The following is a 72089-nucleotide window of genomic DNA, read 5'->3' as shown; positions in this document are numbered from 1 at the left end:
TAAATCAAGTCAGATTCATTTAATCAGTGGATTATAAGCCTCACTTTCTCTATCTTCACTGTCAAAAATGTTCTTGATCAGTAATCTGATCATCTCAAGACTTGAGAGAAATAAGAAAGCAGTTCTTCTCCATGAAACTATTGGTTGGAAATCCTTCAAATGCTAGATAAACCCACTAATTCAGAGGAAGGGTAACTTCATTGTATGATATAGAGGACTCATAGAGTAAATTTATGATGCTTATTTGCTGCCTCTGAGAAATGATGATGAGATTTTCAGACATATTCTTGCTGATACAACCCACATTGGAAGAACCATGTGCTGTTGTGCCTTTTCTCCCTAAATCACTATCAATATGGAGCACAAAAAGTTCAAAACGTGATTCAAAATTTCTTTGCCATAATGCCATATTAAGTGATACCTTTGCCTTATGTTTAATACAGTTTTTAAATTTTTCATTAGGCTAAGTAGTGAGAACTCATGGACACAAAGAAGGAAACAACAAAGAAGGGACCTACTTGAGGGTGGAGGGTTGAAGGAGAGCGAGGAGCAGAAAAATTATTGAGTACTAGGCTTACAACCTGGGTGATGAAATAATCTGTACAACAAACCTTTGTGACACAAATTTACCTGTGTAACAAACCTGCACATGTACCATTGAACCTAAAATAAACGTTTTTAAAAAAAATTTCATTAGGCTCTAAGTTCAAGGTAAAATTGTCTTTATACCCATTTCCTACAAGGGAAAGGAATGCTTTCTGTAACATCATCAAGAGTACACAGGAAATAGGGAATGCTGTTCATTGTATTGCTTGTTTGGACAAGGGCATTGTTAGCATGAAGAGCACAGGCACTGTATCAGCATCCCTGGTCCTTCCCTTTAGTGCCAGTCTCCTACTTTGAATTAAATAGAAGAAACATCTCAAGGCTTGGAGCCTGCAGTATCTGATAGACAATGCTGATAAACATACAGCAAAACCATAAACAGAATACTAATTTCAAAAGCGTTAAAATAGCTCAAAGACAATCAAAACGATTAAGACTTCTAGGGTCAGACTCATAAGAATTGCATGGTTAGATTGGATTAGCACCAGGGGAATTCATTGCTTCTTTTTTGCTTAGAGATATCTATGTCTAAAGAATCATTCAGGACATATTTATTGGGCACCTACTGTCTGAGATGTAGCAATACTGGAGACAGAGTGACAGAAATAAGATAAATCAGGCATGGATTCCTTGCTCTAGCAATTTACAATGTAAGAGAGCAAAGACTCTACATAACATAAAATAGAAAGTAGAAGACTGTGAGTGCTATTGGAAAGACTTACTTATAATAACCTCCGTGTATTGTTGTACTCTCTTGTTCCATATCATCAGCTCAATATGAGGTTTAGCCCTTTCTATGAACTCCACATCAAATATGCAATGAACAACAACAACAAAATAACAGAAATACTCACAGTTTGGGTATTTTGCACATGGTTTGAAGGTTTGTTGGAGATAAAGAATGGATCACATCTTATAAGCAAACAGAACCTTAAATTTTATATTAGAATTCCATTTTTTTTTTTTTTTTGAGACAAAGTCTCGCTCTGTTGCCCAGGCTGGAGTGCAGTGGCATGGTCTTGGCTCACTGCAAGCTCTGCCTCCCAGTTTCATGCCATCCTCCTGCCTCAGCCTCCAGAGTAGCTGGGACTACAGGCACCCGCCACCACGCCCAGCTAATTTTTTATATTTTTATTAGAGACAGAGTTTCACCATGTTAGCCCAGATGGTCTTGATCTCCTGACCTCGTGATCCACCCACCTCGGCCTCCTAAAGTGCGGGGATTACAGGCGTGAGCCACCGTGCCCGTCCTAGAATTCCAGTTATTAAAATTTATGTGGCCATCTTGCTATCTTGATACCCATCTAGTCTTTGTATACAAGTGCCATTTTCATCAAGAAGTGGTATGTTTTTAAGATTATGCTCTCTGTACTCTGTCAACAGCCTGAAGATGAGTGTAATCTCTGGATCTCTAATAAGAAAAAAAATGTTTTGGATAAATAGGGAGATTTTATTCTTTCATTATTTTGCATAGCATCCACCAATGCTCATAGTATACTATTTATGAAGTGTGAGACATACATAGGGTATTGCTTTTCCATGGGGATCCAATTACTTCTGTATAGTCCCTTTATGCCGAACAGGTAACCTCACAACATTTTTTCTTAGAAGGAAAATTGGTGATATGAAAAATGGCCCATGCAACAAGTCTTAGAATCTCAGGATATTAGACCTTGAAATGATCATAGAGATTCTGAGCTTACCCTCCTTATGTTACAGCTGAGAAACTGAGACATAGAAAGGTCTGCCCAAGGACACCTGCCTATCTTATGAGATCAAGCAATTTATAACCTTCTCTTATAGCTCCTAAGATTTACATGCCATAGAGTGGTGGTGTGAAAGCATAATATAGGGTTTGTAGGACAGGATTTCACCCTTGAGAATTGTTTTTAAGACTCTGAGAATTTATGTGATTATTGCATCTCCCCAGATTGATCGTTTCTGCCACTTTATAGTTGCAAGTTAATGCACAACCCAAATCCAAACAGTTTCCATAAGAGAGCAAATATCAATTTGCAAGACAGTATAGAATTCGGTTCTAATTTAAAAATTGAAATGAAAACCCTGCTCAGAATTAAGGTCTGTCCTCTTCTAAACTTTCTTAGCACTTACTTGTATCTTAATATTGCTGTTATATCTTTAGGACTTATGTTATTATTCGTGAATCATATTTTCTTAACTATGTCAGAACTCTGAAAGTGATCATATTGACACCTCCCTCCTGGTTTAGCCCAGTGCTTTCACATAGATGTTTGCTCAGTAAGTGTCTACTGCCTAAATGGCTAAATGAAAGGGACTTTTACTTGCTGAATTTTAATTTACTGCTTGTTCTTCTCCTTAGCCTCTCTGGCTGATTGAAATTAGCTTTTGGCACAATGATATATCTAACAATAAGTGAGGCTGATTTTTCTATTTATAGTTATGAAACATTTTATTCTTTCCCCTGGTCAAAATGTTTTACTTTTATGGTATTTCTTTATTTCAAAGCATTAAATGTACAATGACTTACTGTGTGGTTTCCTGGCCTTTCTCTTATATGATACTGTTTCTTTTTTAGACCTGACTTGCATTGTGGATTTATTTCGGCAGTCACATCGTGTATTAGTGATGAAGACGATTGTAGGACTTAGTATTTTTTTCATACTCCATCGTTATTGCTAATTACTGACTACAAATTATTTGAAAGGATTTTTCATACACTATCTCCAGATTCATCCTTTGGACCACTTTCTACTATATATGAGGCTGGTAACATCAACCTCATTTTATTAAGATCATCAGAGTTCACTCAAGTGTGAATATATTTTAAAAGTGTTATTCCATATTGAGCTTTTGCTTACTTTCATTTTTAATGGAAAAAGCTTAAGGCCCTTTGGGTCAAACCCATTTACAATCAATAGTACAAAAAAATCATTAAAAAATAAAACAATCCATTATTGATGAAGCTGGATGATGGCATCATCCCATGTTAACATTTATAAGTTCCAACAGTTGATAATAAATCTATACTGTGGGGAACATAAAATATTTAAAAAATGAATAATTGATTTGCTAGAGGATCATTCATTAAGGTTACAAGTAATTCACCAATATGGAAATGAGCAGGTAGAAGCAATATTGTAATTTATTCTTAATAAATTACCATTTGGCTGAGGAATAGGAACGATCTAGAGAGAATGATAGAAAAGTTATTAGTCTCAACTAATTTATTCAGAAGAAATATGTAGATTACAAACACATGTTTTCTTTGTAGGCTGAAGCTTCATTTCTGTTTTTAGCCACACTTCCAGAGTCTTTTGGGGGTGACATATTGCTGTGTGGATTAAAATTAGCATAATAGAAATCTACAGTACAAGTAGTAGGTGGGAATGTCTTTATAATCCCCCAAATCACAGTGCAATGATATTTCTTCTTGTAAACTTTTGGGAGTAGCATAAGCTGCCCAAAATTGACTTTCTATTTTTGGGAAACTACGAACTTTATTTCTAGGAGGGAAGACTATATTTCCCACTACAAAGAAGCCAAAAATGTGTGCAAGTGGGTGGAATAGATATATCCTTTTCTTGGCTCTTTCCAACTTGTATTAGTTGGATATTTTGGCATAGACACAGCTCCTGCTCAGGATTCTGAAGTTAGAAGAAATGATACAAGGTGCAGTGTTAGAGAGTTTTTCTGGTGCTGTGTTGAAGTTGGGAACCAGGTGGCAGAGCCTTTAGAAGCTAGACTCAACCTCTTTTCTGCAGCAGCCTCTGGGCTGAGTTGGACTCTCCTCTATTCTTTCTCAACCCTGATTTTTTAACCCTTGCCAAAAATAATTACCACAATTTCGGACTCAGTGACCCACAGTTGCAGTTGACGTCTCAGTACTATGTTTTCTTCATCTATAAAATGGAGAATAAGAATTGTACCTATTTTATAAGATTGTTTTGAGGATTAAATGAGATAATGGGAAAAGGGCTTAGTATATGCCTTGCTTCATAGTAGACACTTAAGGAATGTTGGCCATTATTTGTATCAGTACATACAGTTGATATCAATTAGATTTCTGCTGAGGTCACCGGACTAGACCAAATGACCCTTTGTGACTTCCTTCATTGATTTTGTAAAAGGCTATTTATTTCTCTATGGCAGCAATAGATTTGGATTCCTGTACAGGATGAGGATGTGGTTCTCAAATTAGCACTACACTCTCAATACATAATAAGATGTCATTAGAAATGTAGTAAATACAGATCACAGGATAATTTTAGAAATACCCAATCAACATTCTAGGGCAGAGTTTAGGAAATTTTATGGTTGAGTTTATAATTATATTTCAGCGGGTTTGAAACAAACAACTGTTTGTGGCTGGTTTGGGTGGCTTGGCCAAAGTTTCACTTTTTCTGAGGTAGAAGATTGAGTCTGGGAAATGATTGAAGATTCTCTCTGCCTTCCTGAAGTCACGGAGCCACAGGTTCACGGAAGACCAGCATTCCCACATTGTTGGGAGGGAAGTTAGATTGTTTCTTTACAGCAGTCACTGTTGAACTCTTTCCTGAGTCGACTCAATGTTATTAATAATATCTGCATTATGCTCTTAGTAAAAGATGAACACGCCAATTAGGCTTATATAGAAATCAGTATTTTTCGCCTAAAGTACTTTGCATGTTTCAATTAACTCTGTATATCCATGACTACTAGGAGGGAGTATTACTGGTTCTAAGTGGAAGAAATGAGGCATACAAATATTAAGTGACTTCTCCATGTGAGATAATTTTAGAGTAAAGCTGGGAATGAAATATTGGTTTCCTGAAACCAAGCTTAAAGTGTGAGTATATACTTGTTCTTTGATGAAAAGTGGTAATTTTTCTGTTTAACTTTTGATGGAAACATCTTTTTTTAAAGCTTTGATTTCTGAAGAGCTAATTTTAACTGATGGAATGGTATCATTCTTTTAACTTGAAAACAAGGTCTTTTAACCAAAACCACTCACTTTCATCATCCATATTCTTCCTTTCCCACCAGGCTTTCTTCCTTCATTCTTGTTTTTATTCACTTACATGGCCCACAGTTTTTGCATGTCCATATGTCTGCCATGTGTCATGTACTCTGTTAGTTTCTGGGAATGTCAAGGTAAGGAAGGCATCATTATCACCTAAAAATGTCTCAGTTCAATGCCGAGGATGGACAAGTGAAAAGATGATCATAATTTAACAATCAATTATTTTATGCCCATCCCATTAACTACAAAGTTATAATCATCTGCAGGTTCCAAGAGAGCAGAGATCATCTGGTTTCTAGCTCAATGCCTGGCATACAATAAATACTTAATAAATATTTGTAGAATTGATGAAGTAGAGAAACAAGAGGAGCGACAGCACATCAGAATGGATGGCTAATTTTGTAGCACCAACTTCCACAAAATTTACCAGAAGATCCCACTGCATGTTGTGTTCTGTAATTCTCACAACACATTTCATCCTAATAGGTGGAAATATTTAGTGCTTTGTTTCCTCGTTGGAAATATGATTTTTATATGTTACCAAATCATAGCGTAAGGTAAGAAAATCAAAGGGTAAGAAAAAAAGAGTAGACCCAAGCTCAAGAATAGGTGTTTTGTTTTTCAGGTTTATGGTCATGTTGCTATTTATGTCAATCCTAGTTCCTGGTATCACATAGGTGATGTTATTGGAAGTATTTTATTGGAAGTATTTGTCCTTGCCATTACTGATTTCAGCTAGTACCATGCATATCACTGTTATCCATTATGTTGGCTAGTCTACATCCCTGCAGGTGAAGGATGCTTGTCAGTGATGGATGCTTGAATTCTCTGTCCAGTCTAATATTACAACTCAGCAGATTATACCCTTTTGTAATCTGACATCTCCCAATGCCAGCACATTCTTCCTGATATTTAGATGATTGATTTTTCTCCTCCTACTTTATTTTGATGCTTTGTGACAATTTACATAATTCTCCTAAAATATGTTTATTTTACTCTTATAAAATATGTACTAAACATTAAAAATAATTTGATATATTGAGAATATAAATATCCTCATATTCATTAACCTTCCTTTCTCTGACTATTTTTCCTTGTAGTATTGATGCAAGTTAAATACAATTTTTTACATAACATCACAATTAGATGGATCATTTAAGTTGTTAGGGGATTGGCATAAATAGCAAAAATCACCTTATATCCGAACTCAAGAAAACAACCTTAGTTGTTTTCTTTGTCTGTTACATACTTTTCTTGCCAAACTTAAACCAGAAAACAGATATTCTAGAGTTTTTGCTCTCTGGATATATGAAATATACAATCTTCTGAATTGGTTTTAACTGATATGATTATTTCAGTCAGTTTCATCTATTCTTTATTCTTCTATATATGCCTTTACTTATTCATTCATCCAACAAATATTTACTGATCACTGATAAGACACAAAGCAAACAGGATGTGCTGAGAATAGAACAGAGAAAGACTAATTGCAGGGGGAAAAATCATGAAGATGCAGCTACCGAAGGAAGTATTCATTTTACTTATCAAAGTTACTTTTTACACAATTTGTACATATTTTCGTTCACTTACATGTGGATTATCTCACGTTTTTTGTTTACAAATATTTAGCATGAGTAATCAATAATTGAGTTTTCTTTGTTATTCCTTCTTTAAAAGTTGCATTTTCGTGTTTGCTGATGTACCAAATGTGAATCAAAGTTTTGAGCTGCTTTTTATCCTCGAAGAGGAATATTATTCTCACTTTAACATAACAGCAACTCCATTCTCCCCATTCACAACATTTGCACATTTCTTTTCACTCCCTTATGTTCTTCATGCCTCAAATTTCAACTTCTCCTTAAGATCTAATGCCTTACTCCAGGCGCTGGAGTTTGGCTTAAGCTAGGCTAGGATGCGCTTCAGTTAAAAATTAAATCTAGGCCGGGTGTGGTGGCTCACACCTGTGATCTCAGCACTTTGGGAGGCCAAGGTGGGTGGATCACGAGGTCAGGAGTTAGAGACCAGCCTGGCCAACATGGTGAAACCCCATCTCTACTAAAAATACAAAAATTAGCCAGGTGTGGTGGCAGGGGCCTGTAATCCCAGCTACTAGGGAGGCTGAGGCAGGAGAATCGCTTGAACTCAGGAGGTTGCAGTGATCCAAGATTGCATGCACCACCGCACTCCAGCCTAGGTAACAGAATGAGACTCTGTTTCAAAAAAAAAAAAAAAAATCTGAAACATCGGTGGCTTAACACAACAAGGATTTATTCTTGCTCACACCACATGTCCAATATGAGTCAACTTGAGGGATGAAGGAAAGCTCTGTTTTATGGTCATTCAGAGATCCAGACTAACATTGCTGCCACTGAGTCCGGGGAAGAGAAATTGGAAAATCACATAATCTTTTTACTGTCCCAACTCAGAAATGATCACATATCCCAGGACTATGAGTCTGTTTCTTTCCTGATACATTTTGTATGCTCAGTTCCTGGTCTATCCAGTTTTTGCCTTTTCATGATCTGTAGTCATCCATGGATATTTTTACTTGTATATCCTTCAGTTTCCTTGAACTCCATATTTGGCTTCACTATATTTCTTTCTCAAGCATCTCTTTTCCTGAATTTCTAATTTGTTAGCCAATGCTCCTAGTCAGCCAAATAAAAAACTTGGAATTGCTTTAAATCCATCTCTCTCTGCCATTCCTCACTGCCTCCAGTTCTAGTGGTGGCTGCCTTGGCATGATCTCTTTTTTGTCTTCACTCTCCATTCCCATTGCTGTGGTCTGGTCTGGTCTTCTCCACTGTTTCCTGATGCTTAAGCTACTGAAATAGCCTCCTTAAGGCGTCCAGTGAAATCGATGTATAACTACCAAAGTAATCCCTTTTAGCATTTTGCTTATTCACAAAACTCTCCATCTCTTTATTGATACTGAAACTTAATTTTCTCTGCCCTTCTTTCATGGCTTTTCCTAAATTGTTTAATACCCTAATTGGGACCTATTTCTAAACATATATCCTCTATTTTCATCAAGCTGGTCAGTTTTCTATTTTACAAAGACACTTGTCTCTTCTTACTTTGGACTTCCTCCTCTCACTTCCAGCTGCTCAAAGCCGAAGTCATCCCTTTAGGCCTAGCCTAAGAGTATCTTTCCTCAGAGTCTTCCCTGCCTGCTATTCAGTTCATAGATACTTTCCTGCTGTCAGCTACTCAAGTGCTAGTTTAGCACAAGGGTAGCATCAAATCACCGGTTATCTTGAATTCATTCATTCATTCCTTTGGTATTAATGGACTATGTGTGAGAAAACATGTACATTGCTGTATATGTAGTGGTCAATGAAACAAAGATGTTTCAGCTCTCACAGAGATTACTGTGTAATTGGGCAGGCAGGCATTAAAGCAATGATCATACAACATAAATATATAATTGTAAATGATGATTATGGCCATCAGGGAGAGTTGCTGGATGCTCTCAAGAGAGAATAACTGGAAGAACTAATTTGGAAAAGCAGAAGAGCATAGTGCTAAGTGCAAAGACCCTGAGAAAAGGTGTGTGAGTTCAAATCGTAGTCTCCCCACTGGTTAGTTGTGAGATCTTGAGTAAGTTTAACCTTTCCAGGCCACAGTTTCCTTAGCTACATCATGGAAGTGATAATTGTACCCACCTGTGAGACTGTGTGGGTTAGCTTGCAAAATTCCATTTATTTCTGACTCCATCTCTCTTACTTGTTTTCCCCATGGCTAGAACTAACGCACAAAACTCAATATTGAGCCTTCCTTGCAGCTGGGGCTTTGAGGTCATGTAACACAGTCTGGTCCTGGATGAAAATACCAGGGGATGTCTAAGAAAGCCTTTGCTTTCCTGATATGAAATAGTGATAAAGATGTACTGGTTGTCTATGAAGTTCAATGTGTGATGGCCTGTGGCTTGTCACTCTCCATTGGAGTCTTACAAGAAAAATCCATGACCTGAGGTCCCTTAAGTACACTTTTCATTACTGCAGTGTGGAAATGCCTAACCATGAGAGATAGGGGGCTGAATCTGAGCTCTGTGTGCCTACAGAGATCTCTTTCTGCCTCCCCATCAATGGCTCCCCACATGTACTGTGCCAAGAGATGATATAGCGCTTTATCCTCAGGCTGAGCTGCTGAGCCCGTGAGCCCATGCGGAGCTCTGATAGAAGTGCCAATGCTTGAGCATCCGCTTTCTGACATTTTCTTGATAGACCCATACAGAAAATTGGAAAAAAAATCCTAAAATAATTTAAATACACAATAATTACTAATGTCTTCAGGAGGAAACAACATCCATGTAGCATTTTGTAGCATTCCCGCTGTTGGCATGATCCTAACTGTGTACTTTCAACTCAAATGTGCCTTTGGGCCATGGTATAAATTGCAGAAATTAAAGATGCTCCTGCCCTAGGCAAAATGGTTTCAGGCCTTTGCATGCCCTTTCCAGCGCCTCTTATCTCCTGTCTTCCACCCTTCAGCTCACAGTGACTTCTGGCTGTCCACATAGCCCCATTGTCACCAGCCTAGGCCTGGCCTCTTCAGCAATGCCCAGTGCCCTCAAATTGACTTTGTTCACAAGGTTCACCCAAACAGGCCTTCGGTTCCTCTCAAGACTTTATCCTTGGCTATAGTTAAACAAATTGTTCTCAGGTATTAATGAGATTATAGTTAAAAGCATTGCAGATCCAAATAATGTATTTGTGGGTCAATAAGAACTCCCATAAAACATCTGAAGGAATCAGATTGGATACAAATAACATTTGTTGAATACCTATTATGAGCTAACACCTCTTATCATGCTTGTGTATTATTATGTGCAAGGAGGCTTTTTATACGTCCATGTAATCTTCTCAAGAAAATGATATGGGTATTATTATCACTGAAGTACAAATGAAGAAGTAGTAACGTTATACAGCTTTCAAATAGCCAAGTGGTTTCGACTCCCAGTCCAGTGATATTTCTGTGTTGAAGGTAAAGCACGGTCTAATGGTTGAGTGAGGAATCTGGAGCCATCAACCTAGTTTTGATACTGGCTTTGCTGCTAATTAACTGTGTGGCCTGGGACAAGTTATTTAATATCTTTGTGTCCTGTTTTCCTCAAATGTGAAATGAAGGTAATAATCAGTTGTAACCCATAGGATAATTATGTGAGGATTTAATAAGGTGTTGTCTGTAAAGGGATTAGAGTAGTATCTGGCACCTAGTAAATGATCGTCAATGTGTTAATTATTACTCTGGGCAACGGGCTCTTAGTGACCGGGCATTTTTGGATCTCTAAAACAATACAACATATAAAACTGTCTACCAGGTAACATATGTATGATCTTTAAGAGGTATGAGATCTTTAAGAGGTATGAGAACATGTCGCTAAAGGACTTTGTAGAATATTCTTCCAGGTGCACTCATAATTCTCAGTATATGTGGGATGTTTTAGTTAAGCTACTCAGTGTAGGCTGGGAGAGAGGAGTATCACTTTTAAATAACCTTTTAGCCATGAGTCTATGACTTCAGCTAGTCAATTAGCTTGTTTTCTACAAGTGTTCCAGACCTTCCAAAAAAATTTATGTATCCTTTCCTGAGGTAACCGTCTTGGCCTATTACACATTTGCATCCATGAAAAGTTTTTCAACCCATCCTATATTGCTAAATTACAGTTGCATTGATCTTACATACATCACTTTTATGGCACAGACATCTAACTTAGCATATAAATATCTCGTCCTGCTAATGTGCTTTGTGTGCATTGTTAGAGAAGAACTTAACTGGGGGCTGGGAAGGCCGGTGGCATATTTTCTAGCATTCAATGGTGTCCACAGTATTTGTTGCTGGTGTGCTCTCGGATGATACGAAAGCTAACATTATGAGAGTAAATCAACCTCCCTTACTTTAGCCTAAAAGCTATCCTCTCATCACTTAAATCTGTATCTGCAGACACATGAGGCTGTGAAGACATTGCTGCAGCCAAGCAGCATCACAGAGAAGACCCCCATGATCTGTGCCCCAGAAATCCTACATCTATCAGCAAATTTGAGTTCAATTCAATCCAACAAACGTCTATCAAAGAGCTTTGCCTTGGAGGTTCTAGTTCTAAAAACAAAGTGGTATAAATAATGATACCATAGCCTATTCATTGTTCTAGTTAGAAGTAATACAAAAAGCAATGATACAGGTTTGAAAGGGAACATGGGGAGTTGACTTACCCAACTGCAAAGTGCTAACTAGCTCCAAAGCTAAACAGTCCAATCGGGCAATATAGCAATCTCCTATTTAAGTAAAAATGAGAATGAGAGTACCTTACATACATTGTCTCATTTAAGATCTGGACAATACAGGAAGGTGGTATTATTTTCATGCCTTTTTAGAAGAGTAAATGGATACTCAGAAGGTTCAGTCACTGGCAAAAGGTCAGAGCTAATAAACCAGTGAGCCAAGATTGAAGTTCTCACAGACTGACTATGCAACACAAATTCTTAAAGCTTTTATGCTGTTGATCTTTTATATGACTTCAGCTTTTGCTTTGTACTGTGGAAGACACTACTTTTTTCATCGTCACTTTTTGCCACTTATTTTCATCCCATAACAATCATGAGAAGTATAATAGTTGTTACTACTCTTATTTTAAATTGAGTAGACTGAAGCTTAGAGACATTCAGTAATTTGCCTAAATCGGAAAGTTAAGACAAGAGCTGACGTTTTAATCAATCTAATCCTAACTCTCAAGATATATATAAAATATAGATTTTTATATATTAAAATATTAGTTTTAATATATTTTTCTATTATCTATATTTTATATAAAACATGCTTATAATACATCTTATATATATTTATATAAAAATTTATATTTTATAAGAATATATACTTTATATATGCATATTTTAATATAAAATATATTTTTTAGTGAAAGGAACGTCATTATTACATTTATAAAATAATCCAAGTTTGTGTTTGTTATCTCTATTTACTTTTTGTGGGCCCTACTCCACATTTTGTCAGGTGGTCCTTCATCTCCAGGTAATCAGGACTCTCACTGAAAAATCTAATCCAATCATTGATTTATTCCACGGTGTCATAATTAATGAGTATCAGGAGTCAGGCTTTACGAAAAGAATGTATACCTGGTGGTAATATTCCAGGCACTGAAAGTTATTTTGGACTGGAGATTCTTCTGGATCCACCTCAAAAATGTGTAGAAATACCCTGCCCAATTCTCAATCTTTACCACCGTAATCCTCCCATGACTTGACACCCCATTTGCAGACACAGTCCACCCCAATCTCTAACACCCCAAGTCTGCCTGCTTCTATGGCTCTGATCTGGAGTTCTTACCACTGGGTGTCTACCTGCCCCTCAGAAACAGGCAGCCCCCAAAACCACACAACACGCATTTGCCTAAATGGTCTTGCTGTCCTGCAAACTATGTAATTCCTCTCATCTGGACCTTGAACCTTCCTACCTTGGAAAGTTCTACCCTATTAACAATGAAGAAAGTGCTGACAAGAACCTGAACCTTGCTATCTGTTGCATTCATTCCCTATGCTGTGTGACAAATTATTACAATCTTATCAGTTTGAAACTATACACATTTTTTAGGGCACAGTGCCTGTAGGTTGGAAGTCTAGGCACAACTTCATTAGGTTCTCGGCTTCAGAGTCTTCCTAGGCTTTAATCTAGGTATCGACCTGCACTGCGTTCTCCTCAGAGACTCAACAGGGAAAGACCTGCTTCCAGGCTCTCTCAAATTGTTGGCAGAATTCATTTCCTTGTACTGTAGGAATGAGGTCACAGTTTTCTTACTGGCTATTGGCTGGGGCAACTCTCAATTCTAGAGGGATCTCTAGCTTTTTGTCATGTGATCTTCTGCATAGGCCCCCTCTCAACATGGCAGCTCACATCTTCAAAGCCAGCAAGGAAGAATGTTTTGCTCCAATCTATTTAGACAGAGTCCTGTGTACTGTTACATAATCATGGGAATGCCATCCCATCACCTTTGCCATATTCTATCAGTTAGAAGCAAGGCACAGGTTCTGTCTGGATTCAAGGGGAGAGGGCTATACAAGGCCATGACTCATTGGCGGTCATCTCAGGATGTGACTGACACATCTGGTAATGGCTTTCTTTGATACCTAAGACTATTCATGTGGACTTCTTGGAACTGTTACTTTGAGATCTCGATTTTCCCTCTTTGTAATCTGCCCATTTGATGGCTGAGTTGGAATAAGCACAGGCCAGATAGGCAACAGGATGAAGCAGTGATCTCTACTGGGAGCTCAGCGTCACCGAATTAATTATAAATATGAAGCGGGTAAACTTTAATTTTTACATGTGATTTCTGTTTTTCTTTTTTTTTTCTTTTTTTTTTTTTTTTTTTTGAGTCGGAGTCTCGCTCTGTCACCCAGGCTGGAGTGCAGTGGTGCGATCTCGGCTCACTGCAAACTCTGCCTCCTAGGTTCACGCCATTCTGCTGCCTCAGCCTCCCAAGTAGCTGGGACTACAGGCACCCGCCACCACACCTGGCTAATTTTTTGTATTTTTTAGTAGAGACGGGGTTTCACCGTGTTAGCCAGGATGGTCTCAATCTCCTGACCTCGTGATCCGCCCACCTCAGCCTCCCAAAGTGCTGGGATTACAGGCATGAGCCGCCACGCCTGGACGTGATTTCTTATATAAAAATTGAAACGTAATGAGAACACCCATCTAAATAGATTACAAACCCTAATGAAAATTTTCGAAAGCTTTTCGTCTATTCAGACCTATGCCAAATAAAATTTCAATGCACAAGTAAGAGTGACAAGTGGTAATTCCCCTGCCCTGAGTAACAGCCTCTTAACTGGCATCTGGTATCAAGTGAAATTCTGAAACCAACAATGCTTGACTTACTACAGTTTGTCATTAATAACTAATTTCTTTGAGTATGTTTTAAGCCATTTAATTGACCCTTCAAATATTTGTCTATTGTACGAAATTGTTGTTCTAGGCTTATTCTTAATAAAATGTTATTTTACGTTAGGTGTGTATAGCGATTTTCTTATTTTCAAGATTAAATATTTTTGTTAACAGACGGTAAGTTTTCCCCAGTCCCCTAAATAAATATTTAAATATTTACAAAGATTTAAATATGTTTCTTTCAGGGGCATCAAACTCTCACTCTGACTAGGATGTTTATAAGTTTCCATAGTGCCATGCCTGTTACTTTTCTTACTCATTTTTTTTCTTTGAATTTCTACAAACTTTAATCTGATGCTGTGCCATAAACTGAATTAATTTTTATTATTTTTATTATTTTGTTTTACTTTATTTTAGATTCAGAGGGTACACATCAGGTTTGTTACATGGGTATATTGCATCATAGTGAAGATTGGGTTTCTAGTGTGCCCATCACCCAAATAGTTATTCAGTTTTTATTTTATATTTTTTTGAGATAGAGTCTCACTCTGTCACCAGGCCAGAGTGCAATGGCACGATCTTGGCTCACTGCAACTTCCACCTCCCAGTTTCAAGCAATTCTCCTGCCTCAGTCTCCCGAGTAGCTGGGATTACAGGTGTGCACCACCACACCTGGCTAATTTCTTTGTATTTTTAGTAGAGACATGTTTCACTGTGTTGGCCAGGCTGGGTCTTGAACTCTTGACCTCAAGTGATCCATCCATGTTGGTCTCCCAATGTGCTGGGATTATAGGCGTGATCCATTGCGCCTGGCCGAGTTATTCAGTTTCTTGTTACCAGTTGCTTGCTTAAGTTGCCACATGTTGGTTATTGTACCCCTTTGGTCCCTATAGTATCTACTTATCTGTTTGTCTTCTTAACTTGCCTCACCTACTTGCAGGTTTAGCTCATGAGACCAGTCCCCTCTTTGCCCATGCTCTTGTTCTGAATTGTGATTGGAGGTGTGATGGTGATTGGCAGCATATCTTGACTGACATTTTATAGTGCATTACCATTTATAAGCACTTTAGCATGCTTCATCTCTTTTGCTCTCCGCAATAACTCTGGGAGACAGTGTATTTTCAAACCTTGCCTATGGTGAACTTCATTTAGATGGGAAGAGGGAAATAATCTGCTTTGTAAGTAACTCTTGTGTCTTTTTATGGAGCAGCAGAGAGCCCTAGAACTGGCCACTCTGTGATTTAACTTTTCTGATATTAAACTGACCTAAATCCTTGGTAATATCAGTAAGTCCAAACTTGTCACAGGTTGAGCGATATAGACTCAAATAAACCATATCTTGACCCCATCTAATCACACTGAAATTCATCTCTACTCATCTTAGCAAGATTGGTGAGTAATGGTTTTTAAAATTTTTATTTTCACATGACATTAATAACTTAAAAAATTATTTTGGGTGAATAAAAGTGTGCATAGATAACAAGTTTAGAATCTTTTACATTCTGCCAAAGTAGTAAATTGGAGACTAGAAATGCAGCTAAAACTGATAAAGGATGGAGTTAGACTTAGAATGGCAAAAATATAGATCAGCCGAAGCAAGTTATTAGAAAAGAGGAGGGTAAGCAAATTCAACTTGCCCAGACCTGTCAGGCTGTCAGAAGTACTTTTTCCTGCTAGATATGATATAATGTGATTCATACAGAATGAATGAATTAGTGTTTTCAAACCTGGAAATCTCTCCTTTCATTCTCTCTCTCTCTCTCTCTTACACACACACACACAGGCACACACACACACAGAGTCATTTACATATTAAGATTTTGTGTCATTCAAAAACACATCAGAATGAAAATACAGATTCACCAAAACCTGAGATTCTATTAAGTCAACAATTTTCATTGTCAAATATATGATTATTTTCTATGTTTATGTTCTGTGGTAGAGGTTGTTGGGTATAGAAAGGTGAATAAGAAACTATCCTAGCTCTCAGCTCTACAAATATATTTTCTTTCTTTATATACTTATTCTATAAGTTTTTTCTGTTAATTTTTTTATTTTTATTTTTTAAACTTTTTGATTAAAAATGAAGACACACACACATGAGCCTAGCCCTACACAGGGTCAGGATCATCAATATCACTGTCTTTCACCTTCATATCTTGTCCCGTTGGGAGGTCTTCAGGGGCAATAACATGCATGGAGCTGTCATCTCCTATGATAACAATGCCTTCTTCTGGAATCCCTACCTTCTGGAGGACCTGCCTGAGGCTATTTTACAGTTAACTTAAAAAAATACATATATATTTTATAAATATTTATTTATATATAAATATAATTTTTTTTTTTGAGACAGAGTCTTGCTCTGTCGCCCAGGCTGGAGTGCAGTGGTGCGATCTTGTCTCATTGCAACCTCTGCCTCCTGGGTTCAAGCAATTTTCATGCCTTAGCCTCTCGAGTAGCTGGAATTACAGGCACCCACCGACACGCCCAGCTAATTTTTTTATTTTTAGTAGAGATGGGGTTTCACCATTTTGGCCAGGCTGGTCTCGAACTCCTGACCTTGTGATCCACCTGCCTCAGCCTCCCAAAGTGCTGGGATTACAGGCGTGAACCACCGCACCCAGCCTATATATTTATATTTATAAAAATATATATTTTTAATATCTATATAGAAAGAATACTTTCTAAAATAATAAATAGAATAGTAAATTCATAAACCAGCAACATGGCCAATTATTATCATTATCAAGTATTATTTATGGTACATAATTGTATGTGCTAGACTTTTGTAAGACTGGTAGCATAGTAGGTTTGTTTAGCCAGCCTCACTAAAAACACGTGAGTAATGCATTATACTACTGCATTACAAGGACTATGACATCACTAGGCAATAGGAATTTTCCAGCTTCGTTAAAATCTTATGGGAGCACCATTGTATATGCTGTTCATTGTTAACCAAAACATCATTATATGGTGTGTGACTGTGTCTCTGTGGATTTACAGTTAACCATTCATTCTCCTTTCAATTCCATGCATTCCCATGGCAATTTTTTCAGTGCTCCCTGCATCCACTGCTACCTGAATGCCGATGACCACAAATCAATATCTCCATTTCAGGCTTGTTTCCTAAATATTTTTGGCTCCTTCCTATTAATTGCTAGCAGAATATCCGACAGAAAAACCCATGCATTTAAGCCACAATTATGATCTTTCTCTTTAGTCTTACTCTTCTTTTTTACATCCATACCAAAAACTTGTGTATAACTAGAAACTTCTACATTTTGCCAGTGCCTATTCTCTTATATCCATCTAGCTATTATAGATGTTCCTCATTTATAATCTCTGAATCTATCACCCCTTCTCCAATACCAGCACTGCTGCCCTATTTCAGGTCTTTGTCATCTCTCTTTTGTGGACTATTTTAAGTGTTTTCTCATTGATCTTTTCTCCATTCAAGACTATTTTCAATATTGTTTCTGTATGTTTTTATTTTTTAAAGAAAATCATACAATTTTACCCCCGTGCTTCAGATTTACTGATTATACAATAAATCAGCATCATCTATGCATGCCATCTTAGGTCTTCTATGAATTGACCTTTCTCTATTCACCCGACTTACTGTCCATTTTCAGCTGCCTTCCAGCTACACTTCCACCATAGGTCCCTGGGTACACTTGCTCCTTCAGGCTGTCATGCTGTTGTATTTATTTCCTTGGCCTCCAAGGCTTTCTCCTAATGCCCTCTTCTGTTTCTGTCTGGTGACTCTCTACTGACTCTTTAGGAATCTACATGAAGCCTCATCCCTTCTGTGAAAAACTCACAGCTATTTTCTCCCAATTCTTCTTCCCAAGGGATGTGATAATTTATTTTGTCTGTTACTATCATATTTGTTTCACCTTGTTAGCCTTTAACACAACTGTTTATTTACATAAATAGACATCTGTTTTGTTTGTTTGTTTGTTTGTTTGTTGTGAGATGGAGTTTCACTCTTGTTGTCCAGGCTGGAGTGCAATGGTGCCATCTCGGCTCACTGCAACCTCTGCCTCCTGGATTCAAGCGATTCTCCTGCCTCAGCCTCCCAAGTAAGTGGGATTACAGGCATGCGCCACCACACCCAGCTAATTTTGTATTTTTAGTAGAGACAGGGTTTCACTATGTTGGTCAGGCTGGTCTCAAACTCCTGACCTCAAGTGATCCACCCTCCTCGGCCTCCCAAAATGCTGGGATTACAGGCTGTTTTTTGATTTAATAAACCAAATATCAGTAATTTCTACCTTCAGGGCCTATCACAAATCTGTGTGATTCAGAATAGTTTAATAAATTAAAGCAGGGGAGAGCAGTGAAAACATTTTATCAGAATACTATAGTATATTTTATAGAAAATTAAATGAAAATTATATTTTATAGAAATTAAATTAAATGAAACAATATTTTGAAATAGGATAGATTCCAATAGAATTTTTCAGTAGAAAGTAATACCAGTAAGACTTTTGCTGAGACACCAGTGTTCACTGTGGAAATTGCATAAACATTACATATACCAATCTTTCTTTTTCTCTTTTTTCCTATCTCCTTCCTTTGCTTCTTCCCTGATTTCCTCCTTCTCTCCCTTCCTCTAACTTTTCCCTTCTTTTTTTCTTTTCTTCATTTATTTTCCATGCTTTCATTGAATTAGTATGTCAGTACTTTCCCAAATATTAAGCACTGTGCTTTCTTCATCATTACATATTTATTGGATAATTCCAAAAACTCATTAAAGAAAGTCCATTTTGACATTTTTTTTGCTTACTGAATTATACATAGCCATATGCAGACTTATTCTAAAGAAAAAGCAGTGAGTCCGGTGAGTCAATAAGATAGGGTGTCAACATTGCAGCCAAAGTGAATTGAAGTCAAGGAGGAGCCATCCTTATGCCTCAGCTCACTTTTGGTTCTCTGTGGACCCTAAAATTTAATTTAGTCTTGTCCTAAAATTTTATCGTGATGTTTCTGAGTCCATCATGAAAAGGCCTTTCCTTTCCTGTTTGACTGTTTTGTCTTGAGAATTATAGCTTGTAATCCAGTGTCATAAACTCAGATATCTGAGAATTTTAAGGGATGGCTGGGGAGTGATGACTGAATAACTCCACTGCATTGAATACAGTCAGTGTATGAGATGCACACAGCCCTGTGTATACGGCATTCATCTGGGGCTCTGATGTTATGGAACCATATTACTCTGTGTAGTGATGACAGGCGGGTGCTAAGGTTTCCTTCCTGAAGTAATTTCTGATTCCATTATAAATTTAACCAGAAAACTCAAATCTTACATGCATTCTTTCAGGATAAGTAAAAGATGACTTTTTCAGTTTGCAACCAGAATAAAATATATGCCCTGGCAGACAAGGTGGCAGTAAGTGAGTCCTGTGCTACACAGAAGGCATCATAACACCAGCAAGTAGGTGGTGAGGAGGGGATGCATGCAATTCTAAATTTTCTAAGAAAATGTCAAATACTTGCAGAGAGCCTCAGTGAAGCATTTGACTTTGCATCAGCTGACTCCGAATCAGGCATGTAATGTACACCTTCCCTTTCATCCTCCTCTGTAATTGAAAATGCTAGAGACAAGAGGCTTATCCTATGGGAGGACCTGTATTTGTTTGATAAATCTCTGACATTGATTTTCTCTGCTTCTTACTGTTAAAAACATGAAACATGGTTGTTTCTGTGTTTCAAAACATTCATGTATTGAATACTGAACTTAAAAACATTAAAACATGTATTTCAGATTAGTTCCTTCATTTAAACATTGATTACCTAAAACTTCACTATGAAGAACTTTCTTGGTCTCATGAGTCTTGTACATGCTCTGTTATCCATAATACTCTCACGTATTGCCAGTAATCATTGGCCTCCCATTTATTGCTTTCTATCTAGTTCTTTATTCATTTGATATGTGTCAGAGCTATTATATGTCAGCAACTATTACTGCATCCAAAGAAAGATGAAACAGAACAGAACCAGAAAGGGTCTCTACCCTCATGGTGCAGACAGTCTAGTGAGAGCAGTCAGCAGTCAAATATTCCACGAACAAATATAAAACTGTGATTGCTATGGGAAGAAGTACATGATGCAGAGAGAAGTATATAAGGAGGGTATACTCTCAGGAAGATCAAGATGGTATCTCCAAATAAGTGAATCTGGAACTGAAGATATTCAAGGAAGGTAAGCATTAACTAGATGAGGAGGGAAACGTATTTTAGACAGAAGGAACAGCATTTATTTGATTTTAAATACAGATGCTTTTTTTTTTTTTTTGAGACCGAGTCTGGCTTTGCTGCCTAGGCAGGTTCAAGTGATTCTCCTGTCTCAGCTTCCTGAGTAGCTGAGAATACAGGTGTCCACCACTGAGCCCGACTGATTTTCGGATTTTTAGTAGAGACGGGGTTTCACCATGTTGGTCAGGCTGGTCTTGAACTTCTGAGCTCAAGTGATCCCCCGCCTTAGCCTCCTAAAGTGCTGGGATTACAGGCGTGAGCCACTGCACCTGGCTTCTTCTTTGTATTTTTTAGAGACAAGGTTTTGCTAGGTTACCCAGGCTGTCGTAAACTTCTGTCCTTATGTGATCCTCCTGCCTCAGCCTCCCAAATTGCTGGAATTACAGGCATAAGCCATTTCACCTGGCTTGTGGCCTCTTTTAAGAACAATAAAGTGAGCTGAAAGCACTAGTTGTGTTTTATTTATTTTCTTTTCCACTTTCTTCAGATCAGTTCCCTTAGCTATAAAGAAAAATGGGACTGAGAAATCAGGAAGTATGCCATCCTACTGTAGGCTATAGAGGAAATGTTTCGGGGAAAAAAAAAACTTTTTGATTTTTCAATATCTGCTTTGTTCTATTAATTTGCTGTCCACTTTTTCTTTTCTGTGTTACTGATGGGGTTCAGGACACACTACTCCAGAATACAGTAACATGGAACTTGAGAAAACAGCAGAAGCAGAAAGGTCTCCATTGTCTTCCCCTTGGCCTTCTCACTAAAGCGGGTCACAAGGCCCTCATTCCAGAGGTATCCTCCCTATACCTGGAGGAAAGGAACATCTGTATCTCTGAAGATTCAGGGACACAGAGAAGAATCTGTGTCTTCTCTAAAGACATTCATAGATTCTGTCTTCTGTGATTGAAGGCAGAATCTGTGTCTTCTTCAAACAGGCCTTGCTAAATACCCCTAGTTATTACCAATAGAACCCCTTTTGTCCAGTCATGATTTTCCATACCTGTCCACTTTATCAAACGTAGCATAAAAATACATAGATTTTCCTGCCTTTGTTATTGTTGTTGTTTTTGGCTGGCAGGGTGAGGGCTACTTTCCTTTTGAAGGCCCCTGTGTCACATAAAACTTACATTAAATAAATTTGTATGTTCTTCTCTTGCTAATCTGTCTTTTGTTATAGCTGTCTCAGCCATGAACCTACAAATAGGTGAGGAAAGAAATCTTTTTCCTCCCATAAGTGCTTTAGAATATTGAACCCAATTTCCTCTCAAAAATCTAATATACCTTGGTTATTTTTGATTATCATTGTTATTATCATTTAAGAGTATAAGGTTGGGGTAGATTAATTGTATTAATGACTCCAATTCTTCACCCCTCCCTGTGGCTATGCTTTAGGCCATGTGACTTTGCAGTTCTTACTACAAGGTTGAAGGCTATTTCCCTATTCTTGAATCTGAGCTGGGGTTGCAAGTTGCTTTGGCTGATGAGACTTGTTAGCAGACACAGTACAAGCAGAGGTGGAAAACACCCTGTGTATTTCTGCTGGCCTCTTGCTCCTCTGAAATTGTCAGGAGAACATGGCCAGGCTAGCCTGCTGGAAGGCAAACCACATGGAGAAAAGTCAAATCATCTCAGTTGTCCTGACTGATACCATCCTCATTACCAACAGAGGGGTGAACTCTAGACATGTGAGTGAGCCCAGTTAAGACCAGAACTGTCTAACCAACCCTGGCTGAGCCCACCAAAATCACTGACCTGGAGGCTTGTCACCAAAGTGCTTATTGCTTTAAACCATTGAGTTTGGGGATGATTGGTTATGCAGCATTGTTGTGGCAACAGAAAACTGATACAAGGCTAAGTTCTTATTTTTTTGTTTGTTTTTTGTTTTTTGGGTTTTTTTCTTTGGGACAGGATCTTGTTCTGTTGCCTGGGCTGGAGTGTGGTTGTGTGATCTCAACTCACTGCAACCTCCACTTCCCAGGCTTAAGCAATTCTCCCACCTCCCAGTTAGGTGGGCGTGGTGGCATGTGCCTATAGTCCCAGCTACTAGTAGCACACGCCACCACGCCTGGCTAATTTTTGTATTTTTTGTAGAGATGGGATCTTGCCATGTTGCCCAGGTGGGTCTCAAACTCCTGGGCTCAAGTGATCTTCCCACCTTGGCCTCCCAAAGTGCTGGGATTACAGGCATGAGCCACCATGCCTGGCCTAAATTCTTCTTTGTAGCTTTGTGATTTCTTCATAATTTTCTTCAGTTATACATATTTGTATGTCTAATGGAAGCCAATGGGAAAATTGTAAAACACCCGGACGCAGTGGCTCACGCCTATAATCCCAGCACTTTGGGAGGCTGAGGTGGGCGGATCACAAGGTCAGGAGTTCGAGGCCAGTGTGGCCAATATGGTAAAACCCTGTCTCTACTAAAAATACAACAATTAGCCGGGCCTGGTGGTGGGCATCTGTAGTCCCAGCTACTTGGGAGGCTGAGGCAAGAGAATTGCTTGAACCTGGGAGGTGGAGGTTGCGGTGAGCCAAGATCACACTACTGCACTCCAACCTAAGTAAAACAGTGAGACTCCATCTCAAAAAAAAAAAAAAAAAAAAAAAAAATTGTAAAACAGATGTTTGGCTATTAGTAAGTTTTCAGGAGACTTTGTATTCCATGAAATGTGATATGTGATATACCTACTGTTGAACACTGAACATTTCAGGGGAAAAAACGTCTGCTTTTCCCCATAAATATGAGAAAGTGCATAGTTTGTTCCAATGATTTCTTTTCTTTACCTGTGAAGAAATTGAGATGACCACATGACTGTGTTCTAGAAATGAAAATGCCATATGAGGAGAGCACAACCATTTGCTTTTTAATGACAAGTGCATAAAACTATGCTGGTTTGAAACATTATTGCATATAAACTCATGTTACATTTATTAGTTATAAAGAAAGTTTCTCATATTCCTACTGTTTAGAAAGGTACCTGCCTTCTTAAGCATGGAAACATGACTGCAATGCCAAGTTTGACAGCTGATTCTGTATAACCACTTAATTCCACATCCTTGGAAGGAAGCGACTCTAAAAGCAAACAAATGGACACGGTCTGAGTTATATAAGTAAGCGTGGTGTACACAACCAGCAAAATCACCATTGCATGAGTATTACTTACATCTCTAACTAGTTTATATTAAAGACAGTTGTGAGTTTAGTAAGAGAATGTTGGGTTTAATTTGGATTTTTTGTTTTTTTTCCCTAGCAATTCACATGGCCTTCTCTCTGCCATAAGTCCTAGAAGATGGGAAAACTGCCTAAGCAGTAAAGCCCTCCAGCTCTCGGGGAAAAGGTAGCAGAAGGAGAATATGGGAGAAGGAGGCCATGGGGTATGTGAGAGTTCCTGGCTGACTTTGAGGGTTGCTTTATTTTAACACAGCCCATGCTATGTAGGTCACAGCAATTGAATATATAAAGGTGGCCTGTTTCTCCGAGGAGTGATTCCCTTTATCCCGCACACCATCTCTGTGGGATATACATCTATTTACAGTGTCTTTAGTAGTTAGTCAAAGATTCATCTTCATCTTTAGATAATGTTGAAGTGATTGTTTCATAGACTATGCATATGAGAGAACGGCATACAACATTTGAGATGATTCCTTCAAAGAAATTTTACTGGCTTGAGAAAAGTTTTATTATATACATGGACAAGGCCAATTAATGGTATCATCATGATTATATTGCATTTGCATTTATTTATTTGTCCTATGGGAAAGATCAGAGACAAGTATACCAGAATGGTTATCTCTGTATGGCAGGTTTATCATTGTTTTGTTAATCTTTTGTGTAATGTTTTGGATTTTCCAATTTGAGAAAGTAATTATATAAGAATATGTTATTAGAAAAATCAAAATGTTAATTAAAGTATTCTGGTTTAAGGTACACTTTGAGGACAAGGAATGTGTCTTATTTATTTCTAAATTCCTAACACTTCAGCAGTTGGTGCTTAGGAAGTGGTAGGGGAAAAAATGTCAAAAAAGCACATTTAATGAATGAAAGGAGAGATTGAAGTAGGATTCAGCAGGATGAATAGGGCCTCCGTTAATAAGACAGAACACCAGCATTATCTTAAGGTGCAATGATTAAAAAGCAGGAAATGGTATGTTCTTCCATTTGTTTGTGTCCTCTTTTATCTCATTGAGCAGTGGTTTGTAGTTCTCCTTGAAGAGGTCCTTTACATCCCTTGTAAGTTGGATTCCTAGGTATTTTATTCTCTTTGAAGCAATTGTGAATGGAAGTTCATTCATGATTTGGCTCTCTATTACTGGTGTATAAGAATGCTTGTGATTTTTGCACATTAATTTTGTATCCTGAGACTTTGCTGAAGTTGCTTATCAGCTTAAGGAGATTTTGAGCTGGGATGATGGGGTTTTCTACATATACTATCATGTCATCTGCAAACAGGGACAATTTGATTTATTCTTTTCCTAACTGAATACCCTTGATTTCTTTCTCTTGCCTGATTGCCCTAGCCAGAACTTCCAACACTATGTTGAATAGGAGTGGTGAGAGAAGGCATCCGTGTCTTGTGCCAGTTTTCAAAGGGAATGCTTCGAGTTTTTGCCCATTGAGTATGATATTGGCTATGGATTTGTCATAAATAGCTCTTATTATTTTGAGATACGTTCCATCAATACCAAATTTATTGAGAGTTTTTAGCATGAAGGGCTGTTGAATTTTGTCAAAGGCCTTTTCTGCATCTATTGAGATACTCATGTGGTTTTTGTCTTTGGTTCTGTTTATATGCTGGATTACATTTATTGATTTGCGTATGTTGAACCAGCCTTGCATCCCAGGGATGAAGCCCACTTGATCATGGTGGATAAGCTTTTTGATGTGCTGCTGGATTCAGTTTGCCAGTATTTTATTGAGGATTTTTGCATCGATGTTCATCAGGGATATTGGTCTAAAATTCTCTTTTTTTGTTGTGTCTCTGCCAGGCTTTGGTATCAAGATGATGTTGGCCTCATAAAATGAGTTAGGGAGGATTCCCTCTTTTTCTATTGATTGTAATAGTTTCAGAAGGAATGGTACCGGCTTCTCCTTGTACCTCTGGTAGAATTCAGCTGTGAATCCATCTGGTCCTGGACTTTTTTTAGTTGGTAGGCTATTAATTATTGCCTCAATTTCAGAGCCTGCTATTGGTCTATTCAGGGTTTCAACTTCTTCCTGGTTTAGTCTTGGGAGAGTGTACGTGTCCAGGAAATTATCCATTTCTTCTAGATTTTCTAGTTGATTTGCGTAGAGGTGTTTATAGTATTCTCTGAGGGTAGTTTGTATTTCTGTGGGGTTGGTGGTGATATCCCCTTCATTATTTTTTATTGTGTCTATTTGATTCCTCTCTCTTTTCTTCTTGCTAGCGGTCTGTCAATTTTGTTGATCTTTTCAAAAAACCAACTCCTGGATTCATTGATTTTTTGGAGGGTTTTTTGTGTCTCTGTCTCCTTCAGTTCTGCTCTGATCTTAGTTATTTCTTGCCTTCTGCTAGCTTTTGAATGTGTTTGCTCTTGCTTCTCTAATTCTTTTAATTGTGATGTTAGAGTGTCAATTTTAGATCTTTCCAGCTTTCTCTTGTGGGCATTTAGTGCTATAAATTTCCCTCTACACACTGCTTTAAATGTTTCCCAGAGATTCCGGTATGTTGTATCTTTGTTCTCTTTGGTTTCAAAGAACATCTTTATTTCTGCCTTAATTTTGTTATGAAGAATCAATATCGTGAAAATGGCCATACTGCCCAAGGTAATTTATAGATTCAATGCCATCCCCATCAAACTACCAATGAGTTTCTTCACAGAATTGGAAAAAACTGCTTTAAAGTTCATATGGAACCAAAAAAGAGCCCGCATTGCCAAGACAATCCTAAGTCAAGAGAACAAAGTTGGAGGCATCACGCTACCTGACTTCAAACGATACTACAAGGCTACAGTAACCAAAACAGCATGGTACTGGTACCAAAACAGAGATATAGACCAATGGAACAGAACAGAGCCCTCAGAAGTAATACCACACATCTACCACCATCTGATCTTTGACAAACCTGAGAAAAACAAGAAATGGGGAAAGGATTCCCTATTTAATAAATGGTGCTGGGAAAATTGGCTAGCCATAAGTAGAAAGCTGAAACTGGATCCTTTCCTTACTCCTTGTACAAAAATTAATTCAAGATGGATTAGAGACTTAAATGTTAGACCTAATACCATAAAAACCCTAGGAGAAAAGCTAGGTAGTACTATTCAGGACATAGGCATGGACAAGGACTTCATGTCTAAAACACCAAAAGCAACAGCAACAAAAGCCAAACTTGACAAATGGGATCTAATTAAACTAAAGAGCTTCTGCACAGCAAAAGAAACTACCATCAGAGTGAACAGGCAACCTACAGAATGGGAGAAAATTTTTGCAATCTACTCATCAGACAAAGGGCTAATATCCAGAACCTACAAAGAACTCAAAACAAATTTACAAGAAAAAAACAAACAACCCCATCAAAAAGTGGGCAAAGGATATGAACAGACATTTCTCAAAAGAAGACATGCATACAGACAACAGGCACATGAAAAAATGCTTGTCATCACTGGCCGTCAGAGAAATGCAAATCAAAACCACAATGAGATATCATCTCACACCAGTTAGAATTGCAATCATTAAAAAGTCAGGAAACAACAGGTGTTGGAGAGGATGTGGAGAAATAGGAACACTTTTACACTGTTGGTGGGATTGTAAACTAGTTCAACCATTATGGAAAACAGTATGGCGATTCCTCAAGGATCTAGAACTAGAAGTACCATATGACCCAGCCATCCCATTACTGGGTATATACCCAAAGGATTATAAATGATGCTGCTATAAAGACACATGCACACGTATGTTCATTGTGGCACTATTGACAATAGCAAAGACTTGGAATCAACCCAAATGTCCATCTGTGACAGACTGGGTTAAGAAAATGTGGCACATATACACCATGGAATACTATGCAGCCATAAAAAAGGATGAGTTCGTGTCCTTTGTAGGGACATGGATGCAGCTGGAAACCATCATTCTCAGCAAACTATCGCAAGAACAGAAAACCAAACACCGCATGTTCTCACTCATAGGTGGGAACTGAACAGTGAGATCACTTGGACTCGGGAAGGGGAACATCACACACTGGGGCCTATTATGGGGAGAGGTGAGTAGGGAGGGATTGCATTGGGAGTTATACCTGATGTAAATGACGAGTTGATGGGTGCTGACGAGTTGATGGGTGCAGCACACCAACATGGCACAAGTATACATATGTAACAAACCTGCACGTTATGCGCATGTACCCTAGAACTTAAAGTATAAAAGAAAAAAAAAGCAGGAAATGTTTTTTAATATTGTCATTCTTGTCCTAAAGTAAATACCAGGTACCTGAAACCTAGGAACCATTTTCATCAGACAGTTGATAACCATTGGATTGTCTCCTGCTCTTTTTTTAAAATTTGTATGACAAGCATAATTATTTCTGAATCCAGGATTTTCCTATCATACTCGAATAAGTATACAATATAAGAGGGACTATGAATAACCCAAAGAGAACCAGGAAGCATTTATTCCTATTTTGATGAAAATCTCATTCCTTTCCTACAAGAAATGTTCCTTGATTAGTGCAAAGACTTTTCTACTTAACTGTCCTCACTACCTATTGTAATTCAATCAAACAATATGCCAAAATCATACTTTGTTTTCCATATATTCACTTTGGTATGGTTCCCCCAGGCAGGAATCAAGGCATAGATTTTTATTTTTCTATCATAAAGTGGAAGCTCGTCGGTGGAGTAACACGCTTTTCCAAGGAAACGCCTGCTATTAATTCCCCAAATGACAGATAAGACAACTCAGGCCGAGAGAAGGAGAATGATTAGGCCCAGAGCGCATAATTCAGTGGCTTTGCTGTGCGTGGAGCACTCATGTGAGCCTTTTGCATGTATTGGCTCATGTCATTCTCTTGACAGCCACAGGAGCCATGTGATTCTTCTTCCTGTTTTCCAGATGAGAAAGCTGGAGAGACAGTTTAAGGATCTTGTCAAGGTCACATAGCTCATAAAGAGTAGAGCTAGATGGGCGAGGTGGCACAGACTTGGGAGGCTGAGGTGGGAGGATTGCTTGAGCCCAAGAGGTTGAGGCTGCAGTGAGCTGTTATCATGCCACTGCACTCCAACCTGGCTGACAGAGCGAGATCCTGTCTCAAATATATATGTTTTATATTGTTATATATATATGTGTGTGTGTATATGTGTATATATATATATGTGTGTATATATATATGCACACACACATATATAACATGTATAACCTTGCCTGATGTTATATAACATATATGTAATATATATATATATAAAGAGAGAGAGAGAGAGAAAGAGAGAGAGTAGAGCTTTGCTTCAATGTCCCTGCTCTTAATCACAAATTTATATAGCCTCTTTAATATCAGAAAGTGCTTAGCAATGTGTGCCAGTTGCTTAGAAGGCCCAGGTAATTTTGTGATTCCAAAATAATCTTAAACTATAAATGGGGAAAAGTCATAGTATTTCTGATATGTTTGATAGGAAACTTTGAAAGATTAGTTTCAGTTCAAATGAGAAATCACAAGCAAATGACATGTTAGTTATTTGAATTACTCAGGAGAATATGAGAAGCTCTACCTTTGGGATGAGTGTGTTTATGAGTATACATTATACCACCTGCTTGTGCTAGTGGGAAGAGTAAACATTTCTGCCCGCTTTCCTTAATTCTACATTTGATTTTGATTTTTATTTTTCAATTCTAACAGATTTTAATGCATTAAATAAAAAAGCAACAGTAAAGACAACCCTTATCTGTTTACATCAGAAGATAAGTTAGTGGGATATGAAGGCTTTAAAACAATACATTGAGTACAGAGAGTCTTGCCCAGCCTCTGCAGTTCTGAGAACAGAGCAGTCAGCCTTTTAGGAAGTAGGCCGCCGTGGAGTTGAAAAATATTCTTGAGGACCAGAAGGTGACCTGGGAGGGTGGGCTTCAGTTCTTTCTTTCAGCTTTGTCCAACTCACATGTGCGCTCTGGGCCTAATCATTCTCCTTCTCTCGGCCTGAGTTGTCTTATCTGTCATTTGGGGAATTAATAGCAGGCTTTTCCTTGGAAAACGTTTTGAGCCCTTTCCCTGAAAGGTTTTGGTTGTCCCTGTTATTAATATGACCATATCACCGTTACAGGCCAGCCCTGACTTGGAATGGAAAAAGTGAGCCGACCTTGCCTGATGTGATTGTTTCGCTATGAGCCAGTCAGCTTGCTTTTTTATATGTGACCCTAATGGCCTCCTGCTACTCGACTACTCGACGGAGCTCAGCCTTTTGACAGCTGGCCCAGCTGGTCTAGTTCAGAGCAAAAGTGGGCCCTGCGGACACAACACGTTGAGGGCTTTTTGAGTGATCCAGCTGGGGTGGGTCTAGGTTCTTTTGGTGCCAAACGGAAAATGAAGTCTGCGTTCATCCTAGGGAAGCACAGCATGGGGGAGCAGTGCACTCTGTTCTTCCCTTTTCCCTGAAATTCATATTTAGTCTGAGCTGCTGCGTTTATATCCTTTCTTACCTACCACTAACCACGAACGTTTCCAAAGCCCGTGTACTTTGCCTCTTGGCTTTGAACCATTCAGCTATGATGGAAACTTTATATTTTTATGTCTGCTTGGCTGAAACCGACTCCTGAGAGAGTAGACAGTAATTGCCTTTTGGGTGATTTCACCTCCACTAATTCTTTCACATTCTTGGAGGGTTTTTGATAGAACCTGAAGAAACAAAGCCTGCATCCTGGGCTGCTTCAACATAAGAAGAACAGACTTCAATGGCAACAGCCTGTTTATAATCTCTTGGGCCCATTTCTGTTTTCATTTTCCTGTAGATTGAAGTGGATGTAGTGCAGAAAACAATAGCAGGATAATACTCTAATCCTCTTGGTTCTCACACGTGTTACTCACTAGCCTGCATTCCGGGGTGCATGCAAGAATCTTCCATCCTTATACCCACGGGTAAACAAAGGATCCCACAGGCTGTTGCCTATCCCTAGGGAATTAAAAACAAATGTATATACTATAATATTCCTGAAGATTAAGTTATTTGAAAGGCATTTTATTTTATAATCATGCAAATACATCTGGTCTTGTTTTTCAGGCTGGTAACCAGATCTCAAAGGGCCAGTAAAATAATCCCTCTTTTCCTTTCTTCCTGGCTACTCTACCGGCTCTCCCATACCCTTTGCTCTTTGATGCATAAGATGAGATGGGCGGGTAATCAGGCACTGAAAATCCACAGTTGGCAAGGGTCATTTTTCATTTATTATTTCTTCTGGTGCCTTGACTTTGCCTGACTTTCCATGGTTAAGGAAAGGGGAGGGGAAGAGGTTGGTGAGAAGGTCAGTCTACTGTGTTGCCTCTCGGTCCTGTGTGTCTGCCCTTCCTAAGTCTGTTTACACTCTGAATCACTTGACAAGCTGCACATTCTTCTATAAAATCTGGCTTTGAGCAGCAGTCTTCAGGCGCTGGGGAGGCCCACTGAGTAAGATTTGAATAGCTAAAAGAACTGGGGGACACTTTTTTAAATGACCCGAAGCCTAGGAGAAGATAGCCTCCTCAATTAGTGGTAATCACCTGGAATGAACGATTCTGTAGTTTTTCTTTGACATAGACTAAGATATATAGTATGCATAATATTTGGAAGTGTTGTTTTTTTATAGTACTAAAGTTCACATGGGGTAGGTCCATTTCTGGTTTACTGAAAGGAAATGGCCATTATAAATGCTAAGCACTGCTTTTAGTTGAATAAATATTATAAATGGTAGAATTAAATATTATAATAGACCTCTAGAGATTATCTGATTTACTGTTGGAATGCCAGTAAAGTTACATTGAAAGGATTTGAAAAGAAAGGGCCTTTATTTAAGAACCACCTTAACGTATTTTTCTTGTATATATCTTACAGCTAAAGACTGACTATTAGTAATTCATAAAACATAGCCACCTTTTTGCAGATTTGAAAATTAGGATTAGTATTTGGTTCATGTTTTAGAACATAATCAAGTGCTATTTTAAGTTGATTTTAGGTATCAGGATTTGATGGATGTTAAGCAAACTTGTAATTAAAATGCATTGTTGAGCAGTGACCTGAGATCGTGCCACCGCACTCCAGCCTGGGTGACAGAACGTGATTCTGTCTCAAAAAAAAGGCGTTGTTGATTTTTAAAATTATTCATAATGATGGGTAGACAGAAATTTCTAGGCAAAATGTCTTTTACAAGGAAGAAAGTCATTGTGTTTCCAAAACAAATTTCTTTTAATCATTTAGGAAATCATATGTATCTCTATTACCTCACTATAAAATAATCCATAATTTGACTATTTTAAAAATTATTAGCCCAGTCTAATCTCTCCAGAGCCATTACAGCCTGAGTACAAGAGAGTCACTTTTTACAAAACCTGAATCTGTTAGCTCTTTTTTTTTTCTTTCTTTTTTTTGAGACGGAGTTTTGCTCTTGTTTCCCAGGCTGGAGTGCAATGGCGCCATCTCAGCTCACCACAACCTCTGTCTCCCGGGATCAAGTGATTCTCCTGCCTCAGCCTCCTGAGTAACTGGGATTACAGGCATGAGACACCATGCCCGGCTAATTTTGTATTTTTAGAAGAGATGGGGTTTCTCCCTGTTGGTCAGGCTGGTCTCGAGCTTCCAACCTTGGGTGATCCACCCTCCTTAGCCTCCTAAAGTGCTGGGATTACAGGTGTGAGCCACTGTGCCTCGCCTCTTTTGGCTTTTTCTGGGTGATTCCACCAAAGGTTTGTCCTCCAAATCTGTTTCTCTCCTGAGCTACATAAAGCCAAATGATGTTTGTGCAGTAGACCATAGGTTTTGTTTCTGATGACCATTTAAACAATCATGGACACAGGTCTTTACTAAAATCATTTCTTTTTTTTTGTTTTGACAGGGTCTCAGTGTGTCACCCAGGCTGGAATGCAGTAATCTCCACCTCCCAGGCTCAGATGATCCTCCCACCTCAGCCTCCTGAATAGCTAGGATCATCTGAGTCTGGGAGGTGGAGGTTGCAGTGAGCTGAGACCACAGGGACCATAGGTACCACAGGCATGCAGCACCACACCTGTCTCACTTTTCTGTATTTTTTTTTTTTTTATAGAGACAAGGTTTCACCACATCGCTCAGGCTGGTCTCAAACTCCTGGACTCATGTGATCCACCCACTTCAGCCTTCCAAAGTGTTGGGATTACAGGCGTGAGCCACCGCATCTGGCCTAAATTTTCGTTTGTTTGTTTGTTTATACAGCTTTGTCTTTATTCTTACATCTTTTAAAAATGTTACCACTGATAAACCTAAGTGCTTAATATAAACTTCCGCTGACAAATTATGAGTACAGGCCAACTTATTACCACACTTTTGAAGATGAGTCTAACAGTAGCACGAACTAATTGACGGAATCTTTCCTCAAACCTGTTTTACCTATCTCTATCTGTGATTTTGGTCATATAGTATTTTCTCATCAGTCTTCTGGTAAAATACTATCTAAATTTCTTCTGAAAAACCATCTCTGGAAGACACTTCAAGACTTGCCTTTAAGGGATGTGAATACCTTTTTTTTTCTTAAATATTAGCTTTAGGGTATATTAGGTCATTCTTGTGTTGCTATAAAGAAATACTTCACGCCTGTAGATCCGAGGTGAGTAGATCATAAGGTCAGGAGTTTGAGACCAGCCTGGCCAACATGGTGAAACCCCGTCTCTACTAAAAATACAAAAACTAGCCGGGCATGGTGGCAAGTGCCTGTAGTCCCACCTACTTGGGAGGCTGAGGCAGGAGAATTGCTTGAATCCTGGAGGCGGAGGTTGCAGTGAGCTGAGATCGTTCCATTGCACTTAGCCTGGGTGACAGAGTGAGACTCCATCTCAAAAAAAAAAAAAAAAAAAAAAAAAAAGAAATGCTTGAGGCTGGATACTTTATAAGGAAAAGAAGTTGAATTGGCTCACAGTTCTGCAGGCTGGCATCCACTGGGCATCTAGGGAGGCCTCAGGAAGCTGCCAATCATGGCCGAAGGTGAAAAGAGAAGTTGGTGTCTCACATGGCAAGACAGGGAACAAATGTGGGGGAGGTGTCACACACTTTTAAACAACTAGATCCCCTGAGAACTCACACGTTATCAAGAGGACAGCACCAAGCCATGAAGGATCTGCCCCCATAACCCAAACACTTCCCACCAGGCCCTACCTCCAGCACTGGGGATTACATTTCAATATGATATTTGGATGGGGACAGATATCTAAACTATACAAGGGGGTACCTGTACAGGTTTGTTAACGTTGGTATATTGCCTGTTGTTTGGGTTTAGTATATGAATAATCCCGTTAGTATCTGATAGTTAGCTTTTCGACCCTCGCCTCACTTCCACTCTCCCCCATTCTACTAGTCCCCAGTGTCTATTGTTTTCATCTTTGTGTCCAGGTGTACTCACTGTTTAGCTCCTACTTATAAGTGAGAACATGCAGCATTTGCTTTTCTGTTCCTGCATTAATTTGCTTAAGATAGTGGCCTTCAGCTGCATCCATGTTGCTGCAAAGGACATGACTTAGTTCATTTTGATGGTTGCATAGTGTACATGGCATGGTGTATATGCTGTGGTGCCACATTTTCTTTATCCAGTCATCTGTATTATGTTTAGTTCTTAGCCATGGCATTCATTTAGAGTCATCTAGGTTGATTCTTTGTCTTTGCTATTGTGAATAGCGCTGTGATGAACATACGAGTGCATGTGTCTTTTCGGTAGAAAGATTTAACGGGATTGCTGGCTTGAATGACAGCTCTGTTTTAAATTCTTTGAGAAATCTCCACACTGCTTTCCACAAAGGCTGAACTAATTTACACTCCCACAAACAGTTTATAAGCATTCCGTTTTCTCTGCAACCTCGTCAACATCTGTTATTTTTTGACTTTTTAATAATAGCCATTCTCACTGGTGTGAAATGATATTTCATTGTGGTTTTGATTTGCATTTCTGTAATGACTAAAATCTGGTATTTACTTGATCACTTCTTTTTACTGCAATTTTATTGGATTCAAATTTATTATTTCATAGCTTACATTTTATTTGTTCTCTGTGTTTCTAAAAATTAATGCTTTCCATTACCTTTAATTAATAATTACACTTGGTTCTTTTAATAATGGTTTATATTCCATTTTACCACACTACTTTGAGAAATTTTTAAAGAAACATTCTCTTGCTTTACAATTCTGCCTAATATGTCCCAAGGCTTATTTGACGGCGCTTATTAATGTGGCTGGGAAGATAGATAGAGGATCATTGAAACCAAAAGCTGAGTGGAATCATTCTTTTTCAGTTCAAATTGTACTTGAATCATTAAATACTTTATATTTGTTTTCTTAATATAGAAAAATAGATTAGAATGAATGAGTGATAGATTGTAATTGCTTTTCCCTGCAATAAACAGTATTTTATGTTTAGTCCTTAGCAATGGCATTCATTTAGAGCGTCGTTTCCCGACTTTGGGAATGGGGAGTGAGGTAGAAGAAATGATATATCAGAATCTCCAGGAAAGAAGATTGAGTTGGGGTTGAGTTTAAAAAAATATGTTTGCCTTTTTGAGAATCAATTCCATAGGGAGACTCTATCACTTATAGGACTGTACTGGGTGAAAGTGGCAGACCTGCAGCCATTGATTTAAAGCATTTGCAGGAGGGTCAATTTAAGTGGATGCAGAGACCTCCTCCCCTCCCAGGACATCTATTTTCATCAGTTGATGTGCAAGGAGGAATGTGTGTGTCTGTATATGTGTGTGTGTGTGTGTGTGTGTGTGTGTGTGTGAAGCAAGTTTGAGAAGGGGGTGATGCTGTTATCCAACTGCACAGGGAATAATATGAATGGCAGAAAACTGGAGAGCAAGGTGGTTGATTTCCTGTCCTGTGCTCAGAGGCCAGCTTGACTCTGATGCTTACCTGTAGGGTGCATCTAAAGATTCTCAGGATACTTGGAAACTCCTCCAGTGGTAGTCTGAGATCCTGCAATATTTAGATCTCAGAGGTAAACCTGTGAAATGCAGATATTAATGTCAACATTTCATTTTAATCACATGATTCTGAGACAAAAGAGGACTTGGACAACATTTTTTTTTTTTTTTTTGAGATGGAATCTTACCCTGTCGCCCAGGCTGGAGTGCAGTGGCATGATATCGGCTCACTGCAATCTCCACCTTCCAGGTTCAAGCGATTCTTCTGCCTCAACCTCCCGAGTAGTTGGGATTACAGGCACGCACCACCACATCTGGCTAATTTTTTGTGTCTTTAGTAGAGATGGGGTTTCACCATGTGGGCCAGGCTGGTCTCAAAGTCCTGACCTCGTGATCCGCCCGCCTTGGCCTCTCAAAGTGCTGGGATTACATTTTTTAAAACTTCATAATGAAAACTAAGGTAATTGATACATTAACAATTCCAAACTCTGTATCAGTGTCATATTCTAAAGGATGAACTCCTAGGCATGGGGAATTATTGCTATCAAGAAGATATAATCATCCTGACTTTTTAAATGAAAAGTGGTGCCTATAGGGAGCCAAACAGCAAAACAGAATTTTCTGAGAAACTTTACAGGTGTGGATTAATAGCCAGTGAGTATTATAAACCCTTAGTACATATCAATGACTGATTTTGTTGACTGGGATTGTTTCTGACTCCAACAAGTCACTGACTATGTGACTTTTGACAAGTCTTTTAACCCTCTGTCCACAGTTACCCCATCAGTGGAACTAATTTGATACTCACTGCTCTATAAACTTCAAGAAGAGTGCCTTCGTAATATTTTATTTTCATTTACTGTGTTAGTGCCGCTACAAGCAAGTTAAAACTTATTTGGAGTTATTTATCAGGAAACTGAGAAACCAATTTTTAGGAAATCAGTTGCATTTCCAATGGTATGGCAGATTTCTCACAGAAATCCCTATGCCCTTGCTCTCCTGACAAAACACCTGTGATGTCGTTGAATTCATGCATCTATTATGATGAAAAGGATAACTTCTTTTTGTCAACAGATATAAATATTTATATGTCTAAAATTTCTGAATGCAAATAAGGTCAGCACTTTTTGCCTGGAGGAAACTCCCCGCAGTGCAGGGAAGGGGAACCTAAACATAATATGGCAATCTTGCAGAGCTGAGGAGACAGAGGTTGGAGCTCAGAAAGTCAGGGAGTCTAGAGTTTCTGTGGTATAGTACAAGAGGAGGGAATTATACAGAGAAGGAGCTCCAGAAACATGCAGAGGGGTCCTCTTGAGCCACTGGTTGAAGAACAGTTTGCAACATGCATAAGGTGAAACTATACAAGACCAGGTCAGAACAACTTCCAAGGAAGTGACTATTACTTGGGACAAAATTCCCAGAGCTCACACAGGACTAAGAATATTTTGTGTTCCCTCTAAATGAAGTCCTTATTGAACCACTGGGCATTCACTAGGTACCCTAAAAATGGCACAACTTAGAAGTGGGGCTAAATTAGGCTAGTATAAAACTACTCTAAGCATGCCCCCAAAGAATTTAAAACCATATGACAAATAGATCAAACTAGCTCACAATTAATTACATTCAAGAAAAAGTACAAAAGTCTTTGAAGAAATATAATGAGATTCATCCAAAAACCAGAAAAATCTAAATGAATAGCCTTCAATAAAGAAATAATGGCTGGGTGCAGTGGCTCACACCTGTAATCCCAGCAATTTGGGAGGCCAAGGTGGGTGGATCACCTGAGGTCAGGAGTTTAAAACCAGCCTGGCCAATATGGAGAAACCCCGTCTCTGTTAAAAATACAAAAATTAGCCAGGTGTGGTGGCGTGTTCCTGTAGTCCCAGCTACTCAGGAGGCTGAGGTGGGAGGATTGCTTGAGTCTAGGAGGTGGAGGTTGCAGTGAGCCAAGATCGAGCACTGCATTCCAGCCTGGGTGACAGAGCAAGACTTCGTCTCAAACAACAACAACAACAAAAAACAAAGAAGTCACTAGATATTTGAAGAAGTAGAAAATATAATCCATAACCACGAGGGAATCTATCAATGAAAACAGATCAAGAAATGACATAAATGAAGAAATTAAGAGACACGGACATTAAAACATCTACTATAAATATAATTCATAAGCACTTGAAGTTAGAAAAATACAAACATGATGAGCAGAGAGATGAGATATAAAAATAATGAAAATGTAACTTCTAATGATGAAAAATGCAACATCTGAAATAAAAAATATGGTAGATAAAAATAACAGTAGATTGTATGTGTAAGAAAAATAAAAAGCAATGAAATTGAAGGCATAAATAGGAAAACAGAAAAAAATCAAAACATGAAAAAAACTGAAGAATAAAGCATCAATGACCTATTGGACAATATCCAGTGACATAACATATATTTAACTGGAGTCTCAGACTGTAGGTTAAACAATATTTGAAGAAATAATAAAATTTTTCAAATTGATAAAAATAATAAAATCCCATATTCCAGAAACTCAATAAATCCAAAGCAGAGTAAATATTTTCAAAAACATAGACAAATGCACATCATAATTAACTTGCAGAGAACAAGTAATAGATGTAAAGTCTTAAAACTAGGTGAAATAAATCACTTTATGTATGGAGAGAAAAAGATAAAAATTACGGCAGACCTCTGAGGGAAACTATGCAAGCTCAAAGAAAATGAAATGACATCTTTTGAGATATCGAAATAAAAAAATACAAAAATGTCAAATTAATATTCAGTGTCCAGTGAAAATACCTTTGTAAAATGACTTTTTCTACACAAAGAAATAAAGTTTATCAGGAATGATAAATATGTTGATGAGTATAAAAGATATTTTCTCATTTATAAAGTTCTTCAAAAAATAATTGTCTGGAGCAAAACCAATAACAGAATCTAGTGAGATCTATAACATAAAGCAGGGCAGGAAATAGAGCATGTTATAAGAATAGAGCATAAATAGAGCAAAAATAGAGCATGTTATAAGCATCTTATACTATATGTTAGCAAAAATAGAGCATGTTATAAGAATCTTATACTATATGTTAGTAGTGTCATATTTGAAGAAATATTATGACAAGATAAAGATGCATATTATATATAAAGCACCCTCAATAGATTTGATAAGCAAAAGAGGAGGTAATATGGGATAAAATAATGATAGTAATAGTAATGATAATAAAATAGGCCCCATTAATCCAAAACGAGACAGAAAATGAAAGAATAGAGGAAAAAACATTGAAAACAAATAGCAAAATGGTAGATTTACTGAACTATACTGAAAATTATATTACATATAAATGGTTGAAAATGGCAATTAAAGACAGAGATTTTCTGGGGAAATGAAAGCAAAGAAGTTCCTACTATATGCAGTCTATAATAAACCAACTTTAAGCATAAATATAAAAGGGTTAAAAGTAAGGATGGGCAGAAATAGACTATCCAAACACTAATTAAAGGTAATCTGGAGTGTACATATTAACACTAGATGAAATAGATTTTAGAATAAACAATTACCAGTGATAAAGAGGGTCATTTTCTAATAATAAAGAACTCATCAAGAAGACACAGTAATACTAAAAGTGTATGTAGAGTTTCAAAGTACATGACATAGTTGAAAGAAATGCAAGAAGAAATAGATAAATTTTAGAAAAGATGATGCCAACACTTTTTTTAGTAATTGCTAGAGCGACTAGATAAAAAATTAGTAAGAATACAGAATAGTTGGGCAACATTATCAACGATTTGATCTAATTGATATTTATAGATTACTCCACTGCAAAAGAGCATAATACAAACATTTTTAAAGCACACGTGGAATTTTCATCAAATAGACCATTTTCTGAGGATTAAACAAAATTCATCAGTAAGAATTAAATAACATAAATATATTACTAACCACAAGAGAATTAAATTTGAAACAAATAGCAAGAGGATAGCTGCAAAAATTCCCAAATATCTGGAAAATAACGTATTTCTACGTATCTCATGGGTCAGTGAAAACATGGCAAAATAATTTGCATTAAAACAAAAATACAGCGTGTCATAATTCATCAATTGAAGCTAAAGCGGTGCTTAGGGGAGAAAATAATAAGTATTAAATGTGCATATAAAAAAAGAAAATGGTCTAAAATCAATGATTTATGTTTTTGCCTTGATCAAATTTGGCTTGATGTAAGCAATAGGAAGAAAATAATATAAAAGAATATAGAAATCAATGAAACAAATGGAAAAATAAAGTCAAAGAAAGTAAAATAAGATTATTTACAGAGATTAATAAAATTACTATACCTTGAGCCAGATTAATATAGGAAAAAAATCCTAAATACCTAATATCAGAAATGAAGGAGAGAACATAAATAGAGATCCTAAAAATCATAAATGGATAAGGAAGTGTTATAAATAAGTTTTTACCAATTTTCACAAATGTGAGGAAATAGACAAATTTCTTGAAAGAACAAAAATAGACATAAAACTCACTTAGAAATAGATGACATGAATGGCTTTTTATAATTGGATTTATACTTAAAATTCTTCTCACAAAATCCAGGCACAGTTGGCTTTACTGTAAATCAAATAAATATTTAAGAAAGATATAATATCAATACTATATAAACTTCTCAAAAAAATGGACACAAAATACTTTCATTTTATTAAACCAGTATCTCCCTGATACAAATACATTACTTATATATTTACGTATTCCTCAAAAAAAGGAAAATTGCAAACTTATAAATCTCATTTTCATAACTACAAAACCCTTCACAAAACAGCAAATCAAACCCAGCAATATGTTGAAAGGATAATACCTCATGACCACTTGGAGCTATTCCCAGTAAAGCCAAGTTGGTTTAGCATTTTTAAAAAAGTAGTCAATATAATTTATCAACTAAAACTGCAATGAGATGCCTCTACTCACATTCTGGAACAGTTACAATTAAAAAGACTGACATTACCAAGAGCTCGTTTGGCTATAGGGCCGCTGGAACTATCATACACTGCTGTTGGCAATGTCAAGTGCTACAGCCCCATTTAGGAAAATAGTTTGGAAGTTTCCTATCAAGTTAAGTATATAGCTATTACATGACTCAACCATTCAATGCCTCTGTATTTTCCCAAGAGAAATGAAAATATACACCTATACGAAGCTTATGTGAGAATGTTCATAGCAGCTTTATTCATAATAGCAAAAACCCAAAACAATTCAAATGGGTTGGCAGATGATCGTATAAACAAAATTAACAGGTAAATAGATAACAGACTATGGTACATTTTAACAAAGGAATATTACTCAGAAATTAAAAGGAACAAATTGCTGACAGACCCAATAACTTGGGTGAATCTCAAAAGCATTATGCTAAGTGAAAGAAGTTAGACATAAAGGACTAATTATTTTCTGTATGATTTCATTTATATGACATTCTAGAAAAGGCAAAATTATAGTGACAAAAAGTACATGAGTGGTTTCCTGGGTCTGAGGGTGGATGTAGTGGGTTGACGACAAAGGTGTGGGTAATAAAATGTTTCCACATCATGAGTATGGTGGTAGTTATAGGACTGTATATACTTGCCCAAACTAATCAAATGATATATTTAAATTGGATGAGTTTTGTTGTAAGCAAATTATTCCTTGATTTATCTAATTTAAAAAAGAGTTTCAACCACAGTGTAGCTTACTATACATTTATTTATTCACTTAACTAGTTATATGACTGAGACTCTGATGATTGGGGCCACTGGTAAAAGGAACATGGTCAACACGACTTGGCGATGAAGAAGCTTACAGTTTAGTTGAGGAGAAAGAAAATAGAACCAATGCAGCAGAAGTGTCCAATATGGGGCCATGGGGGAGGACTGTTGTTACCAGATTTGTGGGATAACAGGCTTATTGGTGGTAGTGACAGCCAAATGGAAACCTGAAGGCCTTCTAAATATTGTACCGTATGATGACTACCTTTCTGGATTTCAGGCCATGTAGCTTTTTCAACTTTTGCTAGGCTGTGCTTCAAAGCCAAAAAATCCGGACTGCACCACAAAATCATTTCCTCTCTGGTGAGATGAAGGTAGTGAAATAGACAGTGGTGTGAACGGTGAGCCTCATCACAAGACAAGACATATTTGTGTCTTGCTTGCCATATCTTATTTGTATGTGTACAAATATGAGCCATAGAATATTTGAATTAAGCAGAGAAGTGCTCTATAAATTATCTGCTGAATAAAGGATGAAGGGATGGCTGGGCAATACGTGAACCAGGAACCCAGTGACAATGAGGCGTAATGGACTGTCTGGGGACCCTGGGCCTATATGTGAACTGTAGCTGTCACTGTTGATAATGGGAGTTAGTTAGTCTGGTGGCAGCATTGCATCTCTCAGGATGGCTTTTAAGTGCTAGGTTTTCAGGTAAAATGCATGGTGACCTACCTCTGCCTGTTGTTCTGCTTTTTGAGAAAACAAATAGTAAGCCTAGAGAAAAGCTTTCTAGCACTTTTAAAGCTGTAACAGTAGAGAAAACTCATGTCTCTTTATGTTATTTTTAACCTGCCTTACTAGGCTGAAGAGTCCTTGATACAGATACACACACACACACACACACACATACACACGTATAAAAATATATACACACAGGCACACATACGTATAAAAATATACATATATACACACACACACACACACACAGAGATTTTTTTTTTCCTCTAAGAACACAGGAAGTGTGCGTTATTTTAAACCACTTAGATGCAATCGAATAACGGGTTCTTATTAACAATAATTGATTTAAAAATAAAATCTCTGGTTGTCATAATTTGAAATCTCATTGTTATTCGGGTTGTGTTAACACAGAAAAAAAAATATTATTTGATGTCTAAGAAACAATGACAGAATACAAAACTGGTTAAATAACCCAAGGTACAGAGGTCATGAAAGTAAAAACACGGGATTTGGTCTTTTGTTCTTGTTTTTCTATAATATAAATCTCTTTCTGTTCTCTTTCATATTGTGCTTTATTACCTCATTTTATCTTTCCATTTTTCTGAATTAATGTGGTTTTGTTTCCCATTTTTCTTTCTTCATGTTCCTTAGATTGCGGAGTTCTCATGTTCTTTGCTTAAATCAATGGTTCTCAAAGTTGGGCACATGTGAGAATCATGTAGAATCACTGTGTTTGGTAAACACAGATTGCTGGAGTCTAGTTGGATTCAGCTTGAGGAGGCAAGGGATGTGTATGAGAATTTGTATTTGTAACAGGTTCCCGGGTGATGCTGCAGGCCCAGTAACCACACTTTGAGAAACACTGACTTGTGAGTTATTCTGTTGATACTGAGCAAAGTACATCATGAGTGTTCTACAATGGGCTAAAATAGAAGTTAGATGGACTGGAAGACTTACTGCATGATATCCATGCAATGCATCTTCAGTCTCAAAGTTAATGGCTGATGTTGCTTTTACCCTGGAGATTAGAGATATTGTAGAATCTTTTTATGTTATTCCAGTAAAATTAGAAATTCAGAAAGTGAATAGTCTTGGATCTTGTATCATTGTTGCTCCTTCTCCCTGATAAATTCCTTTTCTTAATTTACGTAATCATCTTGCAGCAACTTTTAAAGTTTTGCTGAATATTTTCTACTGAAAACGTTATAAAATACACATCCTATCATCAAATGGTTCTGGCATCTGAAGAAAATGAAAAAGAATATTTCTATGTTTTTATCAGGTCAAGAATGGAAGAGCAATGGTTAACAAGAATGAAAAATAAGAATATTTATTGTCTGTATAATTTGCATTTGACATAATTGATACCAACATATCTTTACTTGCAGGATTGGTCATTATGCCTTCTCCCCATGATTTGCCAAAGGTAACAAAATTAATAATTTAAAAGCCTCTAAAAAGGCAGACTCTTAGTATTTTCTTTAGGCTTCAGAACGTCACTTTTTTTTCCTATTGTTTTCTTCATTCCAGTTTTTCTTTCTTCATGTGATTTTCCTGAATGCAATTACGCGTGTGGATTTGCCATCCAGTGTTTTTCTTATTCACACTTGTTCCTTTGTTTATCCTTCACAGTGAAGCTAGCTTCTCTTTTTATTGAAGCTCATTCTAAGCTTCCAGGTTACTTTTTATTCCTGTGGTCTTTTTAGTCTTGCACCTGAAGGGAGTATTGTGTGTTTTGTGTAAAGCATTGATAGCTGGTAACAATCAAGTCCCTATTAGCCAATTAAAGCTGGCAAGATATGGCCTGTTGCCCAAGCTCTAGGACCTTTTGATTCAGACATGCAGTGCATACCATTTGAACTTAAGAAACTTCTGTGCTTCTTGCCCAGCTCTCTCATTATTTTAGTTGAACTGGGTGGGGGACCACAATGATAGGAGCATGGGTGAGTCAGAGGACACTCTGGAAGAAATACAAGCTGTACATCCAGAATCTTAGGATACTTTGCTTACCATTAAGAAACAAACCCACTCATGATTAGGATTTACTCTTTATTCTCCAAATGCTTTTTGATTCCTTGTTCACCTAAAAATCAAGTCAACTACTAAAGAGGGCCATGTCACAAACACTTGAATGTGTTTGACTGTGTGCTTAGGAAAGGGCGGCCAGTGCATACCAACCATACCAACAAACACATTACACCTTGGGCCCTTTTTGGAGCTCTTCAGGAAAGTCAATGGGCGCTTTGTGTAAACAGGCAGCAAAGAACTGTGCTCGTTGTATTTGCTTCTTTGTCTTCGGTCACCTGCGTTTGGATTTTAATCTGCAGTAAACCTTGGGAGTCATTATGGCTTGATTATAGTCTCATTCTGTTTATCCCCCTTCCTTGGAATACCTTAGTAATTTTTATTTTGAGAGTTCAAATTGGTAAGTGCTCCTGTTCCCAGATAATGTATTATAGATTAATAAATGATGCCTGAGACTGGCATTGTTTAGGAGCTAGCAGATGTTCAGAGATTAGTAGTATGAAGAGAATTACAGGGAAATGAGTATAGAGAAGAGTTGGTAATTGTAATGTGGAGGGGTCCTATTATAGGCTTGATAGAATGCTTTTAGGCCAAAGAGCTTTAGAAATCCATTTTCAATTCTAATCAACCCAATATGTTTTATATTCACGTTGCATGAAGACATTGATATATTAGAGCCTTCTTAACATTCTTTGATCTTTGTGTGGAGTTTCTCTCTTCAATCTGATATTACCATTTCTTTTTCTTTTTCCTTTTTTTTTGCCATGAGGAAGTTTTGTTTGGCCTGGAATAAATGAAACTCAGAGCCCAAAAGGCTCAGTTAAATTGAGCTTGAAACTGAAAACCCATGACGCTCTAGTGAGCACTGAGCGCAAAGAAGAATATTTGCTGTGCTTCACCCCCAGTGGAATCCTCTGACTTTTCTATTTCTATTTTCTCTTTGCCTTCCAAACTAGAAGACAGAAAACTTATAAACGCGTACAACTAAACCTTCTAAGATACTAAATTCTTATAAACTAGAACTTTTAATAATTGACTCAGTGATTCCGATTAAACCATTGTTGACCATGAGCAAATTTATTGACCTAGTTGCAATGAAATACCCTGGCATATTATGTCAGCTTCCAACTGGCCAACACACAGATGCCATGCTTGCTGCTGACAGCTATCAGACCTGCCAGTTGGCAGCTTCAGCCACAAGCCATAGATCAAATGGAGATGGAGAAAGCATTGCTCTCCATTTTGCCTGCTAGGCCGAACTGGGACAGCCCAGTGCAGGTTCTTGATAAATTCAGTGAAACTCATGTTAGAGGCACCTCTTTAAGAACTTCAGTAGCATTGATTACTAATATACCTGTCAACTCCCTGCAATAATGTAGTTTCCATTAATGTTTCTCTACTATAACATTGAATCTGATAGAAAATCCCAGCTGAAATCAGGACACAGCAACTTCGACATTTTCCTCACTGTCAACTAAGATTGGGGTGCAGAAGAAATGTTTTAGGGACAAACTTTGAAGCTGGCATTTAAAAATTTGTCTCCTATTAGTTTGGTTCACTCCTTATCATAAACCTTGGTAATTACATTTTGTACATCCCTCGAGGCTTCAAGACTGACAAGACTGTTTAAAGAGAAGGAATGGAAAACTCCCAACAATACTTGAATTCAGCTTACTTGGCTGCATGCATTATGACAACATCATCATAATTAATCACATAAATAAATCACATAATCACTTCAGTGATTACTTTCATCACTGAAGTAATCTCATATAGTAATGTTGGACAGTATGACAATAAATTGCTTTTATCTTGCCTTTTTTCAGTTTAGAGATTTTCCTTATAGCAAACATTTTTCTGTAGAAACCACATACATTTTTCTTAGTGTTTTTTCCCCCCTGGTTACAAAATAAAAAAAAAGAAAAGAAAATTGAGCCGGGCGCGGTGGCTCAAGCCTGTAATCCCAGCACTTTGGGAGGCCAAGACGGGCGGATCACGAGGTCAGGAGATCGAGACCATCCTGGCTAACACGGTGAAACCCCGTCTCTACTAAAAAAATACAAAAAACTAGCCGGGCGAGGTGGCGGGCGCCTGTAGTCCCAGCTACTCTGGAGGCTGAGGCAGGAGAATGGCGTAAACCCGGGAGGCGGAGCTTGCAGTGAGCTGAGATCTGGCCACTGCACTCCAACTCGGGCGACAGAGCAAGACTCCGTCTCAAAAAAAAAAAAAAAAAAAAAAAGAAAAGAAAATTGAGTAAATGGATGTTTTTGTATCTACTTGGTATTTTGTATTTCCAGAAAGAAAATAAATGTTCACATTTGCTAGGCTTTTCTTGATTCTGAACATTTATTCTTACCACATGCACAGAGAGTTCTTTATAGTATTTCTCTTAAAAGGGCCTAACCCTCTTCTCTGCTAAATATAGAAAGTGAGGGATGAGTCAGGATGAGAGAACAAGAAAACAGATAAGATGAAAATATTATGCTACCTAAAATATTTTAGCCAGTGTTTCTGTACAGTACAGTCTTGGTAGCTTTTGATGCTCTTGTTAGCTTTTACTGCATGGAGCTGGTTCTGTTTGTATAGGAAGGATTTTGCTTTGTTCCCCTATTGCTTGAACTAAGAGAGAAATTCTAGTTTATTTGTGTGTGAATTAGAAATAGCAAAAGCACCACTCAACATTAAATCAGAGTCTCATTGTATGAAATGGCCATTCTGATTCTAATTTTCTTTGACCAAGATGAAGAATTCATTCATTGCAAAGTGAGTAAATCTCACAATAATAACAATGACATATGTTAAAGTATCCAGTTAAAATAAAGTGAGTGCAATTGATTCTTCTTTCCATTTGGACCTTTGGTGCTTTGATACATTTGGGATCTGTTAAAATTGTTAAAATACTAGTATGTTTTAGGTATTTTAAATATATTACCTTATTAATTCTAATGATAATTCTAAGGCAAATATGGTACTGTTTTCATCCCCATTTGTAGATGAGAAAACGGAGGCTATGAAAAGTTAAGTAATTTCTTCAACTTAACAAGTTGATTACTGGTGAATTGAATCCAGGGTATCTGACTCCAGATATCTTGCTTTTAAATGGATGCTTTAATGTTAGAGATGGGATATGGCTAAGGTTCACTTGCTTCTTTGCAAACAAATCCAGTGTTTCTGTTTCCTCTTGTAGGTAACTGTCTACTGACCTTAATATTACAACAATCCACGTTGTTTCAACATTTCTTAACTTTTCTTTTGGATCCTTCCCTGAGTGGCAGGATTGTTGAGTAGGTAAACAAAATGTAATATGTTCATACAATGAAATATTACTCAGCGATGAGAAGGAATGAAGTACTGATACATGCTACAACATGAATGAACCTTGAATACGTTATGCAAAGTAAAAGAAGCCAGGCACAAAAGGATACATATTGTATGATTCCATTAATATGAAATGTTCAGAATAGACAAATCTAGAGACAGAAAGTAGATTAATGGTTGGCTGAGGCTGTGGGGAGGGAGGCAATAGGGACTGGTTGCTAATGCGGATGGGTTTCTTTTTTGTAAGACAACTGCTATTGGGTCCCTGCTCCAGTCTTTATCTCAGAACCAAGTTTTGGTATCAAGACAACCAGAAAGAAGTATCATCCTTCTGTGGCCTCACACAGCAAAACTCCTGGGAGTGACAAAGCCCACAGTAGTCTTTGCATCTATATACTTATACTAAAGTTTCCTAAATAATTAATAAGCATTTCTCACCCACAGGTTACCCATCCTAGGGCTTAATTTGTAAAGTTTCTTAAAAGCTTTGGTATCCAAAGTGTGGCTCTAGGCCCGCACGGCCACTACTTAGGAGCATGTCACAAATGTAAATTCTTGGGCCTCACTTAGGCCTGTTGAATTAGAGTCTGCATTTTTAACAAGGTCCTTAGGTGAGTGCTGAGCATCATGAAGCATGAGAATCTCTGCTTTAAAGAACAGGTATGTCTACACTTCCAGAATGTGATTCAAAGTCCGAAATCCCACCTCTGCCAAATATTGGCCGTGTAAATGTGAGCAGGTCACATAGAGACTGTGAGCTTCAGTTTCCACATCTGTAAAAGAAATCACATAACCAACAACACAGGGTTGTTGAAGGATGATAATAGAACCCATGAAAAGTATTTGAAATGGTGCTGGGTATACGTTGTCAAAGCAAGGCTGACCCTGTGTGGAAATGACTTTTGATGTCAGGATGAACTCAAGAGCAAGGGCAACCTCGTCTTTTTGGTCCTGCCCACAGACTTCCCCAGGCCAGAGTGGCATGGGTGGCAGTGGAAGTGGGAGGTGAGGCAGTCATGCATTTGTGGTGGCCAGGAGCCTGGAAAATCTGATGTCAAGGAATGTCCCAGAAGCAGGAGGAAGATTGGCAGGGTTCAGGGAGAGACCTACTTCCTTTAGCTTTATCAGTGTATTAACACACAAGGATTTTCACACTTCTAGCGTCAAACCAAGGGACTCTCCGATGAGAGAATTGAAAAGGGAAAATGTAAGTCAGCAATAAAGGACTTAAAACATAAAAGAGAGAACTAAGAAGGTAGGAAAAAAGGAGTGATAATCGCACCCAGACTCTAAAAGAGCGCTGAGGATAATCAGTTCACCCCGCAGCAGAACCTATTGTGCAGGCAGATCTTCCCCGTCTCTGTCCCTGTGGGGTTTGCAGGTGAGTGCACTGACGGAGGGGGAATTTTCCTATTGCCACTGACAGACTCAGGACAGGTTTTCAGAATGCATTATAAAAACAGCACTTCCTCAGCGTCCCTCACTGTGGTCACACTTCCTGATCAACATGGATTTTGTTACAATAGTTTCTCTCTGTTGACAGAAATGTAGCTGGCAACCTCAGGCAGCCTGCAGCTGGATCCTGAGCCAAAACAAACACACCCTTTGGCTCCTCCTAGCTCCAGATGATTGTAGTTTTTGAATATGTGCCCTGGCAGCCTCCATGGCTATCACTGTTGTTATTTCAACTTATTGTAAACTTTTAAAAATAATTCGAGTACAGATATGTATTCCATGATAGGACAAGGGTCAGCTAAGTTCGCTGAAAGAGGAGAAAACACAGAGGTGTAAAGCTGCCTGGGGCAGGGTTCTTTAGAAATACAGAGATTCATGACCTGCTAGATCCCCTTTCCGGTGTCCTGTTGCCTGAATTGGTTTTCACATTATAGGGGCAACATGACACACTGAGTGTAAAATACGCCAACATGATCTAGAATCTACTGGTTATTTTTTGCACCTGGTTTTAATTCTGGTCACCAAAAAGTAAAATAAAATAAATAGGATCTTCAGTTTCATTTTTTAAAATTTCTATTATTTCTTTGTTTCTTATTTCTATTTCTATCTCTACTTTCGTTTTGACATTTGTATGTATTAGATATTACCACGAACTCCTGAAATTGTGGCAAATTGAGTGGGTAGCAGAGAGTTAAAGTCTCTCTCTGCCTTTTTTCAATCTGCTCACTCATTTTCACTTGTTTATGTGCTTTTTCCCCCTGTCTCTGACACACCCCAGTGCCTCCCAGATTCCTAAGCAGGTGTGTATGTGCTGGAAACTTCCACCAGGGCTTCCTCATTGTGTCCTAAACCCCACTTTCCACGGCACTGCTTCCTCACCCCCTCTGTCTGTTTCCTGCATCTATTTCTATAACTTTCATTAAACACTTGTTGTCTGCCTTGGGTTGTTAAGATGCTGGCTTCTCTGACCAAAAGGTGTTGTCACTTTTAAATCTTCCTTGTTTGCATCCTCATTTGACCTGGCAGTGTTATTTTGCGCTAAAGAGACTGTGAAGATGAGTTCATAGAATTCCTTAATTCCATGATATCTTGCTCTGGGCCACTAAAAGGGGGATGAAAAAATGTGATAATACATGCTAAATGCTAAATGCTGAAAGAGGTAACCAAGTTCGTGATATTTCATAGAAACCCTCTATTAAAGTAAATGGAGACAGTGCCACGCAAACCAACAATTAGTTCCCAAAGACCTGAGTCCTCAAGTTGGCTTGTTTTCCTTTTATGCTATGTCTTAACTCTGTGGTACAAATACGCCATGGAATACTATGCAGCCATAAAAAATGAGATCATATCCTTTGCAGGAACATGGATGGAGCTGGTAGCCATTATTCTTAGCAAACTAATGCAGGAGCCAAAAACAAAACACTACATGTTCTCACTTATAAGTGGGGGCTAAATGATGAGAACATATGGGCACATAGAGGAGAACAATATACAGTTGGGCTTACCAGAGGGTGGAAGGTGGGAGGAGGGAGAAAATCAGGAAAAATAACAAATGGTTACTAGGCTTAATACCTGGGTGACAAAATAATCTATACAACAAACCCTCATGGCACAAGCTTACCTATATAACAAACCTGAACGTGTACCCCTGAACTTAAAATAAAAGTTAAATTTAAAAAATAAGCTACTTTAAATAAGCAACAATTATGTCATCTTGCCCCTCATGACCTATGACTTTTGTCAACATCATTAGGATATATGTCAGGTTTTTCCTTCTGTCAAAAGACAAAATTACAACACATTTACTTGAATAATCTGATTTTAAAAATTATACTTTAATTTCTGGGGTACATGTGCAGAACGTGCAGTTTTGTTATGTAGGTATACATGTGCCATGGTGGTTTGCTGCACCCATCGACCCGTCACCTACATTAGGTATTTCTCCTAATGCTATCCCTTCCCTAGCCTCCCACCCCACTACAGGCCCCAGAGTGTGATGTTCCCCTCACTGTGTCCATGTGTTCTCATTGTTGAACAATCTATTTGGCTTGTAGTTGTGATTCTAAAATTGGGCAACACTGGCCAGGCGCGGTGGCTCACGCCTGTAATCCCAGCACTTTGGGAGGCCGAGGCAGGCGGATCATGAGCTCAGGAGATCGAGACCATCCTGGCTAACATGGTGAAACCCCGTCTCTACTAAAAATACAAAAAATTAGCCGGGTGTGGTGGCGGCTACCTGTAGTCCCAGCTACTCAGGAGGCTGAGGCAGGAGAATGGCGTGAACCCGGGAGGTAGAGCTTGTCCTGAGCCCAGATCGCACCACTGCATTCCAGCCTGGGTGACAGAGTGAGACTCCATCTTAAATAAATAAATAAATAAATAAATAAATAAATAAATAAATAAGTAAATAAACAAATAAAATAAAATAATGAAATAAAATTGGGCAACCCCCCATTCTACAAAACAGAATTCTATACAATAGAGAATGTGTTGCAATGAGCTGAGCAGAGGAGAATGGCTTTCAGGTAGATAAGGGTTGAAGAAGGCAGAGACAAAGAATGAAAAGTAGATTGATCATTCCAGAATGACTTTCTTTACAGGTTTAAGCAGTGGGAAATTCCTTAATATACCAGCTTAGGTAAACTATGTTTCTTCTGGTTGATTGCTGTCAATCTCCTGGTTTTGTGTTTGTTTATTTTTATTTTATTTTTTGAAAACTGGCCTGTTTCAGAGTTTAGTTTAATTATATGGCATTTAACATGAGTGACTCCATTCTGGTTTAGTTTGGTCGGCTGGGGCCCAGTGTAGGAGCACAGTCCCAATACTGACCTCACATAACTTGGTTTAGTACCTCCAAGAACAGGGGTGAGGAGCAGAGCACCCCATAGATAACCTTTCTTCACCCATCAGGACTCTCAGGTAGAGGGGGACACCCATTAACCATCACAGTGCTCAGCCGCTCACTACACAGGACTAACTTGTGTATTTGCCAAGAGAAATTGGCCAAAGAACTCAGGATCATCCCTTCCCTGCTGTGCTCTGGGTTGTTCAGTCACAGTGTCATGACACTTCTTCCCATTTGTTCTTTGGGTGTCCAAGGAAACTTGTTTTACTTTCTCAGTTTTCTTATCTGGCAGAAAAATAGTCTCCATGGTGACTAAGAGCCTCAGACATAAGGAGGGCAAAAATCAGTAATGGAAACAGTAATTGAATTTGAGAGTTCTTTGGGGGAGACTGAAAGGTATTGGCAATTATAGTGTAGTTGTAATACTTGCTACAGTATGGGTGAGCCTGGGAGATGCTGTACTCAACATTTTGTTGAAGTGTTTTTGAACTTTCTTGAAGCTCTTAAGGCAATGCTATTTCTTAGAACTTCCTGCGGTGATGAAAATGCTCTGTATCTGCACTGCCATATGGTAGCCACTAGCCACATAAGCCTACATAGCACTTGAAATATGAGAATGCAACTGAGGAATGGAATTTTGTTTCTATTTAATGTTGTTGAAGTTATACTTAAATTGAAATAGCCACATAGACTATTGGGCTGTGTGAGGGACAGTGCGATTCTAGGTATCTGGCGTGTGCAGACCTTGGTAGCCCATCTTTACATCTAGCTTTCTGGAAGAAAGGAATGCCACAAGCATGCATGGCACACTCTTCTCTCCAGCATCACCAAGGTCATCATTAAGAAGCATCTAAGATGTGTACCTATACGTTCCCACTAGACTGTATACTCTAAAGAAAGGGACTATTCAGCAAACTAACACAGGAACAGAAAACCAAACACCGCATGTTCTCTCTCATAGTGGGAGTTGAACAATGAGAATGCATGGACACAGGGAGGGGAACATTACACACCGGGGCCTGTTGGGGGGTGGGGGGCAAAAGGAGGAAGAGCATTAGGACAAATACCTAACGTGTGAGGGGCTTAAAACCTAGATGACTGGTTGATAGGTGCAGCAAACCACCATGGTACATGTATACCTATGTAACAAACCTGCACGTTCTGCACATGTATCCCAGAACTTAAAGTGAAATACAGAAAAAAGAAAGGGAGTATTTTTATCTCATTCACTGCTGTACATTGAGTGTAAACTGTAGTGCCTAAGAGAGGTTTCAAAAACTACTAGTTGAACCATTTTCCACATGGATTAGTCATAGGATCATAAAGTGTCAAAGTCAAAGGGACTTTTGTGATTGCAGTGGATCTACCCTCAACCACGTTATTTCTTCCTTCTGGCCAAACTCAATGTTGTTGGCATGTTCATGCCTCTCCACTATGACCCAGTGAAATGTGGCCCTCTCTCTTCAAATCTAGGGGTAAGTCCTGATTGGTAAAAAACCAATCATGCCTGTTAGGCCTTATTCCTCGGACAATAAAGGATTTAAAGGTAGGCACATATCCTAGTTCCAATCAGTAAGACATGAGGGATTTCTTTTGGGAGTGATGTTGGGAAAGATTTACTCATAAGAGGGACATAAGGAAGAGGCAGCCCCTTTTTTTTTTTTCTTCTTTCTTTTTTTTTTTTTTTTTTTGCTTCTAGGTATTCTTGGGTCTGGATGTGAAGTCTGGAACTGCTGCAGCCATTTTGTAAACACTGGGGAAATTGAGCTGAGAGGAGGGAGTTGTGAAGGATATAGAATCCTTGATGCTTAATGGCTTAATCAACTAACTTTGAAATCTGCCCAAGATCTGGACATTTTGTTATGGGGGATAATACATTTCTTTATTTTTAAAGCCAATACAATCAGGATTTTCACAGACTGACATCTGGGCAAGGTTTAGCCCAGTCATGTGTAAAGCTATAATCAATGAGTTAGCAAAGACTGGGTTCTCATCTGGAGCCTGCCTGGAGAAGAATTTAATTCCAAGCTCAGCTGGTTGTTGTCAGCATTCAGTTCTTTAAAACCTATCAGAGGTCTTTACTTTTTTGCTAGCTTTTGGCCAGAAGCTACTCTCAGCTCCTTTCTGCATGACCTTCCCTATGATGAAGCTCACATTTCAGCTCGCTTCTTCAAAACCATCAAGAGAGGATCTCGTGACATAATGAGTGCTACAGTCTTATACAGTGTAATGATGTACATCTTATTGTGTTTGCTTGCTGTATTCTCTTGGAAGTAAATCTTAGATCCTGCCCATGCTCCAGGGCAGAGGATCACACAAGGGCATGAACATGAGGACCACCCTAGAATCCATTCGCCACAGTGTCGTTATTTTAAAGGTGAAGAAATTGGCATAGGGGAGTGATTTGCTTTCCAAAGATATTGCTTCATGGTAGAAAAACTAGGAGGAGACTTTCCCACATTTTTATTTCAACCCAGGACATACTCCATTAAGTTGCTCTGTGAAGTGATCCATGTTACTTAACCTCTCTGAACTTCTGTTTTCCGATTTCTAAGACAAGGCTAATGAGATCCCTGTTTAAGAAATTATTTGGAGTGCTTCATATGGTAGCACTTGTAAGTGCCTATCTTGGTTTCTGCAGATATTAGATGTTAAAAAATATTAGTTTCTATATGCTCCCTTCTGTTTTATCATGTAGTCTCATTTATTTCTTTAGTGGGGAGGACTAGAATGTTTAGTTTATTGTGATTTACTTTTAAAGTTTAGAAGTAATCTGTTAGGTTGAAAATAATGGTAAGCAAAGGTTTTTCAAACAGTCTCAGGGGTAGAAACCTAGATCCAAAGTTAAACAGGGATCCCTGATTTAAAAGGTGCTAACCTAATCGTGTCTTTGCTTTGGCCACAATCTCTGAACTCAAAGTCACAGAAATTGTATTGCAGAACCGAGCTCTGGAGACTTTCTCTTTAGTATTTTTCTGTTTAAAATTAAGGTCAACCACTTCCACTGGAGAGCATTTTTTGATGCCAGTTGATTGTCATAAATAGTACACCATTAAATGCTTTAAAGGGAAGCTATAGGCTCGATGGTTAATGAAAATTCTTAAAGTACTGCTGTTAGACTGTGATTCCTGAAATGAAATTCAGAAATTTCCATGGGTTCAAATATAAGTTCACTTTATCAAGTCTGTATGAAAATTGTCATTCCTTCTTCCTGACCCACACTGAATTGTTTTACAGCAGAAGGTCAAACAGGGTATGTGTTCTTTCTCACTACAGTATCAGGCTGTTGTCCTTTGGGGACAAGAGTCCTTATATACAGGTGAACTGTCATGTGTGATATGAAAGTAATGTCTTATGATAGACTTTGACAGAGTTAAGAGCCAGACTTTTGTCCCCTTATTTATTAAGTTAAGCTCCTGAGAGAGAGATGTGTATTACAAGTGTTCCAACAATACTCATGGATATTTCTCCAAGGTCTTAGTTCCGTGGTGCCATTCTTGCCTTTGTCACAAGTCTGAATTGCTTTAACTATAATTATTTTGTAATCTCGGTCTTCTTATAATAAAAAATAATTAAGAGTTATTGAGATCTCACCATGTGCCAGGCCAAACTTTGTCCTGAGTGCTTTACATGTCCTGGGTCACTTATTCCTTGATGTAGAAATACCCTTGATGTAGAAACTACAATCACTATGGTTATATTCTTAGAACAGGTATAGATAAAATATATGCAGCTAACTTAAATTTACCTCTGATTTTGTCTGCAAAATGTAGGATATCATTAATGATATTAGATGGTAGAAGCAAAACTGTTTTTCTTCTCATCTGCACTTGTCTAACAGAACATCTGATTGTTTAATTTACTCTAGCCTTTGCTAAAGTAAGAGGGTCAAGACATTCAGAGTCTCATAGTTTACTAGGAAGACATCCCCAGGTCTTCACCTGTAAGGATCATCTTATACCACTTCTTTTTTACTGAAATACCTGACCCATGAAGATTACTGATTTAAAATTGTAGAATTAGAATTGAATTTAATGTTAATATGCTTTCTGAATTATAATGGATTGTCAGAAATATTGCTATGTAATAAATGTATTTATTATGCAGAAATATTTTACACATAAGTAAAAGAAGCAAAAACACTTAACTAAGATTTACTTGAACACAATAATGAAAATAATAATAAGTGTATGATCGTCATTCCAAATAGCCTATGACTATTTGTCAACAAATTTTTTTTTTTTTTCTGAGATGAAATCTCACTTTTACTCACCCAGGCTGGAGTGCAATGGCATGATCTTGGCTCACTGTAACCTCCACCTCCTGGGTTGAAGCGATTCTCCCACCTCAGCCTCCTGAGTAGCTGGGATTACAGGTGTGCACCACCACACCTGTATAATTTTTTTATTTTTAGTAGAGATGGGGTTTTGCCATATTGGCCAGCCTGGTCTTGAACTCCTGGCCTCAAGTAATCTGCCTACCTTGGCCTCTCAAAGTACTAGAATTACAGGCATGTGCCACCATGCCTGGCCCGATTTGTCAATAGTTAACATATTTTAACATTTTTACTGTCATGTGCTTTCAGAGAAGGTGAGCAGTTTGTGCTGGCATCAGCAGCACTCTGCCTTCTTCTCTTTGCTGATTTTTATTACAGGAGAGGCACTTACTCATGGCTTCTGTATTGGACACAATGCTACCATTATGTATTTTTATTGGATTACAACTAATTAGAGCAGACTTGTAATTTCTGCCCTTGAGGAGTGCAACAAGATCATACACTTCTATTTTAAAATCTAGAACAACTACCAAATTTTATGGTTTCAGTAACCATGTTTTAGTGGACCTCAGCTAATCAAGCACCACCAGGATTAAAAAAAGACCACTAAGACTCTATATATTCTGTGTCCAGTGGATTTTTGAATAAAGAAGTTGTTTAATTATTTGTGAAGGTTTTTATTTGTTTATTTTTGCCAATAGCTTATGGCTGACTCTTTAAGGCTAACCAATGGTTTTGAGTTGAGGTCAGGGGCTTTCTGACATAACAGACTGCTAAATCTCACCTGGTTTAAGTATCTTAACATCATCAGAGGCCATATAGAAATTAAAATCTAGTGTCAGAAACTCCTTCAAGGAAATAAGACACATATTATTTTGAGAAGAACTATTAAGAGAATCTAGATCCTGTAGAGCTTCAAAGTATTATGTATCAGTAACTTGATAAATTGTTTTATTCTCATCACTGGCAGATTAACTGTGTAACACAGAACAATGGATTTACTTGAAAAGTTTTATTCCTCCCATATGCATGAGAATCAGAAGCATAGACACGGATGTGATTCTTTGCATAGCATGTTCATAGCCAATCAACAACTGACATTTAACTGAACAGATAGGTTCATAAGTAGCTTGGGTGCTAACATATGGTGATATTTCCAATTATAGGTCCCTACTGTAACAGTGGAATTTCTCTTCATTTTAAAAAAAAAATGTAATAACACAAAGGAAAGCTCATTTGATGTCCATTTCATATGTCTGAATAAGTGGAAGTGTTTGATATAACTAATGAAAAATAAGTTGTTGCCTTAGACAATAAAAAATGTGTTATACTTAGAAAAAAAAGGCATATGTATTATGGAAGAGATTTGCTGCCTTATATCAGGTTTTACTTACATCTCAGATGCCTGGATTAAATTAATATATCTTACAGGAGAAATCACCAGGGTATATTACACTCTGGATTGAAAAATCCTAGGAAAAGAAGCTTGCAAGTCACCTAATCATCCTAAACCAAGTAGAAAGTTGAACAAACTAAGAAGAATTTAACAATTGGAAGTGAAGCCTGAGAAGCATTTATGAAGTTCACAGTCCAGAGCCACAGGCTCACCGAAAGACTGAGACCTAATCATAGAACTCTAGCACACTTATCCCCACCCCTCCCCGCATCTTACTATCATATGACTAAAGTCCTACTCACAGAGGTTTCTTTTACCCAGCACATCATGTGCAGCTATGAAGAAAAATCGCAAGGCATACCAGAGGGCAAAAAACCCCCACAGCATGAAGTGACAAAGCAACCATCAGAACTACAGTTATATATGGCAGGGATGTTGGAATTATCAGAATTTAAAACAACTATGATTAATGTGCTAAGAGATCTAATGGATGAAGTAGAACAGCATGCAAAAACAAATGGGTAATGTATGTAGGTGGGAAATTCTAAGAACCAATATAAAATGTTAGAGATCAAAAACACTGTAATAGAAATTAAGAACAACTTTGGTAAGTTTATGAGTAGACTGGACATGGCCTAGGAAAGAATTTCTCAGAGTGAGGGGGTTTCTTAATAGCAAACTCTAAATTTAAAAAGAAAGAATCAGAATATCCAAGAACTGTGAGATAACTACCAAAGTTGTAACATACATGGGATAGGAATGTCAGAAGGATAAGAAAGAAAGAAGAAAAAAGAAAGAAAGAAAGAAAAGAAAGAAAGAAAGAATCAAAAGAAATATTAGAAACAATAATGACTGAGAATTTCTCCTAAATTAATGTCAAATAAGAAACTACAGGTTTAGGAAGCTCAAGCAGAACAAATGCCAAAAAATACACCTAGGCATATTATTAAAACTACAGAAAATCAAATATTTTTTTAAAAATCCTGAAACAAGTAGGATGGGAGAGGTATATATACTTACAGAAAAACAAAAGTAAGAATTTTATCCAACTTTTACTCAGAAACCATGCAAGCAAGAAAAGAGTGAAGTGAAATATTTAAAGTGTTAAGAAAGAGAACAAAACCCACCAACTTAGAATTTTGTGCTCTGTGAAACTGTCCTTCAAAAGTGCAGAAGAAACAGGAGTTTCTCAGACAACCAAAAATGGAAGGAATTTTTTGCCTATAGACTTGCCTTGAAAGAAATGTTAAAAGAAATTGTTAAAAGAAAATGATAGAGGTTTAAATGTTAGATTTATATAAAGAAAGGAATAGCATGAAATAAAGAATAAATGAAAGTAAATAGAAATTTCTTTTTACTCTTGTTATCTGTTAAATCAACTACTGTTAATTGATCTAACAAAATAATTTGTTAAAAATAATAATGGTATTGTATTTTATTATGTATGAATATATGTATATATAAATGTGTGTATATATATGTATGTATATATAGCACATACTTGTATATGCTTATCTTTAAGTGAAATGAAAGCCAATAATAAAACAAGGGACAGAAGGAGAAAGGAATTGGTATTATTTTGTTATTACAGGGTATTCATACAACCACACAACCTGTGAAGTAGTATAGTATTATTTAAAAGTCGACTTGGATTGTTTGTAAATGTATATTGTAAACTCTAGGGCAAACCACTAAAAAAAGAAGTATCACTGATATCCTAAGAAACGAGAGAAAATGGTATAATATAAAATGTTTAGTTGAAGCCACAAAAGGCATAACAGAGTGGAAGATAAAATCAGAAAATAAAGAACACAGGCAGCAAATATAAAATAGTAACAAATACAGCAGATATTAACCTAATTATAGCAATAATCATTTTAAACATAAATGGTCTAGATGCACCAATTTCAAATTAGAGATTGGCAAAATGGATCAAAAAACAAGACTCAAATATGTATTCTATGTAAGAAACTCACTTTGAATATAAAGAGAAGCATAGATTAAAAGTAAATGGCTTGAGAAAGATATACTATAGCAACAACAATTAAAATAAAGTGGGAGTCACTATGTTAATTTCAGATTGAGCAAACTTTGGAGCCTGGGAAGTTATCAGGGATAAAAAGAAGCATTACCTAATGATAAATGGATAATTTTCCAAGAAGACATAATCATCTTTAAGGTGCCTGAACCTAACAATAGAGGATCAAACTACCTGAGACAAAAACTGATAGAACTGTAAGGAAAAATGGACAAACTCACTACTTTTTAGTTGAAAACTTCAACACCTATTCTATCAGAAATGGACAGATCCAACAGGCAGAAAATCAGTAAGGGCAGAATTGAACTCAACAACACCATCTATCAATTGCGTATAATTAACATTTATAGATGACTTCATCCAACTGCAGCAAAATACACATTTTTCTCAAGCTCACATGGAACATTCACCAAGATGGACCACATCCTGGACCATAAAACATACCTTAACAAATTTAAAAAATAGAAATTATACAATGTCTGCTCTCACAGCATAATGAAATTAACCTAGAAAAAAACAAAATACTAGATGATTAAACAAGAATCTAAATATTGCAAAGCAGAACTCTTAAGAGAAATTTTAAAATATTTTAATTATATGAAAATGAAAACACAACTCATTAAAATTTGTAGAATGCAGTGAAAGCAGTGCTTAGAGGGATATTTATAGCATTGAATAGGTTTATTAGAAAAGAAGAATAATCTAAGATAAATCATCTAAATTCCCACCTTGGGAGATTAGATAAAGAAGGGCAAATTGAATCCAACGTAAGCAAAGAAAAGAACCAATAAAAATTAGAGCAGAAATCAATGAAATTGAAAATAGGAAATCAGTAGAGAAATTCAACAATGCCAAAAGCTGATTCTTTGAAAAAATAAATAAAATCAATGAGTCTCTTGTCAACCTAACTAAAAGACTGAGAGAGAGAAATATTATAAATAAAAAGGGAACATCACTACAGATACCATTGACATTAAAGGATAAGCAAGAAATTTTATTGTATTTATTTACTTATATACGTACATAATTATACTTATACATTAATTTATATAGTATTATATTATGAACAAGTCTAGATGAAATGGACCAATACCTTAAAAGACAAAATCTACCAAAACTTACAAGATAGACAATCAAGTAGACCTATACCTATTAAATAAATTGACTCAATAATTAAAACAATTTCAAAACAGAAATCACCAGTCCCAGATGGGTTCACTAGTGTATTTTACCAATTTAAATTTAAGAAAGAAATTATACCAATTATCTACCATCTCTTTCAGAAGATAGAAGCAGATAAAATGTTTTTTACCTTGTTTTATGAGGCCATCATTACCCTAATAACAAAATCAGATAAAGACATTACAAGAAAACTAGAGACCAATATTTCTCATGCACATAGATGCAAAAATCCTCAAGAAAATATTAGAAAGTCAAATCCAACAAAGTATAAAAAGAATTAAACACCACTACCAAGTGGGATTTATCCCAGGTATTTAAGGCTAGTTTAACATTTGAAAATTCACTAATGTAATCTATCATGTGAACAAGTTAAAGAAGGAAAATTACATTATATCAATAGATTCAGGAAAAACATCTCACATATTCCAACAGCCATTTATAATGAAACACCTTTCAGCAAACTAGAAAGAGGGGAGCTTCCTCAACTTGGTAAAAAGAATCTACAAAAACCCCATAGAACATTTTTCTTAATGGTGAGAAACTAGAAACTTTCCTGTTAAGAACAGGAACAAAAAAGCATGCCCCCTACACTACTCCTTTTCAATGCTGTACTAAAATTCCTAGCTAATGCAATAGGATAAGAAAAGGAATAAATGTATACTGATTAAGAAGGAAGAATAAAAGTCTCTTTCTTCACAAATGACATGATCATCTGTATAGAAAACCAAAAATAATTGATGAGAAAAACAAAAAGAATTGATTAAAAAAACAAAAATGATTCCCCAAAACTTCTGATACTAATAAAATATAGTAAGGTTGCAGGATGCAAGGTTAATATACAAAGGTGGATTGTTCTTTTATATACAAGTAATGAATGAGTACAATTTGAAATTAAAAATACAATGCTATCAACATTGGTATAAATTTAACAAAATATGTGCAAGATCTATATGAGGAAAACTATAAAATGCTGATAAAAGAAATCAGAAAAGAAATAAATAAATGGAAATCTGTTCCATGTTCATGGATAGGAAGACTCAATATTGTCAAGATGTCAGTATTTCCCAACTTGATCTATAGATCTATAGATTGAGTACAGCTTGATCTATAGATTGAGTACAACCCAAATCAAAATTACGGCAACTTACTTTGTGGATATCAGCAAGCTGTGTCTAAAATTTATGTGTCGATGCAAAACACCCACAGTAGCCAACACAATATTGAAGGAAAAGAAAGTTAGAAGACTGAAACTGTCTGATTTCCAGACTTACTATAAGCTACAGTAATCAAGAGACACTGTGATATTATTAAAAGAACAGAAAATTAGGTCAATGGAACAGAATAAAGAACCTAGAAACAGACCCACATAAATATAGCCAACTAACCTTGATATAGGAATGAAGGCAACATAATGGAGAAAAGATGTATTTTCAGCAGATCATGGTAGAACAACTGTACATCTGCATGCAAAAAAGTGAATCTTGATACAGACTTTATACTCTTTGAACAAATTAACCCAGAATGTATTACACACCAAAATACAAAAAGGAAAGCCATAAAGCACCTAAAAGATAACATAGGATAAAATGAAAGTGCCCTTGGGTTTGGCTATAACTTTTTAGATATGACACCAAAGGCATGATTTATGAAAGAAATAATTGATAAGCTGAGTTTTATTAAAATTAAAAATTTTGTGTCTCTGAAAAGCATTGTCAAGAGAATCAGAAGACAAGCCACAGACTGGGAGAAAATATTTGCAATAGACACATCTGATAAAGAATTATTATTCAAAATATACAAAGAACTTTAAAATGCAACAATAAAAAAAAAAAACTCCATTAAGATTTTGGCCAGGAACTGGGCCTGTGACTTAATGCTGCTAATCCCAGTGACCCAGAAAACTCAGGAAGAAGGATTGCTTGAGGCCAGAAGTTTGAGACCATCTGGGAAGCATAATGAGATCCCGTCTCTAAAAAAATTTTTAAAAATTATTCCAGGATGATGGTGTGTGCACCTGTAGTCCCAGCTACTCAGGAAGCTGAGGCAGGAGGATCATCTGAGCCCAGGAGTTCAAGGCTGTAGTGAGCCATGATCATGCTACTCTGCACTCCAGCCCGGGCAACAGAGTGAGAACTCAACTCATTTAAAAAAGGGGCAAAGGCCTTAACAGACACCTCACCAAAAAAGACATACTTCTTTGGTGTTTGCCAAAGAATGGGGCAAATAAGCATATTAAAAGATGTTTCACACCAAAAATTATCAGAGAAAGGCAAATTAAAACAACAATGATATACCACTACACACCTAGTGGAATGACCAAAACAGAAACACCAGTAATGTCAAATGCTGGTGAGAATATGGAGCAACCAGAACTCTCCTTCATTGATTTTGGGAATGCAAAATAGCAAAGACATTTTGGAAGAGAGTTTGATGATTTCTTACCCAACTAAATATACTCTTACAATACTTACCATTAACTATGCTCCTTGGTATTTACCTAAAGGAGTTAAAAACTTGTGTCTACCACAATACTTACACAGATCTATAGCATCTTTATTCTTAATTGCCAAAGCATTAAAGGAATCCAAATGTCCTTCAGTAGGTAAATGGATAAATAAACTGTGGTATATACCCAGAAAGGGGAATATTATTCAGCACTAAAAAGAAATGAGCTGTCAGACCATGAAATGTCATGGAAGAAACTTAAATGCATATTACTAAGTAAAAGAAGCCAATCTGAAAAGGCTGCATACTGTATGATTCCAACTACATGACACTCTGGAAAAGTCAAGACTAGGGAGACAGTAAAAAAAGAAATCAGTGGTTGATGGGAGTTAGGGAAAAGTAAGGGATGAATAGGCAGTGCACGGAGGATTTTGAGGGCAGTGAAACTATGTGGTATGATACTATAATGGTGGATACATGTCATACATTTGTCCATATCCCTAAAATGTAGAACTCCAAGAGTGAACCCTAATGTAGTCTTTGGGTGGTAATGGTATTTCAATACAGGTTCATCAGTCGTAACCAATACACCATTCTGGTGGAGGGATGTGGATAATGGGGCGAGGGGGGTATGCGCAGGGTAGGGATACATGGGAAATCTCTGTACCCTTTGATCAGTTTTGCTGTGAAGTTAAAACTGCTTATAAAAGATAAAGTCCATTAATTTAAGAAACCCTTGGAAAAGGCTTTTCAAGTCTCATTGTGTGGAGTGGGTGGATGTTACCCAACTTTAAGACAATGTTTAGCTAGGAAGTCAAACACAGGCATTAGAATCTGCAGATAATTTAATTCCAAATTTCTAATGTGTAGTTTTCATTTCTAATGTGCAGTTTCGTATTCGGGTTTGTGTATGTATGTAAACTGTTGAACTAAATTGAGGAGGAACTTGTTAAACCTAAACAATGAGCCAGTTTAATTTGTCTCTGCATGCAACAAACATCATAGTCACTTTCAGTAGCCAAAGCCTCCTCCAAAATTTTTTGCTAGTCAGAGCAAGCCTTCAAATTCAATTACTTGTCAGTATCTCCACCTCCTTTGGAAGTTAAAGTTTCTGGTCTCAGAGTTCAAAGCCAGGTTTTAGGCATTTATTTCATTTGAAGTTTCTAGACGACATTTCCAATGGCTTGCCAGAATTTTGTGGCTTTGATTTCCCTAGTCCTAAATCCAGGCAGCTCTGGTGTGACTTAAGATATGGACCTCTGGGATGATATTGCTTTGCAAAATAAAGGAAAAAAAGAAAGGAGTGGAACAAGAAATGTAAATGAATAAAAGGTTGGGAAGAGCAAATAGACTAAGAAATGAATGAAGAAAAAAAGGAACTAGAAGATAGAAAGTACAATGGTGAACATATTTTTGCTTTGAAATGTTTTAAATTATATCTATAATATATACTGTATTTCTATATCTGTATGTAATATAGATATTTATAAGATCAATAATAATATATAGAATTTTTAAAGACAAAGCCTAGTTTCTCAGAATGTTAGTAAGAAATCATTCAAACAAGTCAAGTAATACAACTCATAATTATTATTTATGAAATTCCAAAATATAAAAACCAGATAGGAAAATGAGAATAGAGAATTTTTTCACTGGTCCTACTGATAATAATTAAAGGTATAGTCAAGTCAGTTAAATACACTATTACCTGTCATACATAAATCAAATGTCTATTTAGGTTTTCTCTTTTAGTTTACATTTCCCCATGTCATGTTTTATATTGAACCAATACCTGTAAGTGTAGCTATTCAGCATGCTTCCTTGAATTGAGTAGTAAATAAAAAGATGAAAGTGGATGCCAACAAATTTATTAAAATTTTGGCCTTGAAATAATAATTTTTAAATTTTAATCAATTTTTGTTACTTTTTCCTAGAGATTCTTCCATGGAAAAATTACTAAATAATTTACCCATTGCCATTTCAAATCAATTTATCCACCTAAAACATATTATTATAATTAGAGCAAAAAGATTGGTTAAAGGTTAACTTACATTGTCTAATAATAGAACTGTGTAAAAGATGACATTCATTATTTGTTATCCAATTTCTCTATGCATATGCACTAGCAGGTACATGGTGTGTGTTAGTCTAGTTAGTCAGACACAGAAATATGGTTACAATCAATTAATAAACATAGAAAATTAATGTGGAAGCTTTTCATAGGTTTTTATACAATGAAATCCATTTCCATCACCAGTTGCCAAATTTTCAGTATAAAACTGCTGAGTGTGTAATTTAACTTGACCAATAGTTGATCCATTCCCCACCAAACTTTATAATTTCTAAAATTCAGCTTTAAAAAAAAAAAGAATTAAAAGTTCAGTTTTAAGCACCATGCCACTTAGGCTTTGAAGTTTAGCAGCATTAGAATTGCTGGACAAATGGATTTTCTGTTATCTACTTTCTTCTATACTGAAATTCGACTTGCCTATGGTTTGTGAGCTAACATTTAAGAAGTGAAAATGATTTGAGGGATAGTCTTCAATTTGACAAATGTATAGATATTTTGAATAAAACCCTACTAGATATCACTCTAAGTAGGATTAACTACAAGTTTCTTCATGGACATGAGGCAAGGGATTCATTAAAATTGATATTTCAAACACCCTGACAGATGAGAGTGAAATTAGAGTGGCAGCCTGAACCCTAAGCTCTCAGTGGATACATGAATGAATTTGTCTATAAAGTTTAAAGATTTACAGGAAGACACAGTGGCCAATTTCTATCTTTGATGCTAAAGGGGAAGGAAAGAAAGAAAGGAAATAAGGGGGTATGAGAAGGAGAAAGCAATTTGTCTGATTCCTTCTCTGCATAACACTATTCAGAAAAATATTTAATTCTGATTATGTCTTGATTTGAGGTTACTTTCAAAAACCTTTTATTATCTTCCCACCGTGAGCACAGTAAAATCGGTAGTGAGACAAACAAAGATAGTTTCCTGCCTTCCTGGAATTTCAGTAGACTGGGAAATCAATATGCCCATTAATAATGATTATATCTTCTATTGTTCCCATATTTTATAGTATAACATCTCTTGCAAGGGGCATGAAAATGGTCAAAAACTGTTTTGGAAAAGAAGAAGAGAAAAAAACCAAAGCAAATACTGCATGAGAATGCATCCAAAATAGTTGAATGGGTGAGCATGGATGCCAGTATCTTCCCTTCTTGTCATGGTAAAGAAAACTGGAAGATCAGAATGTCAAAAGCTCACAAGTCTTACCCCAGTGGGGATTTCAATAGAATCACATGAACTACAGGATTGCAAATTTACTAAGCCTTTCAGAGAACTCTAGAAAGCTTGGCCTTAAGAGAAGACTTCAGTTTAGTTTTCAAAACAAGTATGGCAAATTTGTCCTTTCTGACAATCTTTTCTATTTTGGGATCTAAGCCAGCTAGATACATTTATGCCTGGTAGGCATAGTTAACATTTAAACCTACATCAAATTCAAATTCAATTTCCCAAACTCTGAAATTTGGTAGTTTATCAAATTACCCTTAATTTTTCTCTGCAAATTTTTTTCACTGCTCAGTGTTTCATAATACTGTGTGTTTATTCACCTCCTTTAAAGGTTGGTCTCTGTTTTGGGAAGGTGCTAACATATGTGTATATAGTACCTTTTCAGAATAAATGAACAGGCATTCTCTATCATAATCTTCTAAAATAGCATTCAGTAATTTGCATACTAGAAATATCAAATCAAAGGCCAAATCTGAGACCTTTGAGAATTTTCTTTTGATTATAAAGTGAGAGACTTTTTTCATATTGAATGTTCAGAGGAGTGGACAAATTCAAATGTACTTTCACATTGTTTAACAGCCCAAGCTATTATATAAATGTTTGGGTTGTACTGGAAATCATATTTTTCCAAAAGGCATCGCTCCTTCCATTTTAAACTTATATGCTCCTTAAGGGGGATTTAGTTTATATGTCTCTGATTCATTTACACTTAACGCATGAAAATAACATTTGCTAACAGGCATTGGGTATGCAATCAATTTCATGATCTATATGGATTTAAAAAAATTTTTTTTTGTCTGAGTTTGGCCAAATCACTAAAGGTTTTTTTTGTTTTTTGTTTTTTTAATTTTCCAAATCTTGGGAACCTAAAAGACATAGTAGATTCAAGGCAGTAAGATATCTACTGTGTCCTATCAAACAATTATTTTTCTAAGATTGGGATTATAGGAGAAATTGTTACCTACTAAGAAGTGAACTTTCTAGTGTTGCTAAAGCAATTAAGTTATCACAAAATGACTAAATAGTGCATTGAATGGCAGTGATTCAAAAGTGTAGCAGCAAGACTCTGACATTTAGATGTAATATTTCCTTTGCTTTTCACAAACACATATAAAAAGTCTAGCAGGGTATATAAAAGAACTAGGCCATTTTTACAAAGAGGCTTGATAAAGCAACACAGATCTGACTGTTCTACTTAGAGTGGTCAAAACTCAAAGGACACATAAAGCATAATATTGTTCTGGGAGCATTCTCTAGGGAAAAACAAGGGCTTTTAAAGTACTTGAATCAGAGGGAAAAAGATAGCTATGTAGTTCTTTAGTTCATTGGTAATTTCTCCCCTTAGATTTTTGTAAGGTTGGAAAATGATAGGTAGATGCATTTTGCCTTTTCTGGAAGGATGAGAACGTTTGTGGTACCAAAACTCAAACTTTATTGTTGTTACCCAAAAGGAGTGAGGGGAAGCCTTCTGTGATAAGAGCAAAGAAGTCAGCAGGATTCAATCTGTGCAGTGCTTTATGAGCCATGATAAGAAATTTAGATGTGCTTTCAATTGTGATGGAAGACCATTTTTGGATTTTAGGCAAGGGAGTGACATAGTTTGATTTGTGCTTCATAGATCACTGGGCTGCTCTATGGAGAATGGATCACAGAAAGGCAATAATAGAAAAATGCAGGACCAGGTAGGAGTACCCAGAGTAGTCTAGGAAAGAGATGATGGTGATTTGGCCTACAGTGGTAGAAAAATGGGAGCATACTGATATGATATATTGAAGGAGGAGTACATAGGACTTGGTGAGAAATTACAGAGAAATTGCAGAGAAATTAACGTGTGACTCCTTGTCTGGCTTCAGCAACTTGAGAGTGTGGTGGTATCACATACTAGGAGGAATAGGTGTGGATATGGAAGGGTCAACAGATTTATTTTGGTTTTGGCAAGTGGTTGTGTGGCCTGGTAAGATGATCATTAGATACCCATGTGTAAATGTCAATCAAAATGTAGATAGTAATAATATCTATAGGTGTTCTAAATGGATACAGTTGTTAAAAACCTTCTTAGAAAAAAGTATCCCCACATATACTGTCTACTTACACCCTTTGCATTGTTTTAATAAAAACCAGGACAGTTCAAGTAGAAGACACAGACAATCTTATTTGAATGCTTCTTTAAGATACATATGCTTAAAGATTTTCCAAAATCTAGGTGAGGAAGATTAAAATCATCTACTTGTTGTTTATTGTTTGTGGTGTATAGTTTTTTTTGTGCTTGAATTAACTGTTCATTGTTTACATGTAATTCATCCCAAAATACCATACTCAATTAATCCTTCTGTCTGGTCATAGAGTTCTTTGGGTATTAATGAGGATAAGTACTTGCTAATATGGCCACATATAAATGGATTTATTCAAATGGTGTTTGTTTCTGAAAAAAGTATATGAATTATATGGTAATATAAAATATCTTTTTATCTCTCTATAAAATATATAAACATCTATATATAAAATTATATATGTAGCCTATATACCTATGTATATTTACACACATATATATCCATTACATCTTATGTATTTCTTATACCACTCCCCGCAATGATTTGTGACTACCGTTGTAAATTCTCAGCCAATCAGTGCTTTCAAAAATTTTTTGAGTTAAATGCAATGAGTTTTGTTCATTATTCTGGGCCTCTCCTTTTGCCATTTGCTTATGTTCTGGTGAGCAATTTTGGCTCATAAAACTTGATAAAAGTTATGATATTGAATCTACCACAAGATTAGCATTATATCTGTAAAAATGTCAATCTCATGGAAACTTGTGATACCTTCAAGAGATGGCTCATTATGCAGATGAAAAGTACAGTAGGCAATAAAAAATTGGTAGATGTGTCCTGACATTAGAAAGTGCTTCGTTCATGTAGCTGCACTCTGGAAAGATTTCCCAACTGTTACATGAACTACAGCTGGGAGAATCTATGACTGGGAAAAATGCAATACTTTAGCGACAATTCTATTATGACACCCTATAGAACTGGGTTGGTTGATGTCCCCCCAAAATTGTCTAAATATTTGTGCACCGCCCGACCACCAATTCACATATTAAAAACTGAATCACCAATGTGATGGTATTAGGAGGTAGGGCCTTTGGGAGGTTATTAGATCATAAAGAGAACCTTTATGAATGGGATTAGTGCCCTTATAAAAAAGGACCTGGAGAGCTGCCTTACCTCCTCCACCATGTGAAGACACAATGAGAAGATGCCATTTATGAGCCAGAAGGTGGGCGCTCAGCAGACACTGAGTCTGAACTCTCTAGCCTCCAGAACTGTAAGAAATATATTTCTATTGGTTAAGAATCACCAGTTCACAATATTTTGTTACAGAAATCTGAAAGGGCTAAGACAGTGGTATCATTTTCAGGGCCATACCCCTCATGTGAAATGGCGTATTTATTTGCATGCATGTCTTCCGAACTGAGTGAAAATCAAACGAACCAAGAGTAAGCAGACCTGGCAAGTTGCCCTCTCATAGAATGGGTCTGAAAACAAGTCTTGTTAGGTCTCCAGACTGCCTCATGTTACTCTTATTCAAGCAAGATCATGTGTCAAAGGAGCAGTGCTCAATTTATTTTTATTCCATTTTATTGAATTACAAGTTTAATATTTACTTATGTAACACTTTTTGATGTGGTATTTCCAATGTTCTAGCTAAAACTCTCTCATATTTTTTTCTACTCATGAAAGGTATATGAGAATGCAAGTGCATGATAATAAAAATATACAGATTTTTTTCACTGCGATAGCTTATATTACAAGTGTGTCATTCACAAACTTTGATTCTTTGTTATTAATAATTAATTTCATTGAACACATCTCACAGCTAATGGCTGTATTGATGAGTAGTTCTGAAAATCTAAGCATAGCAAATCTACACTTTAACCATCCAATATGTGACATCTCCATCCAGAATCAATCCAATTCTGATACTGAACATTTCACAATTCACTTTCCTTAGACCCACAATACAAATGGATACTTTAATTTGTGGTATGAGAATTCAAATTAACTTGGGCAAATTTTTATTTACCATCTAGATACAAAGTTGAATGTTGAATTCATGCTTTTTGCTGGCCAATTTTCCCATGCTCTTAGAAACTAAATGGAATAAATCCAGAACTTTCTCAATCCAGTATTTACGAATATTTGTATTTAAGATGTATGCCACTTTATCACATCAAACACACTTCCCTTACTTCAGGTTTTTAAATATATTGTCTTTTTTTCTACACCAATGTCTCGACTTAGCTTTTCAGTTTTATCACTGATAATGTTTTTTACTTTAAATGGCCTCAGCTTCAATTTTAAAAGCAAATAGGTGGTAGATGCAACAATTGATTTATTATTTAATAAAAAGATTTCACTTTAACTGATATGATGGTTTGGCTATTTGAATATAGTATCTTATATCCACATTAAAATTTATACAGACTTTTCTAATCTGGATGCTTATTTCTTGATTCCTGAAGCTAACTGTCAATAAAAAGAAATAAAGACACACTTGGAATATTTAAAGCAATTTTTTACATGTGAGCTGTTGGAAGTTTGGAAGTAATCATTGGGAGATATATCATTGTTTCCAATACATAGAACAGAGATGAGGCTTCGAGAGGTTTAGTGACATGACTAAGCAATAAAGACAAAGACAGAGATCAAATTCCAGGATTTCTGGCTCCAGGACTCCCTCTGACATCAAGATGCAGAGCTCGCCGATGGACACACCTTTATGAATATTTCATTACCATTAGGCTAAGTCTGTAGTAAAGATCATCAAGAGGAGGGCATTATTATCTGTTGAGTAATTGGGATCTTTTTCTCATCATCTGTTTCATCCAAAGAAATTTTAGCCATAAAAATTTAATTTTAAAATGACTTGGTTTAATCTTGTATTTCCAAAGAAACATGTCCCTCAGAAACCTCATGGTCAGTGTTTATCTTCTAATCGGGGGTTGTACCAATGCTGCATAAAGCAGCTCTTTCTTTATGTGAATGCTTGACAGGAAGGATCCTGTGCTAGGACTTGGACAGGTGGAAAAAGGCTACTGGGATTCAATAGATACCTCTGCCATCAATTTTGAGATGCGTGTGTGTGTGTGTGTGCATGTATGTGTATGTGTGTGTTTTTGTGTGTCCTGGGTATGGTGGCTTCATATTTGCTTTTTCTGGATAATTATCAGTCCTTTAATTTCAAATAATTATCCATAACAAATGTAAATGACAGGATTTTGAGACTGCTTCTGACACTCAGATTTCCTCCATAGATAACTGATATTCTCTAAATCAATGATTCTTTTCCCCACCATGTTGCTTTTAAACTTTGTTTCTTCTACACACCTAATGCAGCTTAGTAAAATTATAAGTAAAAAAATTAAAACAGCACTGAAAAGTATATTATAATAATGTAAAAGTCTCTCTCCCCACAATGCTGTTCTTTCTATATAACCATTTAAATATTTTGTTTTTCCTACAAAATATACCTATATTTATGCAAGAA

Source organism: Piliocolobus tephrosceles, chromosome 5, assembly GCF_002776525.5.
Source record: "Piliocolobus tephrosceles isolate RC106 chromosome 5, ASM277652v3, whole genome shotgun sequence".
Classification (NCBI taxonomy): Eukaryota; Metazoa; Chordata; class Mammalia; order Primates; family Cercopithecidae; genus Piliocolobus; species Piliocolobus tephrosceles.
This window is presented reverse-complemented; position numbering follows the sequence as displayed.